General features: G+C 43.6%; 1 protein-coding gene across 1 annotated transcript; it reads right to left on the bottom strand.

Moving 5' to 3' along the window:
* Nucleotides 1-10706: 10706 nt before the first annotated feature.
* Nucleotides 10707-29382, bottom strand: LOC135547405 (insulin receptor substrate 2-like). Its single transcript, XM_064976409.1, is given in 3 exon segments — nucleotides 10707-13589; nucleotides 25802-27172; nucleotides 27175-29382. Coding segments are annotated over 3 exon segments (3330 nt in total). The 5' UTR covers nucleotides 29129-29382; the 3' UTR covers nucleotides 10707-13584.
* Nucleotides 29383-65450: the final 36068 nt, after the last annotated feature.

Genomic DNA, 65450 nt, shown 5'->3' with positions numbered 1-65450 from the left:
AGGACAGGGGAAATTGAAGAGAGAGATGGACAGTACGCTCTTAGAAGTTAAGGTGCCTAGAAGAACCTTTAGGGTTACCACCCTGTCAGAACCTTTCCATTTGAAAAAGGTTCCTTGAAGAATCCCACTAAAAAGGGTCTTAGAGGAACCACTGTGTAAAGGTTCCAACCCGTCATGTACGATGAGCAAAGTGTGAAAAATGACTGTTACTTCTACATTGATCAAGTTTGATCATAAAGTTACTGGTCCCTGCCCAGCCTGCTCACCAGAAACACATGTCAATTTCTCACTTTTGAGAAGGTCCTGAGGACATTGATAAACAACACTGGCCTCAAACTCATAACTCTCAGAGCCAGAGAACACTGCGCCACGGCAGTTCACAATTCTCCAGCAAGCAGGGAGAGTATTTTATGATGCTAAATGGAAACAGAGCATTGTTTTTATTATTATTATGTTTTATGCTTTCCCCAAACCATAGCACTAACCTTAACCACTTGGAATTAATACCTAAACTTAACCCTTTGAGTTGTTTCTGATAAAAACATGGAGCCACACAGAATGAGCCCTGTAACCATGTGGAATTAATGGGTCAAAAAGCTATGAGATCATGTTGCCCCTCCCCCATGTCAAAAACTTGGATTCATTATTAAGGGGACAAGGTGACATCCCCTTAACTCTCACTTTAATACACCAATGTTAACATTATATTATCTTACCTCATTTAAATTTGTACCGCCTTGTAACCAACATCAGACAAAGTGATTTTGCAGAGGGGCATGGTCTATATAGCTAGATAGCTACTCTACTGACTTTAGGGTGCCAGCAAATATAATTAAAAGTTTACCCTATTCATCTATGGCCAAGATACTTATATGTTTCCTCTTTCATCTGTGTCTGGGGTTAGCTATTCTGAACAAAAGTATAAATGCAACATGCAACAATTTCAAAGGTTTTACTGAGTTACAGTTCATAGTAAGAAATCAGTCAATTTAAATAAAATCATTAGGCCCTAATCTATGGATTTCACATGATGAGGAATGCAGATATGGATTTGTTGATAACCGACACCTTTAAAAAAAATTGTGGATCAGAAAACAAGTCAGTATCTGGTGTGACCACCATTTGCCTCATGCAGCTATTGATTATGGCCTGTGGAATGTTGTCTTACACCTCTTCAATGGCTGTGCTGGATTTTGGCGGGAAATAGAACACGTTGTCATACACGTCGATCCAGAGCATCCCAAACATGCTCAATGGGTGACATGTCTGGTGCATAAGCAGGTCATGGAAGAACTGGGACATTTTTTGCTTCCATGAATTGTGTACAGATCCTTGTGACATGGGGCTGTGCATTATCATGCTGAAACATGAGGTGATGGCGGCGGATCAATGGTACAAAAATGGGCTTCGGGATCTCGTCACAGTATCTCTGTGCATTCAAATTGCCATTGATAAAATGCAATTGTGTTCATTGCCCTTAGCTTATACCTTCCCATACCATAACCCCACTGCACTCTCTTCACAACGCTGACATCAGCAAACCACTTGCCCACACAACGCCATACACGTGGTCTGCGATTGCGAGGCCGGTTGGACCTACTGGCAAATTCTCTAAAATGACTTTGGTGGCTACTTATGACAGACAAAAGGAACCTAAAATGTTCTGTCAACAGCTCTGGTGGACATTCCTGCAATCAGCATGCCAATTGCAAGCTCCCTCCAAATTTGAGACATCTGTGGCATTGTGTTGTGTGACAAAACTGCACATTTTAGAGTGGCTTTTTATTGTCCCCAGCACAAGGTGCAACTATGTAATTGCACCTTGTGCTGATCATGCTGTTTAATCAGCTTCTTGATATCCCACACCTGTCAGGTGGATGGATTATCTTGGCAAAGGAGAAATACTCACTAACAGGGATGTAATCAAATTCGTGCACAAATTTTGAGAGAAATTTCTGGGATTTTTTATTTCAGCTCATGAAACATAGGACCAACACTTTACATGTTGCATTTATATTTTTGTTCAGCATAGATACTGGCTAGCAAGGTCTTCAACCAGCATGAAAAATGGGGGGAAGGGAAGTTCAAAACACAGACGCAGTTGTCAAGTTGATGCATCCATCAGTGCTGGTGTGTATAAAACACCTTTTGAGGTGGGAGACGGGATAGCAGCCGAGCACCCTGTTTGGTGTGTGTTGAGGAAAATGCCATCTCTTGACAGGGCAAGAACAAGATGTATTTCAGGAGAAGTGCAGTATTATCATAAGGAGGCTTATACTTGAAATATGGAGGAGGAATGGAGGGAAATAGAGAAGCAGAGGAGGTCTAAGAGAGAGAGGAAGAGGGTGAGCTTGAATCTGAATTTCTTTTTAAAAATGGTGGAAAAAAGGGAGATGGTTTCTGAAAGAAGAATGGTAGAAAGCGTAAGCAGAGTGAGCTGTATGCCGGATCCAAGACAGGAGTTCAAATGGAAGTGAGTAAGGGTGAAGTATCGAAGGGGTAGGTGTGGTGTAGTTCTCAGAGCCCAAGGCTGGCACCAAGGGTCAGCATAAAGATGAGTCTGTGATGGTAGGAGTGACATTTTAAGTGGACCCTTGCCTTTGCTCTGATCCGTTTGTGGCTTGAGAGTTGGGTGCTATGGAATCGGTGAGGGTAACCAGAAGTGGTCTTGTGATAATTGTTTGGGTTTCTGCGGGTCAGAGGGAGCAGGCGCTCCTCGTTAAACAAATTGGGACAAGAAAATTGCCCCATTGAAAGGAGTGATTACTGGGGTAGCAGTTAATGTGAAAGGGGAAGATTCCCGGTGTTTATGATGCTCATATTTGGTGCAACGCAGACAGGGTGGCGTGAGTGGTGAAACAGAAGGGTCATCTGTTTTGAGTTTGGATGTTGAGTCTTTGCCCGATAAAGTGATGTTAGGATATATAAATGACCCTGGATGAGCTTTTGTACCGAATACATTACGTTGTTACAGGTGTCAAGTCAAGCTTATGGGCATGTGGCAGCAGTGTGTAGGACTGAGGTTCCTAGGTGTGAGAAGTGTGCAGAAAAGCATGAGACAAAAGAATGGTTACCATTGGGGAATGTAGTGGTATGTGTTTGTTGTAGGGGTGCCCATGGGGCTGGTGATCAGAAATGTCCGGTGCGAGAGAGGCAGGTTGAGGTTTCCAGGGCAGTGCAGTAGTGCAGATGTTGTCGTATGCTGAGGCAGTGAAGAAAGTAGAGGAAGATGGGTTAAGGGGGAGGGATCCTGAGAGGAGTGGTGTGAGTAGTAGATTTATACTAGTACACAGGGATAGGCTAACAGGTGATATATGCTTCAGCAAGATTGGCTTTTTAGCATTTATAGAAATGGTTATCAAATGCACTGCAGGGATGAAACATAAAGTCACAGAAAATTGAGGTGGTGGTGTTACCTATCAAAGAGGTATTTGTATGTACGAGACTTGACTTCAGAAGAGTTACAGGGTGTGTTGAGTGGTGGTGTTCCATCCTTTCAGGCTGTTGGCCTGATGTAGGAATAAATAGATTTAAATAGTGGAGTAGGGTGGTGGAGTTTTAGAAGGTGTAGGGTTAGATGGTAGGGTATTTGTTGATTTATTTTCAAGCAAATTATAAGGGAGTTATACTCCAGTCTGGTATGTGGTGGTAACACAACATGTATTGGATGCCAACCGCCGTGATACCTCATCAAAGAAGAATAAAACATTTGTTTTGATATCACTGATACAATTTCATTGTTTGAGTTGCTTTGTGTATCACCAAATTTGCTTGAGATTATTTTATTGCAACAGTGCTGACTGCATCCAAGTTGCTTGACATAGTTGTTTCAAAGAGCTGTTAGTCAAGGCAAGCTCATGACTATAAGCTCCCCGCCCAGTCAGCCTGTCTTTTCAAACTGATAGTTAGCCATGAGAGAAAATGTACTTTTCAAAATGACTGTTCAGGACCTTCAATAATACATTATATTGTAGAGATGTCAGCCTATCAGAATGGTGTCATCCCTATTTTTCATGTGAAGTTTGCACAGTGCAAGTTTAAACACTCCTTGAATATTTATGCACATTACATTATAGCCGATTAGATACATTAATAAAGTGGTAATTAATCCAAATTTTAAAAAAGGCATTGACTCTTGAAGAACTCATACTCTGTTGACCGCATTGAAACTACAAAACTGTATTCAACCTTAATATGTAATGTCACTACAACAGAACCCTAATGGGTGGGGCAAAAATATCTAGTTTATAGCCACTCCCCTTCTAAACCACACCTCCACTCTAGGGTTCCTCCAGGAACCCGTTGCTACATTGAACTATTAAAAGTTCCTCCAGGAACCCCTTAACTAACCGAAGGGGCAAATATGAACCATTGACTATCAATGGTTCCTTGAGAAACTCCAGGGGTTCGTTGAGGATCTCCAGGGTTCTTTGAGTTACCACTAATTCCAAGAGTATTGAAAAAAAACAAGAAAAAAAACAAGCTTCTCCTAATCCAGTTCTCATAATAGCTACAGTATAACTGCCTGGAGATGACAGAAGCCCCTCTCAGAGCTGGCTGATCTGGGGAGAGTTTTAGAAATCTCGCTAGCCATCACCCACTCCCCTCTCCTTCTCCCTGTTACCAGCCCTGGGTGATATGGTGGAGACGGCATACGACTCCCAGACATCCCGTCCCTTACCCTCTCACCTTCTCATCCCTCCGCCCCCTTCCCTCAGCAACAGGGAAACACCACCTGGACCCTAGCCATAAGTGCTCAACACAATGAGTGCTAAATGGCAATGAGGCGTGTGTGAGTGAGTGAGTGGTCGTGGGGGTGTATGTATATGCATGTGGGGTATTCATGGTGGTGAGTAGCAATGAGCTGTAGGTGTATACTGTATGTATGTGTGTGGTGTGAGTGGCAATGAGGCGTGTGTGTGTGTGTGTGTGTGTGTGTGTGTGTGTGTGTGTGTGTGTGTGTGTGTGTGTGTGTGTGTGTGTGTGTGTGTGTGTGTGTGTGTGTGTGTGTGTGTGTGTGCCACAAACTGCAGGCTGTGTCTGTACTCCCCCTTTCCTCCTCTCGTCTCCCGATCCCCTCTCTCTATCCCTTTTCTACCACCTCCTGTCGTAGTGGAAATAATGGGGCTGGGACAGTTCCACTGGACCATGACTGACCACATAGACTATAGGGGTGGGAGAGAGGAGAGGGGAGGAAAGAGGAGGAGAGGGGGAAGGGAAGAGAAGAGGAGAGAGGCGATGGTTCACTCAAAAAAATATTATGGGCTAAAAACAACCCAATTTGGGTTATTGATTACCCAGCACTGGTTAAATAGTGGACAGAAGCACCAGTGGGAAATCTTGACCCCGCCAGTTGGGTTGCGTGAAGAATGCATTATAGTAATAAAGTTGGGCTGTTGGGATTACCCAAACATGGGTTAATTTAACCATCTGTTGGGTATGTTTTACTCTCATGCTGGGTTGACCTAGAGGCTGGGTCTTTTTTAATATAATCCTTAAATTATTTTTAGGAGGTTTGGCGTATGAAGGGAGTGTCTTTTAGATAGACCTTATTGGACACCCACGAGAGTAAATGTCATCCATGTTCATCATATGATAATTTTTATAATACATTCTATAATATTAAGATTATATATTATAGATTATAACAAAGTATATCACCTTATTGTATCCCGACAATGCGGTTTGCATAAAAAGATCAAAGTTCAACCTTAGCATGTGAAAACTGTGATGTCCTGTTTGATACCAGAGCTCTGAGGAAGGTGTCAAAATCGCTAAGCAGCTAACTTCAAAGTAGTGTGCCGATGCGTGTATCACTTTATCAGAAGTACGTCATGAATGATGTCAATGACATACGAAGCGTCATTTGATCACGTGCTTTTTCAAACAATTTGTTGCAAAATGCGAGATCCCAGTGTTTGCGTTGCGTTGTTGTTTCAGTGCTTTCTTCTATTCCAAGCTGCTTTTAACTTGCATTTTCACTTTTGGATGAATAGCGTGCCCAGAGTGAACTGCCTCCTACTCAGTCCCAGATGCTAATATGTGCATATTATTAGTAGTAGTATTGGATAGAAAACACTCTGAGGTTTCTAAAACTGTTTGAATGATGTCTGTGAGTATAACAGAACTCATATAGCAGGCAAAAACCTGAGAAATAAATCCAAACAGGAAGTGGAAAATCTGAGGTTTGTAGTTTTTGAACTCCCTATTGAATACACAGTGGGATATGGATAAAGTTGCACTTCCGAGTGCTTCCACTAGATGTCAACCGTCTTTAGAACCATCTTTAGACACTTGAATGAGGATTCTACTGTGATGTGGAGCCGGATGGGAGCTCTTTGAGTCAATGGTCTGCCGACAGCCTCGTTCTCAGTCACACGCTTTCACTTGAGAGGTAGCTGTCGTTCCATTGCTTCGCTACAGACATAGGAATTCTCCGGTTGGAACATTATTGAACTTTTATGATAACAACATCCTAAAGATTGATTCTATACTTAGTTTGACAAGTTTCTTTGACCTGTAATATAACTTTTTGAAGGTTTCGTCCGAATGGACCAGATCACGCATTTGGATTTGTTTACCAAACGCCCTAACAAAAGAAGCTATTGGACATAAATGGAAATAAATTAGGGACATTATCAAACAAAACAAGCATTTATTGTTGGCTTGGTGGTGATCTAACATAATCGTTTGTGGAGCTTTCCCTGTAAAGCATTTTTGAAATCAGACACTGTGGCTGGATTAATGAGAATTGTATCTTTAAAATGGTGCCTAATACTTGTATGTTTGAGAAATTTGATTTATGTGATTTCTGTTGATTTGTATTTGGCACCCTGCCATTTCATTGGCTGTTGGTGAGCGGAAGCCCAGTCCTAGACAGGTTAAACACCAACCTCTACTGGAGACTGTACTTTTGTACAAAACGATTTACCTGACTGGCAGCTTAGCAGGTAAAGTAGGGAACTATGGAACAGTCAGTGATGTGACGGTATGATGTTGAATCCTGTTGAAGGTACACTATTAGAAATGTTTTAATTGGAACTGTTTGGTATTCCAACTGATTATAGGCTACTAAAGCCAACGGATAGGAATAACATATATCTGATAATCACACACTGCTATTTATTGCTGACCAGCAATCAGTACAATTTGGTGAACGCACCAAAGCCTGCAAAACGCCTTTGTTTCCCATCACTAATGATAACTGAGCAACAGACCAGATGAACAGGAATGACATTTACTCTCATGGGTAGTTAAAAAGAACTAGCTGAATGCCACACCCCTACTAAACTACGCCTCCAGTCTTCTGATCTGACGAGCTGTGTCATATCGCTATAACCCAGCACCCAGCATCAATAACTCAGTTGTTTTTAAAGAAAACTACCCAACTAAGTGATCCAATGCCTGCAACCCAGAATATCACATACTCAAGAAGAGTACAACCCTAAACACACACACACAAACATACACTTGGAAAGTATTGGCATGTATTTGAAGTCTATTTTCAAGTTCAAATATTTATATACTCCACGCATTTGAATCCAGGTCTGTTTGATATTTGAAATAATGCATTTGGAAATAAGAATTGTAAAATAGTTCAAAAATAGCACACACACACACAATGTATTCAGTCAAAAAGAGTGGTTCCAAACCGTGGGTCACGGCAGGAGTCCAGGTGGGTCGCAGGATGACATTTCTTTGTGCATTGTTTCAAATTATTTCATTATTATACAGTACATTTCTTAAAATTGGACAAAATGTTGAAAAAAGTACCCAATTGTCATGCGCGAGTAAAAGTAAAGATACACTACATGACCAAAACTATGTGGACACCTGTTGGTTGAACATCTCATTCCAAAACCATGGGCATTAATATGGAGTTGGTAGCTCATTTGCTGTTATAACAGCCTCCACTCTTCTGGGAAGGCATTCCACTAAATGTTGGAACATTGCTGCGGGAACTTGCTACCGTTCAGCCACAAGATCATTAGTGAGGTTGGGCATTAGTGAGGTTGGCTCGCAGTCAGTGTTCCAATTCATCCCAAAGGTGTTCAATGGGGTTGGACTTCACTTTGTGCATGGGACATAGTCATGCTGAAACAGGAAAGGTCCTTCCCCAAACTGTTGGCACAAAGTTGGAAGCACATAATCGTCTAGAATGTCATTGTGTGCTGTAGTGTTAGGATTTCCCTCCACTGTAACTAAGGGGCTCGAACCATGAAAACAGCCCCAGACCATTATTCCTCCTCCACAAAACTTTACAGTTGGCACTATGCATTGGGGCAGGTAGTGTTCTCCTGGCATCTGCCAAACCTAGTTTTGTCCGTTGGACTGCCAGATGGTGAAGCATGATTTATCACTCCAGAGAATGCGTTTCTACTGCTCCAAATTACAATGGCAACAAGCTTTACACCGCTCCAGCTAAAGCTTGTCATTGCGCATGGTGATCTTAGGCTCATGTGCGGCTGCTCCGTCATGAAAACCCAGTTCTTGAATTACATTCAGTTAAATGGTTTGGAGAAAAGGGGTTAACTGTATTAACTTGCTCTTTAACTTTAAATTAGCAATTTAACTTGCTCTTTGATCTGGGTATGTTTTTTCATAGCTCAGCTTATGGTGGGTTTTGAGTCAACCTGGGCTATAACACCACACCACAGACACCAAATTGCATTAGTAACCCCGTGCTGATTGGTTCCGGTAAGGCTGAACATTCCATTTCCTCACCACAGTCTTGACTGGCTCATGTGTCACTCTCTGTTATATCCTCCAGTAACCCCTCACTGTAAACACAAGGGACCTGACCTGACCTGGGCCTCACACATATTTCAGAATACAGGCTACAGCATGATATTACCCTTTCACACAATATTTTGAAATTGTGACAGTCATGATGGATCGTGTGTGTGTGTGTGTGTGTGTGTGTGTGTGTGTGTGTGTGTGTGTGTGTGTGTGTGTGTGTGTGTGTGTGTGTGTGTGTGTGTGTGTGTGTGTGTGTGTGTGTGTGTGTGTGTGTGTGTGTGTGTGTGTGTGTGTGTGTGTGTGTGTCCATAGAGAACATTTTGGCTGTGTTTAGCCTGATACATTCATCTTTATTTAATAGGGCAAAATAGTGTGCTTAATTAGGCCTAACGAGCAGAGAGGGAGGAGAGACGTGATGGATGGAACCTCATTTAGGGAGAACAGGTGAGCCCTCTCCTGTCAGAATCCTCAGTCCTTTTAGGATTGTAAGATTTTTGGCAAAATCAACAATTCCCTGTATACTATGCCAGGGCTTGCAACTTTGACCAATCCCTATTACCACATAAAACAGTAAAGTCATCGCAATATTATCGCATATACAGTAACAGTCCGCTCAATGCACTACAAAATCGCAATTTTAACCAATCACCACACTGACAACAAACCTTTTCCGTCATCAGAGCACTTTCGTGACAATTGCACTAAATCATTGTTAATTGCCATGCAACATTTCAGAATGATGTCAGCAAAGTCAAGCATTTTGGCCCGCAAATGTCACGCTTCTGAATCCTTCAACCTATATCCCTCTCTTCTACCCCCTTCAATCCATAGCGATTAAGATCCACTCTGTAGATTGAGCATATGCAACGTTTACCGTGAATCCAGTCTCTGCGAAAGTGAAAACATTGCCTTTAAATTTCAATCGCTATGGATTGAATCTAACCCTAACCCTTTCTGTTACCCCTCTCTACTAATTTGGGTACAACCATACCTTCATGCCTGTGTTATATTCTACCCAGGCTACTGTGATTCCTCTCTGTAATCTATGCTTCTTTAGCCTTTGCCCCACACAGCTCTACCTGCTGTGACTGGGTTTGATTTGGTCTGTTGTCCCTCGAAACCAACTCTTCACACTCATAAACATGTCAACACACAAATATGTCTCCTCCTCTCACCTACACACACATGCTACATGCACACAATAGCAATCTTACCCACCCCCTCACCCAACACACACATGCATTCAAAATACAATCACCTCCCTCCATAAACTCTGCCCCTCATACACATACCCCCCCCCCCTCCCCCCAAACACACACCTATATCCCAACCAGACTGTTACACCGATACCTGGTTTCTCAACCTTAATTACCATTTTAATTAGCACAGCTGTGAGAAGGACTAATCTGACAGCATGTGGCTGAGGGCACAGGATCATAATCCCATCACTGCTTTTTTTTATTCCCTCACAGTTCTGCATGTCGCTGATGACAAGCTAGTCTAATTACTATTGTAAGGGGTCGGGGAGAAGGGCAGGTGGAAGTGGAGGGGGAAATGGGAAGGAGGAAGATAATGGGTGCAGGGGGAGTGGAGGGGGGCAAAACAATAACAGTTTTAATGCTAGAGGATGCTAAGATAACTCTTCTCATTTGTTCATATTGCTACTGGGGTTGTGTTCAATGGACAGAAGTCATAGAACAACACTTACTGAAGGATACTAGCAGAGAGGGAACAGAGGAACATGAGTGGCTAAGACACAAAGGACATTCTGGGAGAGGGATTTGATTTGATGTAATGAAGAAACCCTGTCATTGAACAAGCCCTAAAACTAATTGAGTCATCTGGTGTCTGAGAAGACTAGTGATGCTCCTTCATTCTGCCATTCAGATGAGAGAGAAAAAAAACTCCACAGTCGTTTGTGTAGAAATATAGAGGAGAGGAAAGAGAGAGAAGACAGAGACATTAGCTTTCTTAAATAGTGTTATTCTTTATTGCATGTGTCTATAAAGAATCAATACAGTCCAAAGCCATGGTAACTACACTAGGTTTAAATGATCATCTCTTAGTCGAACCACAATAAGCCACAAGATATTAAGTATTTACAATGGAAGACACAGCAAGTTAAGCTAGTTTGTCATGTTATCTTATCCTTTAGATGCTAAATTAAAACCCAACGGGAACGTTATATCCAAATGCAAAACACACACTGCTCAAATCACCAATAGGCTCCAAAAGCTAAAACAAACAAAAAACATTCCAATAGAAATTGGCAGAATTTTTTTACAAAGAGGCCAAACAATTATATGTTTTGAGGTTTAACAAAGATTATTAACATAGTATTTATAAATGTGGTACCTCTCTGTAAAGAAATGTAAATATTGCATATGCCATTCGTGAATTGTACCTAAGTAGCAAGAATTAACTTTTAATTAATAATTTCTCTTAAAATCTATCTTGGCATTACAGCATTAGAAAATGTCCTTGTCGTGGCATTCATTTCACAAGACCATCCTGTAATAATAGTTTCAAAAAATCAAGTCCAAACTTTGTTGCTTGGCGTATATAACAATAGTTAGTGCTTTCATTTCCAAGAATTCACTCCAAACACATATATACAGTACAACATAAGTTATCACATTTAACTTAAAATATCTCCAAAGCTAAAGGTTCAGCTTGCACTCACTTGTAATTCTCTGTATTTGTACATTATTTACAGTATATAGGCAAACGTTGAGTACCAACAAACTCAAAGTAAGTGACACTGCTTTTCGAATCTGTTCTTGTTGTTGTCTCATTCTGCATGAAGTTGTTGTAGTAGTTGTTTTTATTAGTATTGGTGTGGTATTTCTCCTTGCTGTCACGGTGGTTACATTCCCCAAGAGGAGAACATGGAATATATTACATTCAAAAGTGTCTTGTGTTTACAATCTAGGGAGTTTGTAAGTGCAAGACCGTGCAGCGTCAGCTCTGGTGTCTCCTCACTCAGTGTCAGATCCCAAAGCAGCAGCGATTGCTTCAATCATGTCAAAACCTCCCTGAACAGCCAGGTGTGTGTATGTGTCTGCCCACCCGCCCAATGACAGCTCACCTATGTGCCAAATAGCCTATCACAGCTTACCAGAGGCTCAGTGCTGAGGCATCATGTGAGAAAACAGGTCACAGGTGGGTTGTTGTGAGTAAACAAGGTAAAAGGTTAAAGTATATAAAGGTACCTTCCACTTTGTCTCTATAATGGTGTTTTAGTCACTAAAGACCCTCAGAAGCCCAGGTTAAACTGGGATGTGTGTGTGACGATGGTGTGCATGTCCTACCTCCTTCTCTTCTCTGTATTTGCATTGTGTGTGTGGAATAATGCCTAAGAGATTCTTCTCCTAACCTTTGTATGCAATGATACATATATTACTATGACATTAATATATAGTACCTATATGTGAACAAACTGTAATAATCTCAGGAATCTATGACAGCAGAGGGAAAGAGGAAAGATTTTTTCCTCTCCGGCTGCTCAGACAAAAATTCCATCTCCATGGCAATCGGTTTAAGTCTTCGATTTTCTGCGTGTTTATAGGTCCAAACTAAATGTCTGTCAGTAACAGTGGACAGTAGATAAGTAAGGCTTTGGATTGGTGTTCATAAAATCATTCACCTCTGAAAATAAATAAATATATCTCTGTATGCACTGAGTGTAGGAAACATTACGAACACCTCCCTAATATTGAGTTGCACCCCCCTTTGCCATCAGAACAGCCTCAAATCGTCGGGGCATGGACTCTACAAGGTGTCAAAAGCATTTCACAGGGATGCAAGCCCATGTTGACTCCAATGCGTCCAACAGTTGGGTCAAGTTGGCTGGATGTCCTTTGGGTGGTGGACCATTCTTGATACACACGGGAAACTGTTGAGCGTGAAAAACCCAGCAGCGTTGCAGTTCTTGACACACTCAAACCAGTGCGCCTGGCACCTACCACAATACCCCATTCAAAGGCACTTAAATATTTTGTTTAGCCCATTCACCCTCAATGGCACACATACACAATCCATGTCTCAATTGAAGTGGCTTAACAAGTGACATCAATAAGGGATCATAGCTTTCACCTGGATTCAACTGGTCAGTTTATGTCATGGAAAGAGCAGGTGTTCCTAATGTTTTGTACACTTCTGGTGTGTAAATAAGTACTAACCTGGTTTGCTCTGAGGTAGGCTTTTAAGCAACTGTTAACTTAGTACATTGTTATATACTGAATATGTTCGTAAAATGCCAACTCTCTTTCGTACAAATTTAGTGTACACATCCACACAAACACATATACACAACAAAGTGCACACATATAAATAAATAAATATGTGATGTGTACGTATATATAACATGTGTGAGTGGGAGTGTGTGGAATATCTCCAGGTTTGGTTCACAGGTTATTAAAGTGAGGGTAACTGGCCCTGTCAGCCAAAGCCAAACGAAAACCAGTGGAATAATAATAATATTTATAATAATTATTTTGCAGAAGTAACTTTGTATGTACATAGATAATCATCAATGAGTACAGTCCTTTAATTTGTAGTTGTTCAGAGAGCAGCAGCGACGGACCCTTAATATTTGGGTGCCGAATGTGGGAGGATAGGAAGCTTGGAAGGGGGGGTGTCCACATTGCCATGACGATGGTGGTCCCGTTGACCCCTGGGGAGGGGATGGTGGAGGTTAAAGGTTGTCTACTGCAGCACATGGTCCAGCTGTCTGCATGGCGACTTCGTCACTAGGCTGCAGCTTTATCCCTCATTCACAGCCAGGCGAACAAGAGAGAGGGAGCGAGGAGCAGGGGGTGTAAGAGGGGGCGGTGCCATCAGTGTTCAGTCTGATTGGAGAGAAAGAGAAACAGAGAGGGGAGGGATTTGGTTAAATAGGTTGCCGTATGTATCTACTAGCAAATTACACATACAGGTATAGGAATGCAATACATTTTCTGTCCCACTACGCTCTCGCTATCTTTTCCTTTGAAAATGATGTGTGTGTGCATGAGTGTGTTGTTGTTTTGTGTGTGTGTCAGTTAGTGCTTGTATGGGTCTGTGTTTGTCGTCATTGGAGACTGTACTCCGTCAGCTGCATAGTGCTAAATGCCACGGTTTTCCCCCTGCCGCAAAAGCACCTGCTCCCAGCTGACAAATACATGCACGCACACACACACACACACACACACACACACACACACACACACACACACACACACACACACAATTCCCCCTTGCTGAAGAAGACTTATTCCATACTTGGTAACAGAGTGGGGATACACCGTTTGACCTTTCTCTCCTGTGGCTCCCATTCCAACCTCATAAATCACTCGCACATACACATTATGTTCTTCTATCTTCATGGGAACCTAAAATACATTTCTAACCCTAACTTCTAACCCCTCACCCAAACCCTAATTCTAACCACAACTCTAATTGTAACCGTAAACCTAACCCCTTAGTGTAAAATAACCTTTGTCCTCATGGGGACGTGGGAAATGTCCCCACGAGGGTGAATTTTCCTTGTTTTACTATCCTTGCGGGGACTTTTGGTTATTTTAGGTCCCCACAAGGATATAAGAACCAACCCAGAGCTAAGAATACAGAACTCACAGAAGCACATACAGATGTAGGATCTTGAATTTGAGCCAGTGATTACAGGAGGAAAATAATCCTGCAGCAATAGGAAATGTGATTAAAACAAACACCCACTGACAAACATGTACGTATACACAGTGTTTTTCTGGCCTTGTGTAAGCTCTCTCTCTCTCTCTCTCTCACCCTTGCTCCTGTGTACTTGTTTGTGCGGTGTGATTTGCATGCAGTGCTCACATGGCAGCGGAAGTCTCAGCTAACAGCACATAGCAATGCCTCACTCACTCACTCACTCCTCCCTTTTCAAGCAGAGAACAAGAGGTGTTTTCACAGAGCTCGATGTGATCGCCACTCTCTTAAACAAACCCCCAATTCAGAACCCCCAGTGTTACAACACACACACACACACACACGGCATAACACCAGAACTTGAAACCAAAAGGTCAGCCCAAAACACTAAAATACTGGTACTTTTCCAGTCTACTGATCCTCTATACCCACCGACTAGGAGAAAGAGAGGAATCTGGTAAATACAAGTGCACTGCTTATACCCAAAACTTCAGTCACAGAGGAGGAGCAGTACATCGTATACTATAGTATATAGAGGAGTGATTCACACACACACACACACACACACACACACACACACACACACACACACACACACACACACACACACACACACACACACACGAGGCTGATTAGCGTCTCCATTAACCTGCTAAGCACATTAGAGGGGCTGACCCACTTCCACAGACATCCTGTCTCACCATGTGCTGTGCTCTGTCTGAGACAGTAAACCAGGAAGCAGGAACTAGCCTGGTACTGGGAACCAAACCTCATAGCTGTCCAACCTTACCAAAATACAGTATATATGTTTTATTATTATTTTCGGTAAATCGTTTTCAGTGTAAACTTAAATGACTAAAACCATATATAGAGTTTGTAGACACAAACCTCTTTTTGCTTTGTCATGATGGAGTATTGTGTGTAGATTGATGGAGGGGTCTAAATACAAAACCTAGCCATAACACTACACCTAATAACACACACTACCCACATGAAAAAATACTATACAATATACTATGGTATAAATACTATAGTATTAACTGTAGTGTTTTGAGGGCCTTTACTGTATTCACAGTAGTATACTGTATAATTTATAGTTCAACTATAGGATGAATCAATTCAAATTGTATTGGTCACGTACCGATATTTAGCAGATGTGTAGCGAAATGCTTGTGTTCCTAGCTCCAACAGTGCAGTAGTACCTAACAATTCACAACAATACACACTAATCTAAAAGTAAAGAGAAGGGAATTAAGAAATATATAAACATTAGGACAAGCAATGTCGGAATTGCATTGACTAAAATACAGTAGAATACATATGAGTAAAGCAGTATTTAAACATTATCAAAGTGACTAGTGTTCCATTATTAAAGTGACCAGTGATTCCATGTTTATGTACATAGGGCAGCAGCCTCTAAGGTGCAAGGTTGGGTACCTTGCGGTAGCTGGCTAGTGATGGCTATTTAACAGGGATGGCCTTGAGATAGAAGCAGTTTTTCAGTCTCTCGGTCCCAGCTTTGATGCACCTATTCTGACCTCGCCTTCTGGATGATAGCGGGATGAACAACCCGTGGCTTGGGTTGTTTATGTCCTTGATTATCTTTTTGGCCTTCCTGTGACATTGGGTGCTGTAGTGTTCCCCCGGTGTTGTGAGGGTCTTAGGGGCCAAGCCACATTTCTTCAGCCTCCTGAGGATTAAGAGGCGCTATGCATCTTCTTTACCACACTTTATGTGTGGGTGCACCATTTCAGATTGTCAGTGATGTGTACACTGAGGAACTTGAAGCTTTTCACCTTCTCCACTGCGGTCCCGTCAATGTGGATAGGGGCGTGCTCCCTCTGCTGTCTCCTGAAGTCCATGATCAGCTCCTTCGTTCTGTTGACGTTGAGGGAGAGATTATTACTCCTGGCACCACTCCACCAGGGCCTTCACCTCCTCCTTCGCCGCCTACTGTTGTGTTGTTTGCGAAACTTTATGATTGAGTTGGAGGCATGTGTGTGGCCACGCAGTCATGGGTGAACAGGGAGTACAGGAGGGGTCTAAGCACGCACCCTTGTGGGGCCCCTGTGTTGAGGATCAGCGTAGTGGAGGTGTTGTTTCATGCCTTCACCACCCAAGGGCGGCCCGCCAGGAAGTCCAGGACCCAGTTGCACAACACGGGGTTCAGACCCAGGAACCCCAAGCTTATTAATGAGGAGCTTGGTGGGTACTATAGTGTTGAAGGCTGAGCTATAGTCAAAGAACAGCATTCTTACTTAGGTATTCTTCTTGTCCAGATGGGATAGGGCAGTGCGCAGTGCGATGGTGATTGCATTGTCTGTGGATCTATTGGGGCGGTATGCAAATTGAAGTGGGTCTAGGGTGTCAGGTAAGGTGGACGTTATATGATCCTTAACTAGCCTCTCAATGCACTTCAAGATGATATAAGTGAGTGCTACAGGGTGATGATCAGTTAGTTCAGTTACATTTGCTTTCTTGAGTACAGGAACAATGGTGGACATCTTGAAACAAGTGGGGACAGCAGAATGGCATAGCGAGACATTGAATATGTCCATAAACTCTCCAGCCAGCTGGTCTGCACATGTTCTGAGGACGCGGCTACGGATGCCATCTGGGCCGGCAGACTTGCAAGGGTTAACATGCTTAAATGTCTTACTCACGTCGGCAAAACAATCTTGAAGCATGTATTCTGATTGGTCAGACCAGCATTGAATAGACCTTAGCAGGGGTACTTCCTGTTTGAGTTTCTGACTTAAGGGAGGAGCAGAATGGAGTCGTGATCTGATTGGCCAAAGGGAGGGCAGGGTAGGGCCCTATAGCCATCCCGGAAGGGAGAGTAACAATGGTCAAGAGTTTTTGAAGCGTGAGTACTACAGTCAATGTGTTGATTTCAAAACTTCTTCTGTTTTCTATATCATGTAGGGAACAAAATATATGGTCTATTCTTGGCATGTGGGTTTCACAATTATTGGTGGCACAAATTGCGATATTTGGGAGGGTAATGGGCAGGATATATGCAAATTAAATACTGTATTTACTATAGTTAAAAAAGTGTAATGTTTTTGTGGACTGTAGTGTGTTTGCAGATATTACTGTAATATTTACTACAGTTTTTTTCTCGGATAATACAGTATTCTATAGTATTCTACAACATTATATCGTAACTACTACACATGATCGAGGGATACTACAGTGTGAAGTAGAGTATTCTACAATATACTACAGTTTACAATATAACTCTACAATAAGTACTGTAGAATTCTATAGTAAACTGTAATCATTTTTCATGTGGGTACCCATAACAACACAGCTGATAAAATGCCTTCTCACTTCTGTGTTCAAACTAGAAATTAAAACAACTGCTGTGAATTTCTCTCACCCTCACTCTCCCTGTCCCACACACACCACTCTGAGTGGTCAATTGTGTTGTATGTGTGGGACGGGAAGAGGGGGGCAAAGTTCACAGTAGTAGTTTGAATTTCACAGGGCCAATTACACCAAGGCCCAGTCACTTTCCCTGAGGGGTCAGGGAAAGGAGGAAAGGGTCTGAAAACCAGAGTAACACAATCAACCTGACACACAGACATGAGAATGTGGTGAGGCCATGCGTGTGTGCCAGCAGGGCGGTTCAGACCTGTTGGTTGCAGACACAGGGGTATGAGGGAGTGGGGATGAGGGAAGGTTGCCGGGAATCAGAGTTGAATCATCTCAAGACACACAGGCCAGGTCTCTAAACACACATCTCTGGTTACCAATCACACACTCCTGCCCAGCTATCACAATCTCCTTTTATCAGTAGAGACTCAACCAGCCCTGCTGAGTGCAATGTGTCAGCTGAGAAAGACAACCTCTCCTAACATAGCTAATCTTACACACGCTGATCACAGAGGGAGAGAGATAGAGAGCGAGGGGGAGAGGGAGGGATAAATGAACCCGTTACTCTGTAACCCTCCCCCTTGCAGCCATGCCACACAGACCCTGCTACCCATCCCTGGAAGGTACCCCTACCCCGTCCCACACGTACACACTGCTCTCTACATGAGTTATGTATGTCTCACTGGCTATATTTAGACCTGCATCACTCAGGCCAGGAACACTCTACCACACACACAGTACTGTACTGCTAGTACAGTAGTTTAAAGTACAGTAAACATGTGCTTATGTGCTTACTAGTTGATGTATATGGTTCTCCTCGCAGTAGTTGATTTATATGGTTCTCCTAGCAATAGTTGATTTATATGGTTCTCCTAGCAGTAGTTGATTTATATGGTTCTCCTAGCAGTAGTTGATTTATATGGTTCTCCTAGCAGTAGTTGATTTATATGGTTCTCCTTGCAGTAGTTGATGTATATGCTTCTACTAGCAGTAGCATAGCTCAGACATAACAGGCCTGTAGCTCTCCTAACAGGACTTACCCCAATGTAGCCATTCTGCCACTTCTGAAGAGGGAGGGGGGGACATGGGGAGATGTAATATCATCAGCCATCGCTCTCCCTTCTCCGCTCTCCTTCTCTCTCTTCTCAGCAAGTCAAGAGCCCACAGGACAAACAAACAACAACCAAACACCAAACAAACAACAACAACATCCACGTTGTTTACATTGCTAACATGGCCAGCTCCTCCTCCTATCTAGGCCACCCACACACAGACACATCCACAAGCTTCCAGGAAGGACACACACGTTTAACACATTCATAACAAACACATTATACATTCATAACACACACACAAAGACAGCTAATCACACAACAAGTGGTGTATGTAGGGAGGAGAGGGAGGTAGTGGTGTGTGTAGGGAGGGGAGGGGGTAGTGGTGTATGTGTATGTAGGGGGGTAGTGGTGTATGTGTATGTAGGTGGGTAGTGGTGTATGTAGGGAGGGGAGGGGGTAGTGGTGTATGTAGGGAGGGGGTAGTGGTGTATGTAGGGGGGTAGTGGTGTCTGTGTATGTGGGGGGGTAGTGGTGTATGTAGGGAGGGGAGGTAGATTTTTGGTTTCGGCACAGGGTTGTGTTAAAAAATCATGTGAAATGTGAACATTTCAATTTTTGAGAGAGGATGAGGGAGGGAAAAAGAGTGAACTAAAGAAAGAAGGATAAGGAATGGGTGAGGAGATCACGTAAAAACCGCTTGGCATCGTCCAAATAGGCCTAAATTACTCAACGAGATCAGACAATAACCATCACTACCATTACAGCCATTACATTTCCTCTGATTGTATAAAGTCATTATCGCAATAGCATATTACATTAGTCACACACACATCTGTCCAACCGCCAAGTGCTTCTCTGTGCACGGGGAGAAAAGCGTTCATTTAAAATCATGTCACATGCTGGGCAATGATATTCAGTCACGGCACAAGCCCTCAAAGAGAGCCCAGCACCCATTTCTATTCTATTATTACAAATCGCACGTGTTTATATTTCTTTTTCAATTGAAATTTTACCTCGTGCCAAGGAGAAGGCCCCCCCACCCGTTCACACACGCACGTGTTCTGGGACACAGATTAAACTTCATCACAAATGGCCAAGGTAATCCAACAACACACTAATCTAGCCATTTGTACGACCATGTCTCAGAGCACTACTCGCACCCACACACATGCAGTTGACATCTGACTGACTGGCAAACATAAACATACGCATTGTTCTGCGGAGAGGAGAGGACATGAGAGCTGTGTTATGATGTAACTGTAGTAGTTGGCTGAGGGACTGAAGCCTGTATCTGAGAAGTCAGGACATGAGCACAATGAGGCTTAATTGATCCTAACTTCAACTCACCTCACTGTTTGGGAAAAACACCTCAGTGTGTGTGCTCTCCGTTCCCCTAACTCAAAACAAGCTGCTCAACAATGTCTAATCCTGAACAGAATGTAATCCTCCTTAACTCCCAGCTAAATGGAGGGAACATTGACAGAGTTTTTATCTACCCATGGAACATCCCGCCCTAGTTTACTCAAAGGTACTGTAACGGACAGGGAGGGAGGGAGGAAGGGAGGGTGAGGTGAAAGATGGGTGAAAGAGAGAGACAGGGGAGGGAGGGAGGGAGGGAGGGAGGGGGAGGGAGGGAGGGAGGGAGGGAGGGAGGGAGGGAGGGAGGGAGGGAGGGAGGGAGGGAGGGAGGGAGGGAGGGAGGGAGGGAGGGAGGGAGGGAGGAGGGAGGGAGGGAGGGAGGGGTGAAAGACGGGTGAAAGAGAGAGACAGGGGGGAGGGAGGGAGGACAGGTGAGGACAAAATATATATATTTTTAAATATGCCGTTACATCTAGGTTTATTATAGGACTGCTCTATAATTAACCACACACAGCAGCTGACAATTCAATCAGACTTTTCAGCACTGCTATGCTATCCTCTAAAATCACACCACCTCAGTAAAGTTAATTTAGTTAACTAATTTAGTTCAAATTAATGAAAGCCATTATTCTATTCAAAGTCCATAAAACAGAAGGCAATTCAAGGAATTCCTGTAATGGGGCTGATTAACTATCTGATGAGCTACTTGTTTAATTAGTCATTAAACAAACCTCTGTGGTCTGTCCTTAAAGCCAATCAGTGGCACTCAGCTGGAACTAGGCACTATAGACAGAAGGCTCTCTGGAAGGAGAGAGAGAGGAGGGCAGAGACCAACTGACTGGGAGGCCAGATCACATGATTTACCGAAAAGAGAAACTAATGCTAGAAAAAGTGAGGGAGATAAAGAAAGAGAGAGAGGGAGTGAGTGAGTGAAAGAGGGAGAGAGAGAGAGTAGGATACGGGATAGAGTGATATTTGGCTTTTTGCCCCACCCCCCCATCCCAACCCCCTCTCTCGCCACCATCTCTCTCTCTCTCTGTCCGTCTCTCCTCCTCTCTCTCTCTCTCTGTTGTTGTGGCAGATGGTGCTGGTCATTAGCGTATTGTCACTCCCTCTGAAGGGCCAGATAACCAGTGCTTGGAGGCGCAGGTGCAAGACCCCGGCCATCACCATCTGCTAACACACACGGGCATACTCACAAACACACACTGAGGTAGAGAGGGAAGGAAAAGGGGTAAGAGGGTTTGGTCAGGGCTCCTAAATAAAAACATGAAGAGAGTGAGTCAGTCAACTCCCCCGTCTCTCTCTGTCTGTACCAAACACCTGACTAACCCCGGCCAGACAAGAGAGAGAGAGAGAGCTCTGGTAAACAAGGGGAAGACAATAGGAATGGAGAGAGGCAGGAGAGAGGGATGATAAAGAGCTTCAGAGAAAAACAGAGAATGTCAGGTGACAAAAGAGAGGTAGAAGATAGACAGAGAGATAAAGATTAGAGAGAAAGTCAGACAGAGAGAACGAGACAGTAGGGGAGATAAATAGCTAAATACTGAATAGTGTGCATGTTTCTTCTGTTTGCTGATATCTGGTGTTTCTCAGGCAAAATGCTAATCCCAACAGCCTTTGCACACCCAAGGGCAGTTCAAAGGTCACACTTCTGATGGGGGCATAGCGAGGGGTGGGGGTGGGCCGTGTTGAAATTTAAACAGCCTCCAACCCACTCAGTGACCCCTCACCCCGTCCTCTGTCAGTGAGTGTATGCATTTTCACAAACCAAAACAACAACACTGGCAAAAACGCTATCGACCGACCATCAGCTCAATGAGCCAATAAACTAATACATCTCAAACCCTGATCCCTCATTCACAAAAACACAAGGCCAGATACACACAGCAGCTGTCACACTAACACACGCGTGCACACACACGTTTAGAACAGGATGTCAGGCCCATATCCTTGGTGTGTAGGTAAAGAGCTTTGAAGGCTTTATCTCTAATATAATGTTTTTGTCCAAAGTGCAGCAGGCACACACACACAATAAAAAAGGTCATTTCAGCCTCAGATGATTTGCATTTCAAATCTAGCCACTCGAAAATGAATGTGAGCATGTGGAATGTAGACTGTCTCGCCTTGTGATGGTGAGGGGAGAATGTGGAAAAGCCGGTCATTTCTTAGTAAACACACACATACACAGTGAGACCTGTGGCTGAAGTCTAAGCCTCCCTGTGGGGTGGGTGTTTATGATTAGAGTGTTAGTGAGTAGCTGGCTGTCCTGACAGCATTCCTGATCAGGGCAGAGTATTGGGCCATTCCGGAAACACAGCTAACTGTTCTTTCTCCGGCTGATCTTTTGTTTTTCAGGAATCCCGTAAATAACCAGGCAAGCCAGCCACGGCCAACTTTTACCGGATCAACACCCTTTCTTTCTATCTTTCTCCCCCTCCTTCGTTCTTTAGCCTCTCCCTCCCTCTACCTACTGGCTCCCTGTGGTCTGTTTTATCATGATTTTGAAAAACAAACTAACGTCACTCCATTACTCCTCCTCCCATCTCCTCTCCTTCCATAGCCTAGGGCCATGTCTTTCTTCCTGCTCAACTTATTTAGTAGAAAAAACACATTAGTGCGGAAATGCCTGCCCTACCTAGAAAACAACTCAGCAGACATACTCATGCTCAAATGCACATTCAGAGACAACCCAACAGAAATACCTTATTGAACATATTTTTTTTAAATACACTGGCATAATACAACTACACACACACCCTTGATTTAGTATGTTTGGCCAATAAGTGTGAAGACTTTTAGTCCTCTCGAGAGCAAGTTCAGTGTGTGTGTCTCTGTGTCTCTCTCTGTGTGTGTGTGTGTGTGTGTGTGTGTGTGTGTGTGTGTGTGTGTGTGTGTGTGTGTGTGTGTGTGTGTGTGTGTGTGTGTGTGTGTGTGTGTGTGTGTGTGTGTGTGTGTGTGTGTGTGTGTGTGTGTGTGTGTGTACACTATGGTCTGTTTTGTAAAGTTCCTCACAGTAAAAAAAAGAAAAGCATCTCCAGTAGGTTAGAAAAACAAGTGAGCATTCACCTCTCCCAGCAACCTTTGCACAATGCCTGCATTCCTGCCCTGAAGCCCAGTACCTGATAACTGATAAACAACTGACTCACTTGTTTTTCTGGGGGACCCAGTGCACAGACTGCACCCAGCCCTACAGTATACAGCCAGAGAGGGAGACAGAGGAGAGAGAAAAGGAGGAAGAGTGAAAGAGGAGGAGGAGAGAGAGAGAGCTCCCTTCACCAGTGCATTGCAGATCACTATGTCAGTGGGGAGCTTCAACAACAACAACATTGTGTAACCACTACCTATAGGCCTACAAGTCATTCATATTTCACCATCAATGTGCAAACCTATTATACAATGGGTACAGATCTATGGTAACTTATGACATAGCGCTTAAAAGGTATATAAATTGTTATTTGATTTTGTACAACAAGATACTGATGCTGCAGTAGACATATGCATGCATAGATTTACCAGAACGAGGTGAAAGGTCATGTTTTGGTGTCCCCAACTCTCTATCTCATACGGGGACACATCAATATTTACACATTACATTCTTGGGGTTGAAGTGTGATTTGTCATTTTGAACAGAAATGAGTTTCCTTTCCACTATATTTGCTGTATCCTAAACTCTCAGAGCACATATGGCCTAACTGTGTTATAGAAATAAGAAAAACCCTGGTCCATACCCACTGGACACAGATAACAATTCAGTGACGTGGAACAACGTTGATTCAACCAGTGTGTGACCAGTGGGTTGGCTATTCCTAACGGATTGTTCTAGCATGCGGAGGAAAAATCTTCTGCATCATTGAACCCCTTGGGATGTTTTCTCGTACATTTGTACTAGCGTAGTCTAGTACAAAGATAATAACTACGTAACAGGGAATGCTGCTGGGTGGGACTCGAGGGCACACATTGATCCAGAATAGAAACGACTTCAATTACTTACTTCACAACACCATGCATATTTCCCACAGTCTTGGGCTAACTGATGTACTGTATGGGTGTGACGGGCTACTCCTAATCCAATCCAAATACCACAGTTTACAACCACTTATTATACTGCTTGCCAGGGCTGGAACATTTACTGTACATTTATCATGGTGCTTCAACTTGCCCTGTCCTGTTTCATCGCATCCACCATCCACATGTTTGATAAATCACGTTTAGAGAAGGAAATAATATCTCAAGTCTATGGTCTAGTTCAGAAATGTCAAGCATACGTCGGGATCCAGCCCGCGAGGGGGGCCAGTCTGGCCCGCGGGTGGTTTGAGTAAACATCTACATCGAACAAAAATGTATAATAATGAAAACAACATTGTGGGGGGGGGGGGGGGGGGACAAGCTCAATATACTTTAAGTTGACTAAAACCAAATCGAAACTGTGTAGAAATTATACAGTTTCTTGACTGTCCAGCTCACTAATAATCACTGTGCATTCAATGGACCTGCATTCATCCAGTTTCTTGACTGTCCAGCTCGCCAATAGTCACTCGACAGTCAGGGAGCATCGGAAATTCCAAAAATGATGGTTATAAGACAAATGTTTGTTATTTTTGAGGGCAATGAAATATAACACATTTTTAGTGCAGCCCTCCAGACCTCGTTGAAGACCGAATGTGGCCCAGGGGCTAAATTTGCTTGATATCCCTGGTCGAATTAGTCGTCACACTATAAGCACCAATGCATTTGTTTAAACGGACTTGCAATAACAAACATATGAACACTAAACAGCTTGAAAAACATGGTTGTTTTTCCATATTCATATTTTCCTTGAATATACAGCACATAAAACTGTCACATAAAAAGTAGGCTAATATGGGCGCGCTTAATCATTATAAGACTGCATTGCTTCCGTAAACATATATATTGTTTCTCTCTCTCTCATGACTAGGTTGCTCAAAACAATCATGCCGTCTCGCCACCTAATTACAAAGGGCGTGTAAAAAACAAAATTACATTAAATATAGGATGCGTCAACGGTATATCAAATACCAAGTATACAGCTTAGATAAACAGCGCCTTTGTAACCACTGCGCAAGTCTGTTTGTTTTTTCCACTTGGGTAAAGTGACAGGGAGCTGCTAGCCCTAGAGCCGGGCAGCAGAGCTCAATTTCACTGCCTGTCGATACATTAGTGTGTACAGTAAGCCACAGTGTAGTGAGTTGGCTGGCTACAGTGGGTTGGTTGAGTTCAGACTATGAGGGATAGAAACCCGTGGTCTGCGTGCCGAGCTATCGCATAATGATAATCACGCGCGCACATAGGCAGCTGCTGTCCGTGCCACATAGGCAGTCTAAATTCTCTGGCATTATTAGAATGTTGGCTTCAGTTTGACACAGGGAACACACAACGTCTCCTTAGGACACGACAAACTTGGAGTGCACTGCTGCTTAGCAACGGGTAGATATGCCAAATAAATGGGTTGCTATCACTAAAGCGATATCTTTACTCAAGCACTGACACACACTGACTGTTTGAATGAACACCTGGATGAATGAATGGGCTCATGATAAGCATGCAAACACACACGCCACACAGAGTCGGTGCTGGCTCACCTTTCACTGCTGTTGCAGTTTCCTTGAAGCCCATGGTGGCATAGGGGCTGGTGTTAAAACCGTTCATGCCCCCCTTGCATCCACACGCTGCCTTGAACCTCAGCAGTCCCTCACTGCCCCCCAGAGTGCTGCAACCCCCCAGGCTCCCTTCCATCAGGTTTAAGGCAATGTAGTTAAGTCCATTCTGGTAGCCCGCCGACGTCTCCCGGCACATGGGGCTGTTGCTGTTCCCGTACTCTTCATCTGAACACTCCGAGCTCCGGACCGGCCTCGACACGTTCTCCACCGATGCCGAGCTGTGCCGCTTGTTGGCATCGGGGGCGAACGACGGGCACACTGGCGTTACCATGGTGGTGGAGGAGAAGGTCTCTGAGCTGTGGCGCCTGCGCCCCTGGGGGTCGGCCCGGATCACCTTTGCCCCCCTGTCTGGGTTGATGGAGAGGGACGGACACCCAAGAAAGAAGGTCTCGACAGGAACCGGGGGGGACCCCACTGTACCCTCTCCCCTCAGGGTGAGTCTCTGGACACAGGCAGACGGGCTCGTGGGCAGGGGGGTGGTGGCATCGGAGGGGCACAGGGTGGCAGGGAGAGGGGCAGAGGGAGGGGGGTTGGTTGGACTGAAGGTCATCTCAGTGTAGTCGTCTTTTACATCACCAACCAGGTATACAGGGCTTGCAAGCTTTTGGAGAGGATATTCCACAACGATTATCTTCTCCTGTTCCTCACTCTCCCTCTGCTCTTCTCTGGGAGGCTGGCTGGGACACAAGGGAAGTGCAGGACTCAGCTCCAGGCACCCTATTGAAGAAGGGGAATCGCCATGTTTGGGAGAGTGCGATCTGACGTCAATGTTGACGTAATCGGAGAGTGGCGGGGAACTCCTCATCAGCCCGTCCACCGAGCCCAGTGATGAACGAGAGCGCTCAGTCATGGCGGAGATGGGCGGGTAGCGTGTAGTGTTGCCAAAGTCGATGTTGATGTACTCCCCGGGACTCCTGGGCTCAGAGGGGAGGGGGTGTTCGATCATACAGGGCAGCATCCTTAGAGAGTCCAGGGCCAGCCGGGTAGGCCGGCTCACCCTCATCTTGTGGACCAGACCCCCCTCCTGAGTGACCGTGCCGGCTCTGAGGGGTGAGGGGGCTGAGGAGAGAGTGGAGGTGGGGGGTGTCGCGGAGCAGACAGGTGAGATGGGACAGTAGTTGGACTCTTCCTCTATTCTCTTCTTCTGTAGACTCATCACCACGTACTGGTCTGTGTCTGTAACTCCCTTCCTCTGGGGCTGGGCTTTGAGAGAGCGGGGCAGGGAACTGATGGAGTAAGGCTGTCTGTGGTGAGGGTGAAGCTGGGGGGTAGTGTCTGTGAGGATGTAATCTGGGGGGTGAGGGAGACCACGGGGTCCACAGGGGACATGTTGAGGTACTCCCCGTTGGTGAGCTTCCCGTCAGAGCTGTCCACAGACATCTTGGCCCCACAGAACATTCTCATGTAGCCGCTGTCCTCCAGAGACACGCTTCCAGGGGAGTCGGTATGGGAGCAGAGCCCAGCTGGAGAAGGGTGAGAGCGGGGGTTGATGATCTGCTTGGGGGCCGACACACACATGGGGCTCATGGGCATATAAGCATCACCTTTGACCCACCCTGTTTGAGCGGCAATGCCCGGAGTCATGGGCATGTAGCCACAGTCACCTAGGTGACTGTTGGAGCCTATCTGGACATCGCCATAGTCCTCAGGATAGGTAACTTTCGGGGAGGCGGTGTGAGAGCTGCGACCCGATTGGCCGCTACTGGTATAGGTGGCCCTCATAAGCGTGTACTCATCCAACGAGGTGGAGGAGACCTGGGGAGGCGCCCTGTGCTGGGGCGGGGTGGTAAGGGAGTATGTGCGTTTCCGGTATGCCTTGTCCAGCTCAGGTAACCGGCGGAAACCGTTCTGGTTCTGCCTCTCCATCACCATGTAGCCATGCAAGTCGCTGCTATCCCGGGAGGGGGGTGTGTCTGCCCTTAGGGACTCTGGAGTGTTACTGCTGCGAGTGAGGTACAGGGCTGCAGGACTGGAGCCATACTCATCACAGGAGATGAAGCCACCATCACTGGGTGAGCCAGAGACAGATGCATTGCAGCTGGAGGGGCGAGGAGCACTGCTTTCAGAGCAAGAGGACAGGCTGACAGGGCTGGGGGTGGCTGTGGGTGGGGAGTGGGACAGAGGCATGGACATGGACTTACTGTGCTGGAGGGAAGAGGATTCAAATGTCCGGCAGTGCTGGGCTGTGATGGTGTTTGAGCTCCCTAATAGGGTCCGGTGAATATCAGGGCTGAGGGGACTCCCGTTCACAGGCAAGGTGCGCGCCATGGTGCCATCTCCCTCACTGGCAGTGCGTATCCGACAGGAGGTGAATTTACTCATGGGGGACTTTTTGGCCATGCTGTCAGTGCGCGACCGTCGCTGGAGCCCGGTCTGGCTTGGGGGAAGGTTGTTGTGGTGCCGCCGGGTAGGCACGGAAATGGGGTTAGTGCCCGATGACTGGCTCTTGCTGCGCGGCCGGAACTCTGACAGCTCCTTCATGGCTTTCATCGCCTCCAGAATAGTCTCGTGGATGTTTTGCGCCACAACGGAGTCGTCAGCCTGCATCCACAGCTCGCCGGGTCCTGTGGCTGCTGACCGGCCGACTTCGATGAAGAAAAAGCTCTCCGAGTGCCCGCATCTCCTAATGTTCATCAGCTGTAAACTGACGGACGCAACATCCGAGTTGAGCTTCACAAAGCTGATAGTCCGGCTGGATAAGCACAGCCTGTACACCCCGGTAAGATTCCGGCTCTGTCCCAGCCCTTTGGATTTTAGGTTAACTTGCCATACCTCCTTATACACAGCCGTTACCGGCGTAATCATCCCGTAGTTCCCCTCATCAAACCCCACCAGCGAGGACGCGGAATTGGATGCGGAGCCGTCTGAGTATACTTTCCCCTCGCTCATTAAATCAGTTAAGACTCTGTACCAATTCTCCTGCTCCTGTTCATTCTCTGCTGCCACAGCAAAATATTCGTCCTTGGTATAGAGGGCGATAAGGTGTTTGTGTTTGGAGTCCGCTCTCTTGTTGATATTGAGGCAGCAGTCCAGCGGAATAACTCTCTTTGCCGCCGACTTGTTTTTCCATTTCTTCTCGCTCTCGTAGTACTCCAGCCGGGCAGGGAAGCCCTCGCTCGGCTCCTTCAGAACGAAAAATCGCTTGTGTCCGTGCTTCTGCTTCTTAAGATATCCACATTTCTTAATTTTGTTGTTGTTAATATTAGCGTTGGATAACAAGTGTCCTCCAGTATTTGGTGGATTTGCCATTCTATCGTTTTTTTAAACAACTCACTTTCCTTAACCTGTTGTTATATCCTCACTTATCGAAGGCTGGAGAGATCAACTGTAGTTTATAGTCCGTATCTCTCCAAGGCTCTGTTTCACTCCAGGCGCCGGTTGTGCGTCCGGCGTATGTAACAGTTTAACAGTAAATAACCCATATCGCTAAGTTACCGAAGTGAAGAGAGAAACAACGTGTGACGTTCTACACGTCAAGCTTCAGTTACAAAAAAAGAGAAGGGCAGGGACAAATACACACACTGACACTGGGGCGGTGCAAGCCGACGGGGCGTACCTGCAAATCCGCCTATTTGATGAGATCATGGGCTCATTGGTGGACAGGGCTGAATGATAGTGAAAGACTCAGTCAGATGGGAGAGAAAGCCCTCCCACTCTCTCTCTCTCTCTCTCTCTCTCTCTCTCTCTCTCTCTCTCTCTCTCTCTCTCTCTCTCTCTCTCTCTCTCTCTCTCACACACACACACACACACACTCCTGCCCTCTTCCGACTCACCCTGGGTACGGTTGGAACTGTCAACCCGCTCATCTGTCTATGATACATTTATGCATGACTTCATACGTATATACTCTTCTCCCAGGGCAATTTATCAACGTATTCATTAAGAGGCCTATCACAGATCGTGTTGGCTATTTGGGTTATGTATTGATGTAATAGGTTTGTGCGCAATAAGAATTATTGAGGACACGGTCAATTATCAGTTTATTGATATGAAATAAGAACAGTAGCTGTCAGAAGTTTCAGAGTGTATAAACTGATCGAAGTTCGTGGGAATGTAGGCATGTAACGTTAAGCAGAAGTATTTCGCTACACTCGCAATAACATCTTCTACATATGTGTTTGTGACCAATAACATTTTATTTTATTTGATGTTATAAATGTTAATATATGCAATTATGTGGTGTCAATAAATAATGATGCCTATATTAGCCTACATATCCTAATACAAGGCTTGTGCAACAATTTCACCCGTGGCATTTAAATAACAACCCAATTGTGATATAAAGCACTATGTCTATTGGCATTTGATTACGCATGAGTTATTACACAATTCTAAAAACACTGTGTGATCTAGTAGATTCTACAATATATTATTCAACTGCGACAACAACGTGACTGAGGCGCACGTAGCGAGGGGAGGGTGAGAGGCCCCAGCCGCTGCCCTCCAACTTCAGAAGAAAATAAGCTTCAAGATTAGACTGCGGCTCTGTCACACAACTAGGCTGGGAGGGAGAGCGGGAGAGATCGAGGTAGCGCCTCTGACGCAGGGAACACTCGATAATTCCCCTGCGTCCCCGATCATCATACTCTAGATTCATGTCTGCGCCATGATGGCAAGGGAGTTATGCAGTTCTTCTCCCGTTTTTCCTCTCTTACAACATTAGGCAAGAAGAGAATCACTAAACTGCGAGAGCAAAGCGCGCAGTGTAGTTTGTTACGTAACGCGCGTGCCCACTGATCTATTTTTAATGCGCCCTGGCTCCCAACTGTTCAGTACGAGTAGCTCTAGCGTTTCTGAATACTGTGTCCTTATTTGCATGCGTGGGTATATTTGCCTTTGCAGACTGTGTGTGAGCAAAGGGGTGGTTGTGACCATTGAACATATGGATGCTGTGTGTATTCGATGTTCTGGAGATGATGCCTGTATTATTGCCTTTGGGCTAAAGCATAGATACAAACTGGCAGGGGAGGGAGAGAGCCCCTCAACATGAAAACAACAAAAATAGCTATCGCCCAACCCCAAATCCTCTCCATGCCACCATCCCAGATTATTTTCCAGTCGAGAGGAGAGGCGGTTTTTTATGAAAACACCCTATTTGTCTGCCAGGCAGGTGATGTAAGGTCGTGTTGTTCTGTTCGGTGGCACTACATTGTACCGGTGACGCAGCTTTTCCAGGAATGGATGATCGAGAGAGGGTTGATGGGATGCTTTAGACACCTACTAACACAATGAACTCCCCTTAATTAGTGCCACTAATACTGTTAATAAAAATGACGTTAAAGTCATTCTTATGTCATGTTTTAAATGGAAATGCCTTCATGTAGTGGTTTGCGAAGAAGATGCACTGCGAATTTAAGATCAGAATTTGAACACAGCAGTGTTAAACGTCAAGATCATGAACAGTCAAAATCATGTTTTTCATGAAATTAGATGATATTTGGATGAAACTAGTATGATGACCAAAGTATGAAAAATTAATGGTCCCCTCCCCCATGTCAAACACTTGGATTCAGAAGGCTCATTCAAAACTCTGATGCAGTTGTCATATCAACACATCCATCATTGCTGATGTGAACCACATCACAAGAAACATGTAAAATGGGAGCTGTTGACAACAATAGCCACGTTTGTATCCACAGTTTTATGCAAGTAAAGTCATACAGTATCAAAAAATAATTCACAACAGCTGTGGTGGAAGCAGAACGTTTTGAAGCATTTTTATAAATGCTGACAGATATTTTGTTCACTCAACATGGTGGGATCATTTTGTGTTGGTAACATTAATTATGTGAGAAATGGTTATGGAAATGTCTGTATTGATGTAATAACCATAATATTGAATGTAAACTTCAGTATGAGTCACATGATGACATGCTGTGTAGTCATCCCACTATGACTAGGGAGACCATGCAGTTTATTAGGCTACAAATAACTTAGAATGAACTTCACAGGGTGGTGAAAGTGCATGTGATCTTGATGCCCCCCCCCAAAAAAAAAACAATGGTCTGATTCTGGTGGCATGATGATCGATGCTTGACAATGTTTTTGACAAATAAAAGCATTCTTGCTTTTATCCATAATCTTTTCATGTAGACTAGCCTACCTGCAGAGTCTACCTGCACTGTATCTGTAAACTGTTGGCGAGACATTTGCTATTTAACGCAACAGTTTTTGTGACAAAACTATCCATAGAGTTGAAAATACAATGGAAATACATTTAACTTTATATTTTATTTGGTACATGAAAACTTAGGTGAGACCGTACATTTTCTGTGCACTATGTCATCAAGCACAGATTTTTATTCGCAACAAGTCCGTTTGGTGGAAACACCATTGGGTGGGAAAATGTGCAGATTTTCTTTGTGGGGATTTTTTATTTATTTGCATGAAAATCTGTCACCAATTGGATGGAAACCTAGCTATTGATGCAATTTCAATGTTGTTTGAGTTGCTTTGTGTATCACCAAATCTGCTTGAGATGATTTTACTGCAACACTGCTCACTGCATCCAAGCTTCTTGGCATTTAAAAGAACATTTAAGAGAACTGTCAGTCAAGGAGACCTCATTAATATAAACTCCCCGCCCACTCAGCCTGTCTTTTCAAACTTCCTGGTACTTAGCCATAAGACAACAAAATATTTTCTAAAAATGTTTACATTTCAATCCTGAAAAACAATATTATGGGTGATATTTTAGTCACTCAAAATGTTATTTTAAATTGGAATCAGAATGACTGTTCAGGACCTATAACACGTTCTTATCAATTATGTGACCCCGTTAAAAACCTACACCATGGGTGGTGCAAATCCCGATTTAAATGAACACTTTATTAGAGGTATGACGCTACAAGCTTGGTACACCTGTATCTGGGGAGTTTCTCCCATTTTTCGCTGCAGATCCTTTCTCTGACAGGTTGAATGGGCAGCGTTTTCAGGTCTCTCCAGAGATCCTCGATCGGGTTCAAGTCCAGGCTCTGGGTGGACCACTAAAGGATATTGAGAGACTTGTCCCGAAGCCAATCCTGCATTGTTTGGCTGTGTGTTTAGGGTTGTTGTCCTGTTGGAAGGTGAGCCTTCACACCAGTCTGAGGTCCTGAGCACTCTGGAGCAGGTTTTCATCTCTTCCTCGATCCTGTTTAGTCTCCCAGTCCCTACTGCCGAAAAACATCCTCACAGCATGATGCTGCCACCACCATGCTTCACCATAAGGATGGTGCCAGGTTTCCTCCAGACGTGACAAAGAGTTCAATCTTGGTTTTCTCAGACCAGAGAATCTTGTTTTTCATGGTCTGAGAGTCTTTAAGTGCCTTTTGGCAAACTCCAAGTGGGCTGTCATGTGCCTTTTACTGAGGAGTGGCTACCGTCTGGCCACTCTACCATACATTTCTAATTTGTTGAGTGCTGCAGAGACGGTTGTCCTTCTGGAAGTTTGGCCCATCTCCACAGAGGAACTCTCGAGCTCTATCAGAATGACCATCGGATTCTTGGTCACCTCCCTGACCAAGGCCCTTCTCCCACCATTTCTCAGTTTGGCCGTGCGGCCAGCTTTAGGAAGAATCTTGGTGTTTCCAAACTTCTTTCATTTAAGAATGATGGAGGCCACTGTGTTCTTCAGGACCTTCAATGCTGCAGAATGTTTTTGGTGCCTTTCCCCAGATCTGTGCCTCGACACAATCCTGTCTCGGAGCTCTACGGACAATTCCTTTTACCTCATGGCTTGGTTTTTGCTCTGACGTGCACTGTCAATTGTGGGACCTTATATAGACAGGTGTGTGCCTTTCCAAATCATGTTCAATCAATTGAATTTACCACAGCTGGACTCCAATCAAGTTGTAGAAACATCTCAAGGATGATCAATGGAAACAGGATGCACCTGAGCTCAATTTCAAGTCTTAAAGCAAAGGGTTTGAATACTTACGTAAATAAGGTATTTCAGGTTTTTTTCATACATTTGTAAACATTTCTAAAAACCTTTTTGTGATTTGTCATTTTGGGTTATTGTGTGTAGATTGCTGAGGATTAAAAAACAATAAGGCTGTACTGTAACAAAATGTGGAAAATTTCAAGGGCCCCTGAGGCCCCTCCCACATCCTTTCACCGAGAGAAGGAACGGAAATTAACTCAACACGGTTGAGTAACAACACAAAGCAACGCAGTGTGGATTCTACTGTGATTCAGATAACACTTCAATCCCACTGGTGTTAACCCCACTCAAATAAAAAAATCAGCTATAACAATCACTACACTTTTTACCTTAACACCGAGATTTTAACACTTGTAAATTTGCTGCCATGACACAGATATGACAGAGATAGCCAAACATAGATATCCAACCCACTGTCTCTAATGTATTTTCAACTAGAGATCCTTCTAGTTCTAACAGTCAGTCTGTCTACCACATAAGTGGTCTATGTAAGTGGCATAAAGATGAAAATGTTGAAAGTCAACATATTCCTCCCTCACTGCTCTTTATTCCTGTTAATAATCTTTCTGCTGGCTCAGCAGCCAGTCAACTCTGTCCTCAGCACCAAGGTCAATTAAACAGTGCCCTGCACGGGTCAATTATGCCACCAATAGCACTAATTTGACTGTTGCCGCACTGGAAATGGAATCAAATCACGGAGTGACATCAGCCTGACCCGCTCTCTCCCCTCAGCTCCCCTATAGCCAGCGAATTACTCAAGTGAATCAATGGACGGGCGTCAGGTCCTGATAGGGTATGGGCCTGTATTTAATTTGGGTGCAGACCCTGCTGCACCCCTCTCTGCCCTATTCACCACCTCCCACAACCTCTAAGGCTCTTTACGATCACATTATTCATTTATGAAGCACGGGAGCGCTGATATGTCAAATGCAATTTTAATAGGTTGAGGGTTTTATATCCGTCTTTGGTCCATGTTGATGTGAAGATGACTATTGAAATGTGTAATGAACGATAATGAAGGTGTCGGGATGAGACAGACAGGCTGGCAGCTTTTCTCAGCCAGTTGAAATCGTGAATCAGCATCATTTTTATGGATAAATATGAAGAAATGTCAATAGGAAAACACGAAATGCAGCTAGTTTGCTGTCATTCCAGCTTCTATTTGAAGTGATTGTGTTGGTTGTGTGCAGGGTTGGGTAGGTTACGTTCTAAATGTAAACCGTTACAGTTACCTGTTAAATTGTAATCAGTAACGTAACTTTTGGATTACCCAAACTCCGTAACGTAATCTGATTACATTCAATTACTTTTAGATTACTTTCCCCTTAAGAGGCATTAGAAGAAGACACAAATTTAATGACATCTATTGCAGGATAAATTAATGTTAAAGTTTACACAGCTGGCCATACATGGATGTTCATTTTTACTTTATGGGTTGGTTAAGTAAGCTTCTTCTAACCAATCGCTTTCTACTACATATAATAATACAATTAAATTATATCTTTACATTAAAAACCAAAGTCTTTCAGAATTCCAATAAATATACTCCTTGATCTTCAAGAATAGGATTTGGAAATATGGAAGTATAGATTAGCCAAATTGTTTTACCTGAGCATAACCCCAAAACTAAGAATTTACTAGCCAGCCCTACTCTGTTGTTTATTATTTATTAATTATTTATTTTGTTGTCATGAAGGACTGATTGGGCTCATTGATTTGAGTTGAAAAATAAATGCTGCGCACATGGAATGGCGTGCTTTGAGCACTATTGAAAAGTGCTATTTACGTGTGAAAAAGGAATGCCATGTGCTGTATTTGCCATAGGCCTATTGTTTACCTCTATGTTGGTGACACTGATATCTTGATAATATGCAGCTGTTTAAAGGGCAAATCCACCCCACCTCTGTTTTGGTAAAAAGCTGAAGGCTGGGCCTGGAGAAATGTAACCACTCTCAGATTAATAGACAGAGCTATGGATGCTGACCATCCATGATATCACAATTATTGTTTTAACCATGTTACGAGGCTATACATTGTTTGTTTACATTTACAATGTTTACAAACATTTTGGGGAAAACAAGCTTATATTTTGGGTTCTCATGGAGTGTGACAGTTGAACTAAACTCATGAGGCATTTCTAAATTATATTCTTCATGAATCAATGGATATATATGAGAGCAGCAGTGTGATTCACATCAGTGCGCTATGGAGATATCAGTAATAAGTGATATCCATATCGCCGTAGACTACACCACTGCAGTCATCCTTACCTCCAAGCGTTTATTCAAGTTGGATAATCTTGGATGCCGACAGCAGCCACACCATTGGAAGACATGGCTTGGACTGTAGCATACAAAAGCCTATTCCTGGTCTTTTCCCACGATCCATCAAACACATTTGGTGTGTCATCATAGTGGTCTCTGACTTGTTGTCAGACTCGCTCAGGTGGAACAAACTTAAACGTGCGCTTTTTTCCAATGCTGATTTGAATGTCATTTAGAAAACAGAGAAGTGTCAAATAATGTTTTTCACAAACATCCTTTCTGAATTTTAAAAAAATCCTCGAAGTGATCATCTAGTTTTTCAAAAGTATCTGTAATCTGATTGCAATATTTTTGCTGTTAACGTAAAGGATTACAGTTACCACATTTTTGTAATCCCTTACATGTAACAGATTACATGTAATCTGTTACTCCCCAACCCTGGCTGTTTGGTTGGCTATCTCTTCCAAACAGTGGCTTGGCGAGAGAGAAAATGTTCTATGCCTTAAGTCATTGTTATGGATGTATCTAAAAAAAAGAACATTTAGAACAAACGACTGGGTCATGTCCATCGATTTAGAACAAAAATACAAGAATATTTCGAACAAAAACGACCTATAAGGCCTATAAAATGCCTGGCCTGGATTCCGTCAGTCCTTAGCTGTGTGCACATCTGCTCATCTCCAATGTCTTCTCCGTCCTCTTAGGTAACTACATACATATTTATCGCCCATGCAAATTATACACCGTGGTGAATTAATTTACGAGTTCATTAAACGGCCATCACACCCTGATTTACAAGGCTTTAAACACGGCCCATCCGCACCAGTCTGTATGAGTCCATTAGGCTTTATGGGTTCATTTATTTAGCCCAGGATGGGGTTGTCATGTCAATGAGGGATGGCACGCCAAATGTGATATACAGCACAACACCACTTCTTTATTTACAACTCCAGATGCTATAGAATGGTGAGGGATATGGATGGACTGAAATTGGGAAATCCTATTGTAATAAATGGCATGTAGGAATCCACATGGCAATACTGGAGTTTGACATAGGGAGGTAGGGGACAGAGTAGGGGACGGGGTGCTCTAAGAAATAGAAGACAATGAGACAGAAAGAGGGGACAAGGAGACAGAAAGGGAGGTTAAGAAACCAGAGAAGTAGTGTACAAGGAAACAGAGACAGCAGGGATAACATATTTCCAGGATTTGATCTGTCTGCTGGCAGCTCTAGGGGACAGATGAAGGATGTATATTTACACTCTTCCCACCACTCCCCATCCATATGCCAGGGGTCATAAATCAGACGCACTAACAGTAACAAAAACGTCGTAAAAACAGGACACGTCATTGTTGCTGTGAGATTTTGCCCTCAGCTCCATAGATTGGTAACTATCTACCTCTAACTGTGCTCCTTGATGCCTATGGTTTTGCAAGTCAAGCAGTAAAATAATTTGACAAAAAAAATATTCTCTAAGTATATGAATGTAGCCACAGCCAAAACTGAAATTGACTGCATCCATCAAATCTCTGTTGCCTTGTTTCTTTTGTTTTTGACACAGAATGGTATTTTATGCAATGCATAGCAGCACATTTCGGCAACACTGCAAGACAGAATGGCTTGTCTTGGTGGCCTTGTTGATTAAAAACAACAACAGCAGAGGGTTAAAGACCATTGGGTCTGGGATCATGGGGTCATGGCCTCTTAAAGTACAAAGTTCATTAGGTTAGCAGCACAAAGATGGACGTTTGGATGGTGGCGGTCACAGGGCTAGAGACCGACTCTTGTTCATGTGTCCCTGCCTTTTCATAGAACCACAACGGACCGATGGAGGGACGGATGGAGGGACGGATGGAAGGATGGTCGGATGGATGTGTCATTTGGAATTGGTAAGCGGAAAGCATACAGTTGAAGGAGAGAGGCATGGTGAGGGTTATAGGGGAGAAATAGAGATGGAGACAGTATACAGAGGAGAAATGTGAAACCATGTGTTTTTAGAACACTTCATATGTGATGATATTTCACATGAAGTTTCACATGATCACAAAACGTTTTCACATGTGAAATGTCACGTGAAGTGTTCCAAAATCATGTTTTCACGTGGTTTTACGTGTGAAATGTCATGTGAAGTGTTCCAAAATCATGTTTTCACATGGTTTTACATGTGAAATGTCACGTGAAGTGTTCCAAAATCATGTTTTCACATGGTTTTACATGTGAAATGTCACGTGAAGGGTTCCAAAATCATGTTTTCACGTGGTTTTACATGTGAAATGTCACGTGAAGTGTTCCAAAATCATGGTTTTACATGTGAAATGTCATGTGAAGTGTTCCAAAATCATGTTTTCACATGGTTTTACATGTGAAATGTCACGTGAAGTGTTCCAAAATCATGGTTTTACATGTGAAATGTCATGTGAAGTGTTCCAAAATCATGTTTTCACATGGTTTTACGTGTGAAATGTCACGTGAAGTGTTCCAAAATCATGTTTTCACATGGTTTTACGTGTGAAATGTCACGTGAAGTGTTCCAAAATCATGTTTTCACATGGTTTTACGTGTGAAATGTCACGTGAAGTGTTCCAAAATCATGTTTTCACTTGGTTTTACGTGTGAAATGTCACATGAAGTGTTCCAAAATCATGTTTTCACATGGTTTTACGTGTGAAATGTCACGTGAAGTGTTCCAAAATCATGTTTTCATATGGTTTTACGTGTGAAATGTCACGTGAAGTGTTCCAAAATCATGTTTTCACGTGGTTTTACATGTGAAATGTCACGTGAAGTGTTCCAAAATCATGTTTTCACGTGGTTTTACATGTGAAATGTCACGTGAAGTGTTCCAAAATCATGGTTTTACATGTGAAATGTCATGTGAAGTGTTCCAAAATCATGTTTTCACATGGTTTTATGTGTGAAATGTCACGTGAAGTGTTCCAAAATCATGGTTTTACATGTGAAATGTCATGTGAAGTGTTCCAAAATCATGTTTTCACATGGTTTTACATGTGAAATGTCACGTGAAGGGTTCCAAAATCATGTTTTCACGTGGTTTTACATGTGAAATGTCACGTGAAGTGTTCCAAAATCATGTTTTCACATGGTTTTACATGTGAAATGTCACGTGAAGTGTTCCAAAATCATGGTTTTACATGTGAAATGTCATGTGAAGTGTTCCAAAATCATGTTTTCACATGGTTTTACATGTGAAATGTCACGTGAAGTGTTCCAAAATCATGGTTTTACATGTGAAATGTCACGTGAAGTGTTCCAAAATCATGTTTTCACATGGTTTTACGTGTGAAATGTCACGTGAAGTGTTCCAAAATCCTGTTTTCACGTGGTTTTACATGTGAAATGTCATGTGAAGTGTTCCAAAATCATGTTTTCACATGGTTTTACATGTGAAATGTCACGTGAAGTGTTCCAAAATCATGTTTTCACGTGGTTTTACGTGTGAAATGTCATGTGAAGTTTTCCAAAATCATGTTTTCACATGGTTTTACATGTGAAATGTCACGTGAAGTGTTCCAAAATCATGTTTTCACATGGTTTTATATGTGAAATGTCACGTGAAGTGTTCCAAAATCATGTTTTCACATGGTTTTACATGTGAAATGTCACGTGAACTGTTCCAAAATCATGTTTTCACATGGTTTTACACGTGAAATGTCACGTGAACTGTTCCAAAATCATGTTTTCACATGGTTTTACACGTGAAACGTCACGTGAAGTGTTCCAAAATCATGTTTTTATGTGCATATTCTTTTATCCCTTTACACTTGTGTGTATAAGGTCGTAGTTGTGGAATTATTAGATTAGATTACTCATTGGTTATTACTGCATTGTCGGAACTAGAAGCACAAGCATTTCGCTACACTCACATTAACATCTGCTAACCATGTCTATGTGACACATTTCTGGTTTGGGAATGTTTTAATCGTTGCTATGGGAACGACATCTTCAACGCAAGTTCTAATGAACTCGCACACCGAATCAGCGTATTCGTCAATGTTGTTGTCTGACGCAATACGAAACATATCCCAGTCCACGTGATGGAAGCAGTCTTGGAGTGTGCTCAAATGTTGTCATATGTAATTTCATGGCATCAAATGGAAAAATATGTATCCCCATGATGTCACATTGTCTTCACAAGATCATGTTTTCATGTGCTCAAATGTTGTTGTGTAGTTTCATGTTATCACATGTTGAAATTTTGCATCCCATTGTTGTCACATTTGTTTCAAATTAATTTCACGAGATCAATTTCTCTCATGTGGTCACGTGAAGTTTTATGTTTTCACGTTTTGCTTTGCATTGTTACGTTATCACATTAACATCACGTGATCACATGTTCACGTGAAATCCATGTGTTTTTTATTTATTTTAATTGAACCTTTATTTAACTCGGCAAGTCAGTTAAGTACAAATTCTTATTTACAATGATGGCCTACCCCGGCCAAACTCTAACCTGGACGATGCCACTGTCACGTACTGACCTTAGTTGGGGTGGCAGGGTAGCCTAGTGGTTAGAGCTTTCGACTAGTAACTGGAATGTTGCAAGTTTAAACCCCTGACCTGACAAGGTACAAATCTGTTGTCCTGCCTCTGAACAGGCAGTTAACCCTTTGTTCCTAGGCCGTCATTGAAAATAAGAATTTGTTCTTAACTGACTTGCCTAGTTAAAAAAATTAAAGTTCCATTTTTATGTCTTTGTGTTAGTTTGGTCAGGGCGTGAGTTGGGGTGGGTAGTCTATGTTCTTTTCCTATGTTGTATTTCTGTGTTTGGCCCTTTATGGTTCTCAATCAGAGGCAGGTGTCGATCGTTGTCTCTGATTGAGAATCATACTTTGGTAGCCTGTTTTCCCCATTTTGGTTGTGGGTGCTGATTTTCTGTTTAGTGTTTTTCATCACCATACAGGACTGTTCGTCTGTCGTTTTTGTTGTGTTTGTTCAGTGTTCAGTTGTTTTATTAAAATAATGATAACTTACCATGCTGCACCTTGGTCTTCCTCTCTTTCTCCAGACGACAAGCGTTACAGCCACCCTATGAGACTCCCAGTCACGGCCGGTTTTGATACAGCCTGATATCGAACCAGGGTCTGTAGTGATGCATGGGTGTGAGAGTGCCTCTCCTCTCACTCAGAGGTGGTGGAACAGGGGAGGAGACAGGTTAAAGAATGATTTTCAAGCCTTGAGACTATTGAGATATGGATTGTGTATCTGTGCCACTCAGAGGGTGAAACGACAAGACAAAAGATTTAAGTCCCTTTGAAAGGGTTATGGTAGTAGGTGCCAGGCACACAGGTTTGAGTGAGTCAAGAACTGCAACACTGCTGTCTTTTTCATGCTCAACAGTTTCCTGTGTGTATCAAGAATGGTCCACCACCCAAAGGACATCCAGCCAACTTGACACAACTGTGGGACGCATTGGCGTCAACATGGGCCATCATTCCTGTGGAATGCTTTCGTGTAGGTGAAAACAGCTGATGGTTAGTCTGATCCTCTGAGGTTAGATGTTTGAAAACCAAAGCATCCTGGGATACAGGCCTTTTCCTCGTTGGCGGATTCACCTGACTGCTATGCACAAGACAGACATTAAACAACAGAATAACAACATTCTCTCTCTCTTTCGTTCTCTCTCTCTCTCTCTCTCATGTTTCTTCACATACCTCCCCATGTTCCACTCTCTCCAGCCTGCTCCACTCCTAATAAATATCATCACTGTCTCATCGTTGGCCTGAAAAACATGGGCCGTTCATTAAAATGTAGCCTGACTAATAACATGGTAAATGTGGTAAATGTTTATTGCAGTAGAAAACATGAGACATTAAAGGGAAAATTTGGGATTTTGGCAATGAGGTCCTTTATCTACTTCCCCAGAGTCAGATGAACTTGTGGATACTATTTTTATGTCTCTATAGCTAGGTTTCCATCCAACTGGCGACCGATTTTCATGCAAATATTCTCCTCTGATAATACAGAAAATATGCACATTTTCCCACCAGTGGTGTTCCCACCAAACTGACTTGTTGGTGCATCAGTGCATGATGAAGTAGTGCACACAAAATGTACTTCTTCGCATGAGTTTTTATGTACCAAATGAAAATCTATAGTTCAACGTGTTTCCATTGCATTTTCAACTCTGCCAATAGTTTTGCCAAAAACTGTTGCATTAAATAGTAAATGTGCTACTCTGGTCTTGGCACACGCGCTCTAGCCAACAGCTCACAGATACAGTTTGTGTAGGCTGTGCGAGTAGGCTAGTTTACATGATGATGATAATAATAACAATATATGGGAATGATATAGTTTTTCAAGGACCTAAATTCGCTTTACAATTGTAGAGAAAAAAACCAGGAGTCAAAACAATACATCAGACTGAACAGACACATGAATAAAGAGAGTGGTGGAACAGAAAGAGTGTGATGCATCAGAGTATGGGATTGAGCATGTGGGTTGATAGAGGAGAAAAAGGTCTGAGAGGTAGAAATATAGAGACAGGTTTCAAGGGTGAAGGTTGGGAGCTTGGTCAGTCAACAATGAGTTTATTTTGGTGATCTCATCCTTGAAAAAAAAACTGGAGTTCTTATTGGAACTGTTGATGATGTTGGAGAAGTAGGTGGAACTTGCAGCACTGAGCTCAGGAGTAAACCAGTGGAAGGAGAAGGAGACAGGTTTAGTTAGGAGAGGGGCCAGAGAGTTCAGGGACACAGATAGAGCAGTTCGTTTGGCAGCTAGTTCATCAGATGAGTTGGGGCGTGACAGTGGTCAGACAACGGGAACATGGTAGGGAAAATATGAGTTAGGTTGAGGCAACAGAGCATACAAGGTCAAGTATGTGTCCCTCGATGTGAGTTGGAAAATTTACATGTTGGTTAATATCGAAACAGTCCGAAACAGCAATGAAATCAGAGGCAAGTTTTGAGTTTGAGTCAACATGAATATTCATATCGCCAAGCAACAGAAAGCGGGGGGAGAGTGGGACAGCAATGGTGACTAGTTCAGATAGTTCAGACAGGAATGATTCATTAGCTTGAGGAGGACGGTACACAAGGATAGTGGCCATGGAGCAAGATGATTTGTAGGCAATGTATTCAAATGAGGAGACAGTAGGGAGAGACAGTTCAGTTATTTAGATTCTGGAGTTCTACAGTACAGTGAGGCTGCCACCACGGCCAGTGGAGCGGAGGTGACACAGGTAGCCATAATCAGCGGGAGTAGCTTGGTTAAGAGAATATAAATCACCAGGTTGTTGCCAAGTTTCAGCTGGGGGAGGAAGTCTATCTTGTTTTTCAGATATTAGTTCATTGAACATGGGGGCTTTGTTGTACATTGATCGAATGTTGAGGAGGGGGGGTTTATGGATAGTGATTTATTGAAGGGGGCATTGGCAGTCATGGTTTACAGTAAGAGACTATGGATTGGGAGCAGGGCCAGAGTGAGATCAGAGAGAGTTAATGTTGCTACCAGTAGTATAGTTGACAGACCAGTTGCGATGGGAGCCACGATGCAGGTAGCAGCGTCTACGTAGGATGCATGATGAGTGTGCAGGGATCAGAGGAGAGACCATAATTATTATTCAGGCGGCAACGGGGGGAGTAGTATTTTGTCTGGAAATAACAGGGAGAGGGAAACCATATTACGCCAGGGCGAAGCGTAAACAGGAGGAACAGAGAGGAGCCATTGGACAGCTGCATGAGAGAAATTTAGATCCAATAAAACAGATATATCCACACAGAAACCAACACGGTCGGCAAAGCAGCAAGCCAGAGCCCAACTAGGTAACTCTAAACCAGCTAGCACTAGAACCCACAGTCAAAAACACATATGAAACACAACCTTCGCCAGCAGAGCAAAAGCAAAGGGAGAGTGGAGACTTGCTCAATGAGATGGACCGCTGGGGCCCATACGATGGCATTGAGCTAACGCTAGTTAGTAACTTCCTTCAAACTGCACGCAGAGACATAAAAATGGTAACCATGAGTTAATCTGGCTCTGAGGAAGTAGATAAAGAGACAATTACCAAAATCCCAAAGTATCCCTTTAATCACACAAAATGTTTTTAGATTCTCTTGTCTTCACAGCCTCCATTCACACAAGGTGCCGTCCCAATGCTTTGGCATAAGATAACATAATGCCAGGGGCATTGCGGTATTGAATAATGCATATATTTCTAAATAACATAATGTCAGGACCATTGTGGCATTGAATAATGTGTATATTTCTAAATAACATAATACCAGGACCATTGTGGTATTGAATAATGTGTATATTTCTAAATAACATAATACCAGGACCATTGTGGTATTGAATAATGTATATATTTATAAATAACATAATACCAGGACCATTGTGGTATTGAATAATGTATATATTTATAAATAACATAATACCAGGACCATTGTGGTATTGAATAATGCATATATTTCTAAATAACATAATGTCAGGACCATTGTGGCATTGAATAATGTGTATATTTCTAAATAACATAATACCAGGACCATTGTGGTATTGAATTATGTGTATATTTCTAAATAACATAATACGAGGACCATTGTGGTATTGAATAATGTATATATTTCTAAATAACATAATACCAGGACCATTGTGGTATTGAATAATGTGTATATTTATAAATAACATAATACGAGGACCATTGTGGTATTGAATAATGTATATATTTCTAAATAACATAATACCGGGACCATTGTGGTATTGAATAATGTATATATTTCTAAATAACATAATACCAGGACCATTGTGGTATTGAATAATGTATATATTTCTAAATAACATAATACCAGGACCATTGTGGTATTCAATAATGTATATATTTATAAATAACATAATACCAGGACCATTGTGGTATTGAATAATGCATATATTTCTAAATAACATAATGTCAGGACCATTGTGGCATTGAATAATGTGTATATTTCTAAATAACATAATACCAGGACCATTGTGGTATTGAATTATGTGTATATTTCTAAATAACATAATACGAGGACCATTGTGGTATTGAATAATGTATATATTTCTAAATAACATAATACCAGGACCATTGTGGTATTGAATAATGTGTATATTTATAAATAACATAATACGAGGACCATTGTGGTATTGAATAATGTATATATTTCTAAATAACATAATACCGGGACCATTGTGGTATTGAATAATGTATATATTTCTAAATAACATAATACCAGGACCATTGTGGTATTGAATAATGTATATATTTCTAAATAACATAATACCAGGACCATTGTGGTATTGAATAATGTATATATTTATAAATAACATAATACCAGGACCATTGTGGTATTGAATAATGCATATATTTCTAAATAACATAATACCAGGACCATTGTGGTATTGAATAATGTATATATTTCTAAATAACATAATACCAGGACCATTGTGGTATTGAATAATGTATGTATGTCTAAATAACATAATACCGGGACCATTGTGGTATTGAATAATGTATATATTTCTAAATAACATAATACCGGGACCATTGTGGTATTGAATAATGTACATATAAAAATAAAAAAACCTTAATATGAAAGAAGATGACATATGGAATTGTATCATAAATGTATGAACACACTGTCCATGGAAAAACATCATATTGTATGGTATTACTTGTAAATGGAGTAGGGGATGAACTCCCCAATGCAGATGTCTCCCCTTAGAGAGCAACTGATTCTAATAGAATAGATGGCTATTATCTGAGACAGGGAATCAGCCCCTCTCTTTCCTCATGTGGTTTAATTGCAGAGATGCATCAGATAAGCCAATAACACACTAATGAGTCCACTGTTACAAAAGCAAATGCCGAGCAAAATTGCATTGCACACTAAAAAACTCAGCAAAGTCCATTAAAGAGATCAAAAGTGGTCCCTGAAAATTGCATACTAAGTCACATACAGTGCTTTCGGAACGTATTCAGACCGTGTGACTTTTTTCAAATTTGTTAGGTTACAGCCTTATTCTAAAATGTATTAAATTGTGTTTTCCCCCTCATCAATCTACACACAATACCCCATAATGACCAAGCAAAAATAGTTTTTTAGACATTTTAGATAATTTATTAAAAATTAAAAACAGAAATATCACATTTACATAAGTATTCAGACCCGTAACTCAGTACTTGTTGAAGCACCTTTGACAGCGATTACAGCCTCGAGTCTTCTTGGGTATGACGCTACAAGCTTGGCAAACCAGTATTTGGGGAGTTTCTCCCATTCTTCACTGCAGATCCACACAAGCTCTTTCAGGATAGATGGGGAGCGTTTCTGCACAGCTACTTTCAGGTCTCTCCAAAGATGTTCGATCAGGTTCAGGTCTGGGTTCTGGCTGAGCCACTCAAGGACATTCAGACTTGTCCCGAAGCCATTCCTATTTTGTCTTGGCAGTGTGTTTAGGGTGGTTTTCCTGTTGGAAGGTGAACCTGCACCCCAGTTTAAGGTCTTGACCACTCTGGAGCAGGTTTTCATCAAGGATCTCTCTGTTTTTAAAATATTTTTATTTCACCTTTATTTAACCAGGTAGGCTAGTTGAGAACAAGTTCTCATTTACAACTGTGACCTGGCCAATATAAAGCAAAGCAGTGCGACACAAACAACAACACAGAGTTTCACATGGAATAAACAAGCGTACAGTCAATAAGACAATAGAAAAAATAAAGTCTATATACAGTGTGTGCAAATGGCGTCAGGAGGTAAGGCAATAAATAGGCCATAGTAGCAAGTAATTACAATTTAGAAAATGAACACTGGAGGGATATATCTGCAGATGATGATGTGCAAGTAGAAATACTGGTGTGAAAAAGAGCAGAGAAGTAAATAAAAACAATATGGGGATGAGGTAGGTAGATTGGATGGGCTATTTACAGATGGGCTATGTACAGCTGCAGCGATCGGTTATCTGCTCGGATAACTGATGTTTAAAGTTAGTGAGGAAAATATGTCTCCAGCTTCAGAGATTTTTGCAATTCGTTCCAGTCATTGGTACCAGAGACCTGGAAGGAAAGGCGGCCAAAAGAGGGCTTTGGGAAAGACCAGTGATATATACCTGCTGGAGCGCGTGCTACGGGTGGGTTTTGTTATCGTGACCAGTGAGCTGTGATAAGGCAGAGTTTTACCTAGCAGAGACTTATAGATGTCCTGGAGCCAGTGGGTCTGGCAAAGAATATGTAGCGAGGGCCAGTCAAATAGAGCATACAGGTCGCAGTGGTTGGGGGTATATGGGGCTTTGGTGACAAAACGGATGGCACTGTGATAGACTGCATCCAGTTTGCTGAGTAGAGTGTTAGAGGCTATTTTGTAAATGACATCGCCAAGTTGAGGATCGGTAGGCTAGTCAGTTTTACTAGGGTATGTGAGTGAGTGAGTGAGTGAGTGAGTGAGTGAGTGAGTGAGTGAGTGAGTGAGTGAGTGAGTGAGTGAGTGAGTGAGTGAGTGAGTGAGTGAGTGAGTGAGTGAAGGGATAGAAAGCCGATTCTATATTTAATTTTGGATTGGAGATGTTTAATGTGAGTCTGGAAGGAGAGTATAGAGTCTAGCCAGACACCTATGTATTTGTAGTTTTCCACATATTCTAAGTCAGAACCGTCCAGAGTAGTGATGCAAGTCGGGCGGGCGGGTGCGGGCAGTGAACTGTTGAAAAGCATGTATTTACTTTTACTAGCGTTTAAGAGCAGTTGGAGGCAACGGAAGGAGTGTTGTATGGCATTGAAGCTCGATTGGAGGTTTGTTAACAAAGTGTCCAAATAAGGGCCAGATGTATACAGAATGGTGTCGTCTGTGCAGAGGTGGATCAGGGCATCACCCGCAGCAGGAGCGACATTGTTGATATATACAGAGAAAAGAGTCGGCCCAAGAATTGAACCCTGTGGTACCCCCATAGAGACTGCCAGAGGTCTGGACAACAGGCCCTCCGATTTGACACACTGAACTCTGTCTGAGAAGTAATTGGTGAACCAGGCGAGGCAGTCATTCGAGAAACCAAGGCTGTTGAGTCTGCCGATAAGAATACAGTGGTTGACAGAGACGAAAGCCTTGAGCTTTCGAAGACTTTAAATCAAATCAAATCAAATCAAATTTATTTATATAGCCCTTCGTACATCAGCTGATATCTCAAAGTGCTGTACAGAAATCCAGCCTAAAACCCCAAACAGCAAGCAATGCAGGTGTAGAAGCACGGTGGTTAGGAAAAACTCCCTAGAAAGGCCAAAACCTAGGAAGAAACCTAGAGAGGAACCAGGCTATGTGGGGTGGCCAGTCCTCTTCTGGCTGTGCCGGGTAGAGATTATAACAGAACATGGTCAAGATGTTCAAATGTTCATAAATGACCAGCATGGTCGAATAATAATAAGGCAGAACAGTTGAAACTGGAGCAGCAGCATGGCCAGGTGGACTGGGGACAGCAAGGAGTCATCATGTCAGGTAGTCCTGGGGCATGGTCCTAGGGCTCAGGTCCTCCGAGAGAGAGAAGGAGGGAATTAGAGAACGCACACTTAGATTCACACAGGACACCGGATTGGACAGGAGAAGTACTCCAGATATAACAAACTGACCCCAGCCCCCCGACACATAAACTACTGCAGCATAAATACTGGAGGCTGAGACAGGAGGGGTCAGGAGACACTGTGGCCCCATCCGAGTTCACCCCCGGACAGGGCCAAACAGGAAGGATATAACCCCACCCACTTTGCCAAAGCACAGCCAAAGCACCACTAGAGGGATATCTTCAACCACCAACTTACCATCCTGAGACAAAGCTGAGTATAGCCCGCAAAGATCTCCGCCATGGCACAACCCAAGGGGGGGTGCCAACCCAGACAGGATGACACACTTTAGAAAGTCACAGCAGGATGGATATATGTCTGTAACAATTTGGGTCTAGAGTGTCACCCCCTTGGAAGAGGGGGATGACTGCGGCAGCTTTCCAATCTTTAGGGATCTCGGATGATACGAAAAAGAGGTTGAACAGACTGGTAATAGGGGTTGCAACAATGGAGGCGGATAATTTTAGGAAGAGAGGGTCCAGATTGTCTAGCCCAGCTGATTTGTACGGGTCCAGGTTTTGCAGCTCTTCAATAACATCAGCTGTCTGGATTTGGGTGAAGGAGAAGATGGGTAGGCTTGGGCAAGGTAGCCAGGAGGAAAGCATGGCCAGCCGTAGAGGAATGCTTGTTGAAATTCTCGATTATTGTGGATTTATCGGTGGTGACAGTGTTACCTAGCCTCAGTGCAGTGGGCAGCTGGGAGGAGGTGCTCTTGTTCTCCATGGACTTTACAGTGTCCCAAAACTTTTTGGAGTTAGAGCTACAGGATGCAAATTTCTGTTTGAAAAAGCTTTGCTTTCCTAACTGACTGCGTGTATTGGTTCCTGACTTCCCTGAACAGTTGCATATCGCGGGGACTATTCGATGCTATTGCAGTCCGCCACAGGATGTTTTTGTGCTGGTCGAGGGCAGTCAGGTCTGGAGTGAACCAAGGGCTATATCTGTTCTTAGGACTGCATTTTTTGAAAGGGGCATGCTTATTTTAAATGGTGAGGAAATTACTTTTAAAGAACGACCAGGCATCCTCTACTGACGGGATGAGGTCAATATCCTTCCAGGATACCCGGGCCAGGTTGATTAGAAAGGCCTGCTTGCAGAAGTATTTTAGGGAGCATTTGACAGTGATGAGCGGATGCAGGCAATTAGTCAGTGATCGCTGAGATCCTGATTAAAAACAGCAGAGATGTATTTGGAGGGCAAGTTGCAGGATAAGATCTATGAGGGTACCCATGTTTATGGATTTTGGGTTTTACCTGGTGGGTTCATTGATAATTTGTGTGAGATTGAGGGCATCTAGCTTAGATTGTAGGACTGCCGGGGTGTTAAGCATATCCCAGTTTAGGTCACCTAACAGAACGAGCTCTGAAGATAGGTGAGGGGCAATCAATTCACATATGGCGTCCAGGGCACAGCTGGGAGCTGAGGGGGGTCTATAACAGGCGGCAACAGTGAGAGACTTATTTCTGGAGAGATTCATTGTTTTAATTAGAAGCTCGAACTGTTTGGTCATAGACCTGGAAAGTATAACAGAACGTTACAAGCTATCTCTGCAGTAGATTGCAACTCCTCCCCCTTTGGCAGTTCTATCTTGACGGAAAATGTTGTTGTTGGGGATGGAAATCACAGAATTTTTGGTGGCCTTCCTAAGCCAGGATTTGGACACGGCAAGGACACCAGGGTTGGCGGAGTGTGCTTACGCAGTGAGTTTTAAAAAACTTAGAGAGGAGGCTTCTGATGCTCACATGCATGAAACCAAGGCTTTTCGGTTACAGAAGTCAACAAATGAGAGTGCCTGGGGACACGCAGGGGCTGGGTTAACCTCCACATCACCCGAGTAAGAGAGGAGGAGTAGGATGAGGGTACGGCTAAAGACTATGAAAAGTGGTCGTCTAGTGCGTTGGAGACCGAGAATAAAAGGAACAGAATTCTGGGTGTGGAAGAATAGATTCAGGGCATAATGTACAGACATGGGTATGGTGGGGTGCGGGTACAGTGGAGGTAAACCCAGGCATTTTGTGACGATAAGAGATGTTGCATCTCTGGAAGTACTAGTTATGCTGGGTGAGGTCACCTCATGTGTGGGAGGTGGGACAAAGAAGGTATCTGAGACATTTTGAGTGGGACTAGGGGCTCCGCAGGAAACTAAAACAATGATAACTATCCTAAACAACAATATACAAGGCATATTGACATTTGAGAGAGACATAAAGCGAGGCATAAAGCAATCACAGGTGGTGATTTGGGGAGCTAGCTAAGACAACAACGGGTAAGACAACAGCTAATCAGCTAAGACAACAACAACAGGTAAAATGGCGATGAATGGGCAGAGAGGGTCAGTTAACTACACACAGGGCCTGGGACCAACAGATAAACAAAAAATGAACAAAATGGAGTACCGAGATTAGTGAACAGTCCAGCAGATGATGCTCCGTTCATCTTTACCTCGATCCTGACTAGTCTCCTATTCCCCCAGTCCCTGCCACTGAAAAACATCCCAACAGCACGATGCTTCCACCACCATGCTTCACCGTAGGGATGGTGCCAGGTTTCTTCCAGACGTGAGGCTTGGCATTCAGGCCAAAGAGTTCAATCTTGGTTTCATCAGACCAGAGAATCTTGTTTCTCATGGTCATAGAGTCCTTTAGGTGCCTTTTGGAAAACTCCAAGCGGGCTGTCATGTGCCTTTTACTGAGGAGTGGCTTCTGTCGGGTCACTCTATCATAAACACCTGATTGGTGGAGTGTTGCAGAGATGTCTGGCAGACATATCAGTGTGGATGACGGATCACCACCTCAAGCTGAACCTCGGCAAGACGGAGCTGCTCTTCCTCCCGGGGAAGGACTGCCCATTCCATGATCTCGCCATCACGGTTGACAACTCCATTGTGTCCTCCTCCCAGAGCGCTAAGAACCTTGGCGTGATCCTGGACAACACCCTGTCGTTCTCAACCAACATCATGGCGGTGGCCCGTTCCTGTAGGTTCATGCTCTACAACATCCGCAGAGTACGACCCTGCCTCACACAGGAAGCGGCGCAGGTCCTAATCCAGGCACTTGTCATCTCCCGTCTGGATTACTGCAACTCGCTGTTGGCTGGGCTCCCTGCCTGTGCCATTAAACCCCTACAACTCATCCAGAACGCCGCAGCCCGTCTGGTGTTCAACCTTCCCAAGTTCTCTCACGTCACCCCGCTCCTCCGCTCTCTCCACTGGCTTCCAGTTGAAGCTCGCATCCGCTACAAGACCATGGTGCTTGCCTACGGAGCTGTGAGGGGAACGGCACCGCAGTACCTCCAGGCTCTTATCAGGCCCTACACCCAAGCAAGGGCACTGCGTTCATCCACCTCTGGCCTGCTCGCCTCCCTACCATTGAGGAAGTACAGTTCCCGCTCAGCCCAGTCAAAACTGTTCGCTGCTCTGGCCCCCCAATGGTGGAACAAACTCCCTCACGACGCCAGGACAGCGGAGTCAATCACCACCTTCCGGAGACACCTGAAACCCCACCTCTTCAAGGAATACCTAGGATAAGTAATCCTTCTCACCACCCCCCCTTAATGATTTAGATGCACTATTGTAAAGTGGCTGTTCCACTGGATGTCAGAAGGTGAATTCACCAATCTGTAAGTCGCTCTGGATAAGAGCGTCTGCTAAATGACTTAAATGTAAATGTAAATGTAATGGTTTTCCTTCAGGAAGGTTCTCCCATCTCCACAGAGGAACTCTAGAGCTCTGTCAGGGTGACCATCGGGTTCATCTCCCTGACCAAGGCCCTTCTCTGAGTTTGGCCAGGCGGCCAGCACTAGGAAGAGTCTTGGTGGTTCCAAACTTCTTCCATTTAAGAATGATTGATGGCACTGTGTGTGCGTCTTGCTATCACTCAAATGGTGAGAGGCTGAAGATCATTGGTTAGAACTCGAATTACTTGGGGGCTGGACCACATGGGGGAAAATGTAGGGAAAATGGCACAGCATAGCTCCCAGAAAAACAGTCGCTTTCAAACAAGGGAGTTCATAATTCTGCTCATAGATTATGCATGTCTGAACTACACATTGACACATCCAGCCTTTAAAAAATACTTAGTAGGCGCCAAAGGTCCGGGGCATGTCTTTAACTATGTGATTAACTGAGTTTTAGAGGGAGTGTCCCCTCTCCTACCCATGGGCCCTATCTGTTCCTCTCAGACAGACAGTCATTAACACGCAGCATTCAATTAAAATACTTAATTGGTTAATCACGCCACATGCATAACTTAGCTGTCTGGCTTCTCTCATCTCTCTCTTTTTCTCTCTCTCTGTTTTTATTGTTCACGACATCTCTGTTTTTCTCTCGAGGCACCACAGAAGTCAAACTGAGTTCCATTGTCTGAGATGCTGAATGAAGAACATTCACTAACAAATACAGTATGCATATTGCATAGACACACAAACGTGCACATACACATTAAAGCACATGTGAATGCAACCCCCTATTTTCCTCTCATGCGGCCAAAACTCAACATGGCCGCCATAAGGCAAAATATTTGCATTGATTTAAACAAAACACAGGTATGCTACAGTTTGAGATCAAATGGTTGGCATGCAGATGCTGTATAAACGTTTCACTCATAAAACTTGAAGAATTATTATTCACGATTGACAGTGAGAAAGTGACCGAAGGGTTACCACAAACATGTGTGTGTAGAGGTAAAGAAATACATGCGCAGAACTTGATACAGATTTTTCTCGCTGGAGGAGAGGCTTCCAGTGGGGCGGGACAGGCGGCAGAACAGCACGGTTACCTTTGGAACCTATTTTCACTACCACTACGTCAATGTGTAATGCTCCAAACTTATGTGAATGTTCTATGTTTGCTGTATTACATTTGATCCATGAGTAACAGGGACAATCACATCTCCCCTCATGATATTAGACCTATTAACCTTATATTTGTCCCTCATATCAACTCCAGACCAGACCACACACTTATCTATGACCGTTGCATTGATGTTAGACGAGGACACTGAACGTGAGGTCTGAGGCTGAGACTCTTACACCATGACTCAGTATCAGGGCCGGCCCTATCCTTTTGTGGGCCCTAAGCCAAATTTAGTTGTGGGATCCCTCACCTTACAGGTAAAACATGTTAGTGGCCCCCCTCTTGATGGCGGAGAAAAAATAATTAAAGTTTTAGAGTTAATATGCAATACTACACATTTTCTCATGAAACACAGAGAATATGATACAGTTTCAAATCAAGTTTGCTGCAATTCTACACATTTGCCATGGGGCAAAGAGAAGATTTTGCAGTTTTGTAACTAATTTCATGCAAATCTACTAATTTTGCCATGGGGCAGAAAGAAAAATTTGTAGTTTTACAGCTAACATGCTGCCATAGTTCGGAGATACATTTTTGCAAATTTGTATCTAAATTCCTGCAATTAGACACATTTTGCCATATATTCTACTATTGTAACTCTCTACAGTAAGTTTAGACCCCGAATTAGTTCCTAAATATTTTTAAATAATTGGGTGGGGGGCCCTAGGGCCCTAAACAGTCGCTTATGCCTGGAACAGGCCCTGCTCTGTATTATTCATTACGAATAATCCTCCTCCATTCTATAAAGGAAGGAACATACATTATTGTAAATCTCTGTTGAGGAGCTTAAACTTTACCTTTCCTGTAAGTCAGTTATAATAGAGGGAGATTTAACAAGTGCACAACAAATTGGTTAGTGTCACTTTATGTAGATTTTTAAGTTTAGTATTTCTAGTGTTGATTCAGGAGTTAAATTAACTCTCAGTGGTGTATAATAACCTGGTTGTTGGTGTTAATAACCAGTGTTGAGTATGAGAGTGTGATTGTGTCAGTTTTACTCAGTGGACAGTAAAACGTTCCATCAAAACGAAACCCATCATTATCTTATTTCTCAGCATGCGCTACTAAAGCTAGAATTTTTTTAGGATTGTATTTAATACCTATGTTTTTGCGTGTACATTTATTGATTGATTAAAATTATGCTACACAAAGATCAGTTTCAGTTAGATTTATTGCACCCATTACTCAAATGGTTGTTCCAGTTTAAATGGTTTGGGTAGTCTCCTTTAACCAATATTTCTAACAGTCATGTCATGTGCAGGATGCAGGTCAATAAAAATTCCAATTGTTGGCTGTCCTAACTCTGGCTAGATTCCAGTAGGAACTACATATCACTTTGTAAGCCAACATAATGTGATATACAGACCCAATGTGGTTTGTAAACCAACAAGTTCTTTACACTACTGTGTTGGGGGAAGAACATGGCCATCAAAGTAAGGCTTTATGATATATTTCATGTATTGTCATAAACAGTTGAATTTTTTGTCAAATTAATTACATAATTAAAAAACTATCAATATAATAAACAATTCAACCAACAAATCAATCCAACATAAGTTAATAAAAATAAAATTAACAAATTAATACCAAAAACAAGAAATGCATTCAATCAAATAACATTTAATAATCATCAGTCTGTCAATTTGATAGTTAGTTAGTCAATCAGTCAGTCATGGTTGGTCTGTTGGAGTGGTTTGTGTGTTGTTGGGGCGGGGCGGGTCTGAGCTGGCAGTTGCTGGATGAATGTGGCAGTTGTGGTCTGTGTCCAGGGTTGGTGCTGGTGTTGGGGCTGGGACCAGGAAGAAAACCTGGGGCTGGGCTGGAAATGGTGCTGGTACAAGCGCTGGAAAACCAGGGGTTGGTGCTGGGTCTGGTGCTGGGACTGTGTGCCTGGTCGTTGGTATTTTGGTATTTTATTATTAGCTTTTTATGCATGAATACGATGGCTCACTGTTCGTTATTGGCATTTCCTGCCTAACTTTGCCCACTTTGCCAATAAATGTCAATATCAAATGGTTTTGTGATGAATAAGCCATCTGATTTGATGAAGGATGGAGTTGAATTTGTCTTTCTGCCCATAATTTCATTTAAAGTACTCCAATATTTTTTTACATCATTCTTTATATCATTGATTTTGGCTTCATAATACAGTTTCTTCTTCTTTTTGTTGAGTTTCGTCAACAGCCAATCAGATGTGCAGCCAGACTTATTAGCCACTCCTTTTTCCCCATCTTTTTCAACCATACAATTTTTCAATTCCTCATCAATTCATGGAGCCTGAGTCAGTTTCAAAATCAAATAAAATGTATTGGTCACATACACGTGTTTAGCAGATGTTATTGCGGGTGTAGCGAAATGCTTGTGTTTCTAGCTCCGACAGTGCAGTAATATCTAACAAGTAATATCGAACAATTTCCCAACATATACCCAATAAACACAAATCTAAGTAAAGGAATGGAATCAAGAGTATGAAAATATAATTGACGTGCAATGTCAGAGCAGCATAGACTAAGATACAGTGGAATAGAAAACAGTATATACATACGAGATGAGTAATGCAAGATATGTAAACTTTATTAATGTGACTAGTGTTCCATTTCTTAAAGTGACCAATGATTTCAAGTCTATGTATATAGGCAGCAGTGTCTAATGTGCTAGTGATGGCTATTTAACAGTTTGATGGCCTTGAGATGGAAGCTGTTTTTCAGTCTCTCGGTCCCAGCTTTGATGCACCTGTACTGACCTCGCCTTCTGGATGATACCGGGGTGAACAGGCAGTGGCTCGGGTGGTTGCTGTCCTTGATGATCTTTTTAGCCTTCATGTGACATTGAGAGCTGTACGTGTCCTGGAGGGCAGGTAGTTTGCCCTCGTGATTCATTGGGCAGACCACACCACCCTCTGGAGAGACCTGAGGTTGTGGGCGGTGCAGTTGCCATATCAGGCGGCGATACATCCCGACAGGATGCTCTCAATTGTGCATCTGCAAAAGTTTGTGGGGATTTTAGGTGCCAAGCCACATTTCTTCAGCTGTTGTGTCTTCTCCGCCACACTGTCTGTGTGGATGGACCACTTCAGTTTGTCAGTGATGTGTACACCGAGGAACTTGAAGCTTTCCACCTTCTCCACTGCGGTCTCATCGATGTGTCTAGGGGGGTGCTACCTCTGCTGTTTCCTGAAGTCCACAATCATCTCCTTTTTTTGTTGACATTGAGTGAGAGGGTCATTTTCTTGGCACCACACTCCCAGAGCCCTCACCACCTCCCTGTAGGCTGTCTCATCATTGTTGGTAATCAAGCCTACTACTGTTGTGTCATCCCCAAACTTGATGATTGAGTTGGAGGCGTGCTTGGCCACGCAGTCATGAGTGAACAGGGAGTACAGGAGGGGACTGAGCACGCACCCTTGCAGGGCCCCAGTGTTGAGGATCAGTGAAGTTGAGGTGTTGTTTTCTACCTTCACCACCTGGGGCCAGCCCGACAGGAACTCCATGTCCCAGTTGCACAGGGTGGGGTTCAGACCTAGGGCCTCAGGCTTAATGATGAGCTTGGAGGGTACTATGGTGTTGAATGCTGGGTCGACATGGTAGCCTAGTGGTTAGAGCATTGGACTAGTAACCGAAAGGTTGCAAGTTCAAATCCCCGAGCTGACAAGGTACAAATCTGTCGTTCTGCCCCTGAACAGGCAGTTAACCCACTGTTCCTAGGCTGTTATTGAAAATAAGATTTTGTTCTTAACTGACTTGCCTAGTAAAATAAAGGTTAAAAAAAATCAAAAAAATGCTGTAGTCAATGATCAGCATTCTTTCATAGGTATTCCTCTTGTCTAGATGTGAAATGTGATGGCGATCTGTGGTGATATTGGGGCGGTAAGCAAATTGAAGTGGGTCTAGGGTGACAGGTAAGGTAGAGGTGATATGATCCTTGACTGGTCTCTCAAAGCAGTTAATGATGACAGAAGTGAGTGCTACTTGGCAATAGTCATTTAGTTCAGTTACCGTTGCTTTCTTGGGTACAGGAACAATGGTGGCCATCTTAAGCATGAGGGGACAGCAGACTGAGATAGGGAGAGATTGAATATATCCGTAAATACAGTGATCCATTCACAAACAAACAAACAAACAAACAAACAGAAATTACTGTTTTAAATTTCACCTGAACAGTCTTCTTCTATTTTTCCTTTCTCTCAATTTTGATGACAATTTGATTTGGCTTTTGATGTGATCCGCCTAGTTTTGTTTTAATTTGATGACTTGATGATTTAACATTTTGAATGAGTTATCTTTTTGATTGACATTTGAGTTTATATTGACTTACTGTGTATTTTCTAATATAAAAAAAGGTTTGATTTTAATTTATTTAACAAGGCAAGTCAGTTAAGAACAAATTCTTATTCATAATGACGGCCTACACCGGCCAAACCCTAACCTGGACGATGCTGGGCCAATTGTGCACCTTAGACCGCTGCACCATCGGGAGTCCTCCATCTTAATGGAAGTCGGTTTACAGGAAGTTTCTGTTTAATTAATTTATTGTCAACAAGTGGGTTATTGTACAATTCTCAGCAACTTATTATAGCTAATCCATCAAAAGTGAGAATTACAATTACATTGGGTATAAGGGCACAAGGCAAGAACAAAATGCAGACACAGGAGGCAGATGGTTAGAGTCCAAGATGTTTATTAACAATCCAAAAGGGGTAGGCAAGATAATGGTCATGGACAGGCAAAAGGTCAAAACCAGTTCAGAGTTCCAGAGGTACAGAATGGCAGGCAGGCTTGAGGTCAGGGCAGGTAGAATGGTCAGGCAGGATGGAATGGAGAACAGAAAATAGGCAAAGATCAAAACCAGGAAGACTAGTAGAAGAGAATAGAAAAGTAGGCGCACGGGAAAAACACGCTGGTTGACTTGAACATACAAGACGAAATGGCACAGAGAGACAGGAAACACAGGGATAAATATACCAGGGAAAATAGCGACACCTGGAGGGGGTAGAGACAATCACAAGGACAGGTGAAACAGATCAGGGTGTGACATGGGGACTATCTATAAATGAAATATCTTAAAGTTCTTTTGTATCACATGCACTTTCTTCAGTCTTTAACAACACTGCAGAACTGACAATGTCCAAGCTTAACCTCTCTGAACCACCCATACCGGATCCGGGATAATTGTCATCAGCAACGCTGAATAGCATAGCGCCACAGTCAAATAGTATTACTAGAAAATATTCATATTCATGAAATCACAAGTGCAATATTGCAAAACACAGTTTAGCCTTTTGTTAATCCACCTGTCGTCTCAGATTTTGAAATTATGCTTTACAGCGAAAGCAATACAAGCGTTTGTGTAAGTTTATCGATCGCTCGACAAAACAATAAGTACACTTAGCATCAGATAACTTGGTCACGAAAATCAGAAAAGCAATCAAATTAATCGTTTACCTTTGATGATCTTCGGATGTTTTCACTCACGAGACTTCCAGTTAGACAACAAATGTTCCTTTTGTTCCATAAAGATATTTTTTATATCCAAATACCTCCGTTAGTTTGGTGCGTTAAAAAATTCCAAATTATATCCATAATGTCCACAGAAACATGTCAGACGTTTTTTATAATCAATCCTCAGAGTGTTTTTCAAATATAGTGCCTTGCGAAAGTATTCGGCCCCCTTGAACTTAGCGACCTTTTGCCACATTTCAGGCTTCAAACATAAAGATATAAAATTGTATTTTTTGGGGAAGAATCAACAACAAGTGGGACACAATCATGAAGTGGAACGACATTTATTGGATATTTCAAACTTTTTTAACAAATCAAAAACTGAAAAATTGGGCGTGCAAAATTATTACCCTCCTGTACTCCCTGTTCCCTCATGACTGCATGGCCAAACACGACTCCAACACCATCATTATTAAGTTTGCTAATGACATAACAGTGGTAGGCCTGAACGGGACACAAAAAACTGTAATATCTATGTTTCACGGAATTGTGGCTGAATGACGACATGGATATTCAGCCAGCGGGAAATACTCTGCACCGGAAAGATAGAACAACACACTCCGGTAAGACAGGTTGGGGTCTGTGCATATTTGTAAACAACAACTGGTGCACGGACTCTAAGGAAGTCTCTAGATTTTGCCCGCCTGAAGTAGAGTACATTGTGATAAATTGCAGGCCACACTACTTGCCTAGAGAGTTTTCAGCTATACTTTGCGTGGCTGTTTATTTACCACCACAGACAGATGCTGGCACTAAGACGGCACTCAGTCAGCTGTATAAGGAAATAAGCAGGAAACCACTCACTCAGAGGCGGCGCTCCTAGTGGCCGGAGACTTTAATACAGGGAAACTTAAATCAGTTCTACCCAGTTCTACCTAATTTCTATCAACATGTTAAATGTGCAATCTGAGGGGGAAAAAATTCTAGATCACCTGTACTCCACACACAGAGATGGGTACAAAGCTCTCCCTCTCCCTCCATTTGGTAAATCCGACCACAACTCTATCCTCCTGAGTCCTGCTTACAAGCAAAAATTAAAGCAGGAAGCACCAGTGACTCGGTCCATAAAAAAGTGGTCAGATGAAGCAGATGCTAAACTACAGGTCTATTTTGCTATCACAGACTGGAACATGTTCTGGGATTCTTCTGATGGCATTGAGGAGTTCACCACATCAGTCACTGGCTTTCTCAATAAGTGTATTGAGGACGTCATCCCCACAGTGACTGTACATACATACCCCAACCAGAAGCCATGGATTCCAGGCAGCATTCACACTGAGCTAAAGGGTAGAGCTGCCGTTTTCAAGGTGCGGGACTCTAACTCGGAAGCTTATAAGAAATCTTGCTATGCCCTGCAACGGACCATCAAACAGGCAATGCATCAATACAGGACAAGGATTGAATCCTACTACATGGCTCCGACGCTCGTCTTATGTAGCAGGGCTTGCAAACTATTACAGACTACAAAGGGAAGCCCAGCCGCGAGCTGCCCAGTGACACAAGCCTACCAGACGAGCTAAATCACTTCTATGCTTGCTTCGAGGCAATCAACACTGAGGCATACATGAGCACATCAGCTGTTCCAGACGATTGTGTGATCCCGCTCTCCTTAGCTGACGTGAGTAAGACCTTTAAACAGGTCAACTATTCACAAGGCTGAGGGGCCAAACTGATTACCATGACGTGTGCTCCGGGCATGTGCTGACCAACTGGCAGGTGACCACTGACATTTTCAACATGTCCCTGATTGAGTCTAATACCGACATGTTTCAAGCAGACCACCATAGTCCCTGTGCCCAAGAACACGAAGGCAACCTGCCTAAATGACTACAGACCCATAGCACTCACGTCCATAGCCATGAAATGCTTTGAAAGGCTGGTAATGGCTCACATCAACACCATTATCCCAGAAACCCTAGACCCACTCCAATTTGCATACCGCCCCAACAGATCCACAGATGATGCAATCTCTATTGCACTCCACACTGCCCCTTACCACCTGGGCAAAAGGAACACCTATTTGAGAATTCTATTAATTGACTAAAGCTCAGCGTTTAACACCATAGTACCCTCAAAGCTCATCACTAAGCTAAGGATCCTGGGATGAAACATCTCCCTCTGCAACTGGATCCTGGACTTCCTGACGGGCTGCCCCCAGGTGTGAGGGTAGGTAGCAACACATTTGCCACGCTGATCCTCAACACTGGAACTCCCCAGGGGTGCATGCTCCCCTCCTGTACTCCCTGTTCATCCACGACTGCATGGCCAGACACGACTCCAACACCATCATTAACTTTTTCAACAACGACAAGACAGCCTATAGGGGGGAGGTCAGGGAGGAGGTAACCAAAACTAAGGAGATGATTATAGACTACACGAAAAGGAGGACCGAGCATGCCCCCATTGTCTTCGTCCGGGCTGTAGTGGAGCAGGTTGAGAGCTTCAAGTTCCTTGGTGTCCACATCACCAACAAACTAGAATGGTCCAAACACACCATGACAGTCGGGAAGAGGGCACAACAAAGCCTATTCCCCTCAGGAAACTAAAAATATGTGGCATGGGTCCTGAGATCCTCAAAAGGTTCTACAGCTGCAACATCGAGAGCATCCTGACTGGTTGCATCACTGCCTGGTACGGCAATTTCTCGGCCTCCGACCGCAAAGCACTACAGAGGGTAGTGCGTACGGCCCAGTACACCAGTGGGGCTAAGCTGGCGGGCCGAACAGGTCTCCATTAACATCGACAGGGCTGTAGTGGAACGAGTCGATAGTTTCAAGTTCCTTGGTGTCCACATCAACAACAAACTATCATGGTCCAAACACACCAAGACAGTGGTGAAGAGGGCACGACAACACCTTTCCCCACTCAGGAGACTGAAAAGACTGAAAAGAGCGTCCTGACCAGGTGGAATCATGGCGTGGTATGGCAACTGCTCGGCATCTGAACGTAAGGCGCTACAGAGGTTAGTGCGTACAGCCCAGTACATCACTGGGGCCAAGCTTCCTACCATCCAGGACCTATATAATAGGCGTGTCAGAGGAAGGCCCCAAAAATTGTCAGAGACTCCAGTCACCCAAGACATAGACTGTTTCCTCTGCTACCGCACGGCAAGCGGCACCGGAGTGCCAAGTCTAGGACCAAATGGCTCCTTAACAGCTTCTACCCCCAAGCCATAAGACTGCTGAACAATGAATCAAAAGGCCACCTGGACTTTTTACATTGACATGCCCCCCCTCCCTTTGTTTTTACACTGCTGCTACTCGCTGTTTATTATCTATGCATAGTCACTTTACCCCTATCTACATGTACAAAATAACTAGACTAACCTGTACCCCCGCACATTGACTCATTACCGATACACCCTGTATACAGCCTTTACTTTTTATTTTTATTTTACTATTTTTGCCTTCGTTCATTTAGTAAATATTTTTGTAACTCTTTCTTGAACTGCATTGTTGGTTAAGGGCTTGTAAGTAAGCATTTCACAGTAAGGTTTACTACACCTGTTGTATTCGGAGCATGTGACAAATACAATTTGATTGATGGCAAGATTGCTAGTGGCAGAAAGCATCCTGTAGGTTACTGGCAACAAAAGTGTCAGGACCCGGTTTTGAACCTGGGTCTCCGGAGTGAGAAACAGTCACTTAACCAACTGAGCCACGAATAGACAGCAGAACCCAGAAGATGAGGCAGACACAGCAGTACTTAAGACGGTGTATTTAATAAAGAAAAAATCCTAAAATACAAAAAATGGCAAATCCAAAAGGTGGTAGGTAAAACACAAAAAGACCTCAAAAGAAACTCACCAAAAATAAACAAAAACAAAAAACAGAATACCACAAGAACGTCACCCGGAATCGACAAGAGCACACAGAACACTAGGGCAGGGTGCTAACATACAAACACAGAGCACAGAACTGAGGGAAACAAAGGGTTTAAATACAATCAGGGGAAACGAGACACAGGTGCAAATAATAATGGGGATCAAGGGAAAAACATAGGGACAAAAAGCACAATGGGGGCATCTACTGACCAAAACCTGGAACAACCCTGGCCAAATCCTGACAGAATCCCCCCTAGGAACGGCTCCTGACGTTCCTACCAGCTCTCTCAGGGTGGAGGACCCTGAACTGACGAATGAGGTCAGGGTCCAGGATGTCTTTGGCAGGAACCCAGGAGCGCTCCTCAGGACCGTAGCCTTCCCAGTCCACCAGATACTGCCAGGACCGCTGCACCCGGCGGGAATCCAGTATCCGGTGGACGGTATAAGCCGGCTGGCCTCCAATGACACGAGGCGGAGGGGGAGGTCTGTCTGCCGGGACAAGGGGAGAAAAAACAACAGGTTTTAACAATGACACATGAAATGTGGGATTAATCTTAAGGGATCTGGGTAAGTGTAGGCGATAAGAAACTGGGTTAACTCTCCTGGCAACCTTGAAGGGACCGATGTATTTTTGGGACAGCTTGCGAGACTCCACCCGTAGAGGTAAGTCTCTTGTGGAGAGCCAGACTCTCTGGCCGGGGCGCAGGGTAGGCCCGGGACGGCGACGTCTGTTGGCTTGTTGTTGATACCTCTGTGAGGAACGCATCAGATTAAGACGGGTCTTCCTCCACATAAGCCGACAGCGTCTGACGAACCTCAAGGCTGAAGGCACTCTGACTTCTGCCTCCTGGTCCGGGAACAATGGAGGAGCATAGCCAAACTGACACTCGTGCGGGGACATACCAGTGGAGGAGGAGCGCAAGGTGTTGTGCGCGTATTCGGCCCAAACAATAAAGGATGACCATGTGGACGGGTTGTCACGAGTCATACATCGGAGGGTGGTTTCCAGCTCTTGATTCATCCTCTCTGTTTGGCCGTTGGACTCCGGATGGTACCCTGAAGATAGACTGGCAGAAGCCTCCATGAGTTGGCAGAAGGCCTTCCAAAACCTTGAGGCGAACTGGGGACCTCTGTCAGAAACCACATCTTGAGGAATGCCGAAGACTCGGAACACATGATTAATTACCAACTCAGCCGTTTCCTTGGCAGAAGGTAACTTAGTCAGAGGGACGAACCTGGCCGCCTTTGAAAACCTGTCGATTATGACTAGGATAGTAGTATTGCCATGGGATGGAGGAAGTCCAGTAATAAAGTCCAATGAGATATGGGACCAGGGTCTGTGGGGAACAGGTAAAGGGTGAAGGAGTCCTTGAGGGCGGAGGTGAGAAGATTTGCCCTGGCAGCACACGGGGCAGGCATTGACGAAAGTGGCAACGTTTTCTCTTATGGTAGGCCACCAGAACTTACGCTGGATGAACTCCAAGGTGCGACCTACGCCCGGATGACAGGTGAGGCGAGAGGAGTGCCCCCACAGAAGGACCTGAGTCCTCACTGCCTTGGGGACAAACAACCGATTGGCAGGGCCTCCTTTAGGGTCCGGTTCGCTAGCTTGAGCACGTCTCACGGTATCCTCAACTTGCCACGAGATCGGAGCCACAATCTTAGCAGCAGGAAGGACAGGCATGTCCGTGTCATCTCGAATGGCAGGAGCGTAGACTCGGGACAGGGCATCCGGTTTGAGATTCTTCGACCCGGGCCGATAGGTGAGGATAAACTGGAATCGATTGAAGAAAAGAGACCATCTAGCTTGTCTAGAGTTCAATCGCTTCGCCTGCTGGATATACTCCAGATTTTTGTGGTCCGTAAGCACTTGAAACGGGTGAGAAGCCCCCTCGAGCCAGTGTCTCCATTCCTTCAATGCCATCTTAACCGCTAGGAGTTCACGATCCCCCACATCGTAGTTCCTCTCAGTCGGGGTAAGCCGGTGTGAGAAGAAAGCGCACGGATGAAGCTTCTTGTCTTCACCCCTCTGAGACAGGACAGCTCCAACACCAACCTCTGATGCGTCTACCTCCACCACAAATGGTTCATCCGTAGTCGGTAGTATCAGGATGGGAGCAGAGAGGATGCGCTGCTTGAGTCCTTGGAAGGCCGTCTCAGCTTCTCTTCCCCACAAAAACCTTGCATTGCCACCCTTGGTTAAAGCTGAGAGAGGGGCTGCCACCAAGCTGAAGTTCTTGATGAACTTGCGGTAAAAGTTTGTGAAGCCCAGGAAACGCTGAACATCCTTAACGGATTTGGGGGTGGGCCAATCCGCTACCGCCCCTACCTTCCTAGGGTCCATTTGGATTCGACCGGGTTCCACTACAAATCCCAGGAATTGTACTCGGGATGAATGGAATTCACATTTTTCCGGCTTAACGTACAGATGGCTGTCCAGGAGGCGTTTGAGTACTTGTCTGACATGCTTAGTGTGTTCTTGAAGGGAGCTCGAAAAGATGAGGATGTCATCCAAGTAAACGAACACAAATATGTTAAGCATATCCCTAAGCACATCGTTTATGAGCGCTTGGAACACCGCTGGGGCGTTGGTCAGGCCGAAGGGCATCACCAAGTATTCATAGTGACC

This window comes from Oncorhynchus masou, chromosome 10, assembly GCF_036934945.1.
Source record: "Oncorhynchus masou masou isolate Uvic2021 chromosome 10, UVic_Omas_1.1, whole genome shotgun sequence".
Taxonomy (NCBI): domain Eukaryota; kingdom Metazoa; phylum Chordata; class Actinopteri; order Salmoniformes; family Salmonidae; genus Oncorhynchus; species Oncorhynchus masou.
This window is presented reverse-complemented; position numbering and strand designations above follow the sequence as displayed.